Genomic DNA, 71,019 nt, shown 5'->3' with positions numbered 1-71,019 from the left:
AGCTGTAATTCTAACATACTCATAGAGATGGAATAAATCCTTAATATAAGGTATACTTTATGCATGGAGTCCAACAATGGGACACAGAGATATTATCAATTATTAATTAATCCATGCAGGAAGGACACATAATAGGAAGCCTGAGAAAGAGTACGTCAAAATATTCATAGATCTATTAACAGAAAAGGTGCAAACCAATTGCAGCAAAGACAGAATATCTAATTTCCATTAAGTACATAATATGCCAGTAATAGACACCTGAAATTAACAAGATATCATCCATATACTATTAATAGGTGCCAATACTAAATCTAAAGGCAGTGAATGGAAAGTAGAAGAGAAACCTAGTATAATGCCCATGGACGCTTCCTGACGAAGGTTTACACCGAAATGCGCATCGGGTGCATTTACACTGCATCCACTAATACCTAGGTAGTGTTATCAATGTCTTGATGGGATTATGTATTTTCTATCCTGTTTGTTTAACACTATTCTGCTCCTCCACAGTCATGCGGTTCTTATATACATGTGACCACCTTTTGCAGCCTTGGGCATTATACTATGATATTTCCATCACCATCTTAGATGCATTTGGACCTAGTGTCTGCAGTGATGTAATCCGTATTTTTCTCCCTGTCACCTTTTCTTTTAATAAGATTACTGATTTTTGGACCACATGATCGCTTTCTTTTCTTCCTTGTTTGACTGGAGTGTTTCGGCATATGATAGTCCTTATGGTCTGCTGGTTATATATACATAATTGTATTCGATATATACTGTACATGTTTACCATTATGTAGATATTTCTAATACCTATATTCATTGTCACACTCCTTGTACTGCAAAATATCCTGTATCCACACTCTGCATACTGTAAGATATGCTATACACTCCTTGTACTGCAGGATATGCTGTTTACACGCTCCGTGTACTGCAGGATATGCTGTATGCATGCTTCATGTACTGCGGGATATACTGTATGCACGCTACGCGTACTGCAAAATATGCTTAATGCACGCGCCATGTACTGCAGAATATGTTGTATGCACGCTCCACGTACCGCAGGATATACCGTATGCGCATTCCGTGTACTGCAGGATATGCTGCATGCACACACTTCTGAAGAAGTTATAGCACGAAACACGTGTCGAGGTATCAGGTCTATCCAAATACCGCTCTGCAGTAAGTAGTCTTATATCAATGTCATTGTATTGTTCTATAATATTATTTTTGAATTTTCTTGATAGTGCAGATGTATTAATGCTATTTATTATTTTTTGCACTTTTAAAGCTCTATTTTTTTACTAGAATTATCTAAAGCTGATGACCTTGGATATAAGCTACATGCTATTAATTATTTCACCACTAGATGGTAGTAATATTCAATTTTGGAATAAAACACATCTAAGGCTATGTGCGCACGTTGCGTACAGTTCACTGCAGACATTTCTGCAGCGATCTGAAGAGCACATGTGCGCTTTAATTCGCTGCAGAAATGTCCATAGTGAAGCCGATTCCATGTGCTCTGCCTGCAGCTCCTGCCATAGACAGAGCAGGAGCTGCCGGCAAAGCGCACGGAAGAAGTGACATGTCACTTCTTAGAACTCAGCGCTTCGGCAATAGCCGAAGCGCTGCGCTCTAAAACGCCACGTGCGCACGGCCCCTGCACAATCTCCATAGACTGTGCAGGGGACGCAGGACGCATGCAGTTACGCTGCGCTACAAAGCGCAGCGTAACTGCATGTATTTGCGCAACGTGCGCACATAGCCTAAAATAGCGCTCTATATATTATAATGAATTAAAAAACCTTTTCTATATGATGTTGGTATATTTTGGGTTTTAGACCTATGAATTGGCGATTTTTTTTTGCTTATTTATATCGATATAATATTGTCATTGTTTTGTATTTTAATCTAATTGTAATAAAATTAAGAGCTTTTATACTCTTTGAAACTTGGTTTCTGATTGCGTTCAGGATATACCGTATGCACGCTCCGTGTACTTCAGGATATACCGTATGCACGCTCCGTGTACTGCAGGATATACCGTATGCGCGCTTCGTTTACTGCAGGATATGCTGTATGCACGCTCCGTGTACTTCAGGATATACCGTATGCACGCTCCGTGTACTTCAGGATATACCGTATGCACGCTCCGTGTACTACAGGATATACCGTATGCGCGCTCCGTGTACTGCAGGATATACCGTATGCGCGCTCCGTGTACTGCAGGATATACCGTATGCGCGCTCCGTGTACTGCAGGATATACCGTATGCGCGCTCCGTGTACTGCAGGATATACCGTATGCGCGCTCCGTGTACTTCAGGATATACCGTATGCACGCTCCGTGTACTGCAGGATATACCGCCTGCATGCACTTTGTCTTTAATATCTGTGTCCTGATTTCTAGGATATGGCGAATCCCTCCAAGCTCAGCCTATGTCTTCGGAGAAGGGCCGCACTGAGTATCTCCTCCATGTCATGGATGCGCTGGGCACACGTCAGCCGGTCATTGTTAGTCCCTCCATGAGTGGCCTCTTCTCATTACCTTGCCTCCTGCAGCACCCAGAGCGGATTAGGGGGTTTGTTCCAGTTGCTCCTGTGGGAACCAAGAGCTTCAAACCGCAGCAGTACCAGCCGATCCAGGTAATGTCAGCCGTCTGGTAGCGCTGAATGTGGAGCTTCCCTTTAATTGTAGATTCAGTGACGTCCATAACGCGGTGGATGGTGACAACCTCCATGATAGAGAGGTTGGTGGTGTTTGTTTCATGACATTCAGTCCACCTCAATCACCTGCGTAAATTAGTATCCTATATCTCATGTCCTTAAGACATCTTTCCATTACCCGCAGGTGCCCACCCTCATCGTGTACGGCACCGAGGACCTGAACCTGGGCAGCCAGTCCTTGGAGAGCCTGCAGCGCCTGCCGAACCACACGCTCAGCCCCATCAAGGGAGCCGGACACGCGTGTTACATGGACAGACCGGAGGAGTTCCACACCGCTCTGCTCATGTTCCTCAGCAAACTATAACCCCATCAAATAAGAGGAATCCGAGACTTGAAGATTTCATAAGCCGAGAGCAGAAGGATAATACCAGGTGGAAAGGAGACTGCTCCGCACCTTCCGGGTGTAGATGTGACACAGGTCTGGTGTGTGGCCAGGGCTATGACTATATGTAACCATTGATGGACACGGAGACGTTCCCAAGTGTAAAGGAGAATATGAGGGTGAGAATATATCACCCAGAATAGATCAGATGTCATCAACAGCCTCCAACAATCAATGCCTGGACCCAACCAAAGGAAAAGCAAAAGACCATAAAAGAAGAATTCTGTGCCTTTATCTCCATATTATTAGAAAATCCAACATTCTATGAGGATTGTTATCCTATTATATCTTTATATCCTTCCCCAATTCATGTTTCTGATGCAAAGCTTTAGACAGAATATTATCATGTATCTCTGTATACAGGGAGCTCCCCCTAGTGGTGGCTGCAGACAGAATCTTATCATGTATCTCTGTGTACAGGGAGCTCCCCCTAGTGGTTACCGTACACAGAATGTTATCATGTGTCTCTGTATACAGGGAGCTCCCCCTAGTGGTGGCTGCAGACAGAATCTTATCATGTATCTCTGTGTACAGGGAGCTCCCCCTAGTGGTTACCGTACACAGAATGTTATCATTAGTGATGAGCGAGCATGCTTGTAACTACTCGGTACTCGCACGAGTATCACTGTACTCGGGCTGCTCGGCGGGTACCGAGTAATTTTGCAATACTCGTGCTTTACTCGTGGTCTTCATCCCTGCATGTTGGCGCTCTTTTGAGAGCCAGCCCTCATGCAGGGATTGGCTGGCAGACCACTGCAATGCCACAGCCCTGTTAGTTGTGGAATTGCAGTGATTGGCCGGCCTGCACAGCGTGACCGAGCCTTTATACCGGCCGGCGCGCTGTGCTCTGTACACAGCCATCTCATATTCCCTGCTTTCCACGCCCACAGGCGCCTATGATTGGTTGCAGTGAGACACGCCCCCACGCTGAGTGACAGGTGTCACACTGCACCCAATCACAGCAGCCGGTGGGCGTGTCTATACTGTGCAGTAAAATAAATAAATAAATAATTAAAAAAACAGCGTGCGGTTCCCCCCAATTTTAATACCAGCCAGATAAAGCCATACAGCTGAAGGCTGGTATTCTCAGGATGGGGAGCCCCACGTTATGGGGGGCCCCCCACCCTAACAATATCAGTCAGCAGCTGGCCAGAATTGCCGCATACATTATATGCGACAATTCTGGGGCTGTACCCGGCTCTTCCCGATTTACCCTGGTGCGTTGGCAAATCGGGGTAATAAGGAGTTATTGGAAGCCCATAGCTGCCAATAAGTCCTAGATTAATCATGTCAGGCGTCTATGAGACACCCTCCATGATTAATCTGTAAGTTACAGTAAATAAACACACACACCAGAAAAAATCCTTTATTAGAAATAAAAACACACACATATACCCTGGTTCACCACTTTAATCAGCCCGAAAAAGCCCTCCATGTCCGGCGTAATCCAGGATGATCCAGCGTCGCTTCCAGCGCTGCTGCATGGAGGTGACCGGAGCTGCAGAAGACTCCGCCGCTCCGGTCACCTCCACACAGCAAATGAACACAGCCGCGCGATCAGCTGCTGTCACTGAGGTTACCCGCTGTCACCGCTGCATCCACCGGTGGCCGCGGGTAACCTCAGTGACAGCAGCTGATCGCGCGGCTGTGTTCATTTGCTGTGTGGAGGTGACCGGAGCGGCTGTGTCTGCTGCGGCTCCGATCACCTCCATGCAGCAGCGCTGGATGCGACGCTGGATCATCCTGGATTACGCCGGACATGGAGGGCTTTTTCGGGCTGATTAAAGTGGTGAACCAGGGTATATGTGTGTGTTTTTATTTCTAATAAAGGATTTTTTCTGGTGTGTGTGTGTTTATTTACTGTAACTTACAGATTAATCATGGAGGGTGTCTCATAGACGCCTGACATGATTAATCTAGGACTTATTGGCAGCTATGGGCTGCCAATAACTCCTTATTACCCCGATTTGCCAACGCACCAGGGTAAATCGGGAAGAGCCGGGTACAGTCCCAGAACGGTCGCATATAATGTATGCGGCAATTCTGGGCGGCTGTTGGCTGATATTGTTAGGGTGGGGGGCTCCCCATAACGTGGAGCTCCCCATCCTGAGAATACCAGCCTTCAGCCGTATGGCTTTATCTGGCTGGTTTTAAAAATGGGGGGAACCGCACGCCGTTTTTTTTAATTATTTATTAATTTTAATTATTAATTTTAATTATTTATTAAATAATTAAAAAAAACGGCGTGCGGTTCCCCCCATTTTTAAAACCAGCCAGATAAAGCCATACGGCTGAAGGCTGGTATTCTCAGGATGGGGAGCTCCACGTTATGGGGAGCCCCCCACCCTAACAATATCAGCCAACAGCTGCCCAGAATTGCCGCATACATTATATGCGACAGTTCTGGGACTGTACCCGGCTCTTCCCGATTTACCCTGGTGCGTTGGCAAATCGGGGTAATAAGGAGTTAATGGCAGCCCATAGCTGCCACTAAATCCTAGATTAATCATGTCAGGCGTCTCCCCGAGATTCCTTCCATGATTAATCTGTAAATTACAGTTAAAAAACACACACATCCGAAAAATCCTTTATTAGAAATAAAAAACACTAACAAAGTCCCTCATTACCAATTTATTAACCCCGACAAACCCTCCATGTCCGGCGTACTCCACGGACTCCGGCGTCGCGTCCAGCTCTGCTGCATGGAAGTGACAGGAGCTGCAGAAGACACCGCCGCTCCGGTCACCTCCACGCAGCTAATGAAGACAGCCGTGCGATCAGCTGAGCTGTCACTGAGGTTACCCGCTGTCACTGGATCCAGTGACGGCGGGTAACCTCAGTGACAGCTCAGCTGATTGCGCTACTCACCTCATTTGCTGCGTGGAAGTGACCGGAGCGGCGGTGTCTTCTGCAGCTCCGGTCACCTCCATGCAGCAGCGCTGGAAGCGACGCTGGAACATCCTGGATGACGCCGGACATGGAGGGCTTTTTGGGGCTGATTAAAGTGGTGAACCAGGGAATGTGTGTGTGTATTTTATTTCTAATAAAGGATTTTTCGGGTGTGTGTGTTTATTTACTGTAACTTACAGATTAATCATGGAGGGTGTCTCATAGACGCCTGACATGATTAATCTAGGATTTAGTGGCAGCTATGGGCTGCCATTAACTCCTTATTACCCCGATTTGCCAAAGCACCAGGGCAAATCGGGAAGAGCCGGGTACAGCCCCAGAACTGTCGCATATAATGTATGCGGCAATTCTGGGCGGCTGCTGACTGATATTGTTAGGCTGGGGGGCTCCCCATAACGTGGAGCTCCCCATCCTGAGAATACCAGCCTTCAGCCGTATGGCTTTATCTGGCTGGCATTAAAATGGGGGGGACCGCACGCCGTTTTTTTTTAATTATTTATTAATTTATTTTACTGCACAGTATAGACACGCCCACCGGCTGCTGTGATTGGGTGCAGTGTGACACCTGTCACTCAGCGTGGGGGCGTGTCTCACTGCAACCAATCATAGGCACCGGTGGGCGGGGAAAGCAGGGAATAGGAGATTGTTTAATGAGCGGCCGGCTTTTTCAAAATAGTAAAAGCCGCCGGTCACCTCCACGCAGCTAATGAAGGGAATAGCGCGATCAGCTGCTGTCAGTCAGGTAACTCCCGGCCACCGCTGGATCCAGCGGTGCCGCGATTAACCTCAGTGACAGCAGCTGATCGCTCTACTCACCTCAGTTGGTGCATGGAGCTGACTGGAGCGGCGGTGAGTAGCGCGATCAGCTGAGCTGTCACTGAGGTTACCCGCGGCCACCGCTGCATCCACCGCTGGATCCAGGTAACCTCAGTGACAGCTCAGCTGATCGCTATACTCATCTCATTAGCTGCGTGGAGGTGACCGGAGCGGCGGTGTCTTCTGCAGCTCCTGTCACTTCCATGCAGCAGAGCTGGACGCGACGCTGGAGGACTGTGGAGTACGCCGGACATGGAGGGTTTGTCGGGGTTAATAAATTGGTAATGAGGGACTTTGTTAGTGTTTTTTATTTCTAATAAAGGATTTTTCGGGTGTGTGTGTTTTTTAACTGTAATTTACAGATTAATCATGGAAGGAATCTCGGGGAGACGCCTGACATGATTAATCTAGGATTTAGTGGCAGCTATGGGCTGCCATTAACTCCTTATTACCCCGATTTGCCAACGCACCAGGGTAAATCGGGAAGAGCCGGGTACAGCCCCAGAACTGTCGCATCTAATGTATGCGGCAATTCTGGGCGGCTGCTGACTGATATTGTTAGGGTGGGGGGCTCCCCATAACGTGGAGCTCCCCATCCTGAGAATACCAGCCTTCAGCCGTATGGCTTTATCTGGCTGGTATTAAAATTGGGGGGACCGCATGCCGTTTTTTTTAATTATTTAATTATTTATTTCACTGCACAGTATACACACACCGGCTGCTGTGATTGGTTGCAGTGAGACAGCTGTCACTCAGTGTGGGAGCGTGTCTCACTGCAACCAATCATAGGCGCCGAAAAGCAGGACAGCAGGGAATAGGAGATTGATTAATGAGCGGCCGGCTTTTTCAAAAGAGGAAAAGCCACCGGAGTTTGAACAGCTGTGCAGCGCCGCGGCAGTGATCGGGGAACGGTAAGTAAGAGAGAGGGGGGGGAACTGACCGACAGACTGTGAGAGGGGGACAGACAAGACAGAGAGAGACAGACCGACGGACTGAGGGAGATAGAATAAAAAAAAAAAAATGACCGACATCGCTAGTAAAAAGCACAAAACGTGCGTTTTGGACATCGGAGTGCCACACAAGGTTTTCATGTAAAATCTTTCATGTATTAATCTCAAAAAGTAACATACACCAGCTCTATCTCACTATTGGGTATGTGCCCTTAACATTTCCGCCATGAAAATTCATTTTGGTGTCATTTTGGAAGGTTTTCTGGTGAGTCCGTAAAAATGGCGTAAAACTCGGACAAAATTGTTCACATCTGTGACTTTTGAGTGATAAATGCTTCAAGGGGTCTTCCCCATGCTGATGCCATGTCATTTGAGCACTCTTCTGAGACTTTTGTGACATTTTTAGGGTTTCTCCATGCTGCCGGGGGGTCATTTCACAAAAATACTCGGGTCTCCCATAGGATAACATTGGGCTCGGTGCTCGGGCCGAGTACACGAGTATCTTGGGAGGCTCGGCCCGAGCTTCGAGCACCCGAGCTTTTTAGTACTCGCTCATCACTAGTTATCATGTATCTCTGTATACAGGGAGCTCCCCCTAGTGGTTACCGTACACAGAATGTTATCATGTGTCTCTGTATACAGGGAGCTCCCCCTAGTGGTGGCTGCAGAGAGAATCATATATCTCTGTACACAGGGAGCTCCCCTTAGTGGTGGCTGCAGACACAACCTTATCATGTATCTCTGTATACAGAGAGCTCCCCTAGTGGTGGCTGCAGACAGAATCTTATTATGTATCTGCATACGGGAAACTCCCTCTGGTGGTGGCTGCAGACAGAATCATCTGTATCTTTGTATAAAGGGAGCCCTTTCCTAGTGGTAGCTGCAGACAGGATCTTATCATGGATCTCTGTATACAGGAGCGCCCCCTAATGGTGGCTGGAGGCAGAATATTATATATCTCTGTATACAGGGAGCTCCCCCTAGTGGTGGCTGGAGGCAGAATATTATATATCGCTGTATACAGGGAGCTCCCCCTAGTGGTGACTGCAGACAGAATCTTATATAACTACAAGGGATATGGGGCTCTTGACCCCTGTTAAGTTATATTCTAGAATTATTTTACATGAATATTCTACTTATTTAATTACAATCTAATTGTTGTCCATGTCTGGTTGCTGTAGGTAAGGACTACTTCTTTCTCTAATGTCACCTCCCCACTCACCTCTTGGATATTTTGCACCGTTTCTTGTGTTTCTGGTTGGTGGCTGAGGAGTGATCAGTGTAGTCACTATTTGTATATACGATATGAGGGTCTATGGACGCTGTGAATATTTGCACCAGGATAACTCTGAGGAATCAGTTCTGACCGTCAATCATCAGGATCTAAACAAGAAGGACGGGACTCCATGTGGCTGAGGCTGCGGGGATGTGCCGCACTGGTGATCTGTAAATGGGATACACACGCGCTGTCCAGATTTATATCTTGGATATTAAACTGTTAATAAAGTTCTGCGTGTTTACTGTAAGCTCATCATTGTATAATGACAATCACATATTTTATTCTTCACCTTTTACATCTAGAATCTGAGAAGACCTTACTCTACTGACACAGGTGAAGGTTTGTTACAATGTGTCATGGTAGGAAATAATCACCCTTCTAAGTACAGCAGCAACATAAGATTGGACTGTACATATAAGGCTGAGTTCACATGTCCTGTAGTCATCCGTTAGAAAGGATCCGTTGGGAAACTGATTTCTGACGGATCCGTTTTATTTAACATGGGAGTCTATGGACAACGGATCCATTAACGGATTGCTATTTAGTCATCCGTTGTACTTGCATTTGTAATGGGATCCATTGTTTTCTTAACGGATCCGTTACAAATGGGCGATAAATAGCAATCCATTAACGGATCCACTGTCCATAGACTCCACATGTCCAGACATCAGTTATTTAACAACGGACAAAAAAGTTTTGTCTGCACAATTTTTTTGCAAATTGATCTCTAATGGATCCATTATAACGGATGATTACAATACATGTGAACCCAGCACAAGGAGATGGTGATGCACATGGGTCAAAAAACTTAAAGGGCCCCTAAAAATGCCACTGACCCATACTATCCCTGTACTATCGTTAGCTAAGCCAGCCCTCTTCTACACATCACCTGTGACCAAAAAGGGGTCTGGCTTAAAGATTAAAAGAGTAGCCATCCCGCTTTGCACAAAGATGCGATGACATGCCGAAAACCAGAAGCGCTGCCTTATGTCTGCCCAATTTCTAGAGTAAGGTAATCTTCTCTGATGAGTCTAATTTTCAGCTTTGCCCAACACTGCATCTAAAATGATTCTCCATGTCATGTTCGGGTCCTCAGAAGCGCTTACCCGGTGCCTCCGCGTCCTCTTTTTCCATGTGGTCCTGGTGATAATGGATAATGGAGTTTACACTCAACAGAAGGGAGAGAGAGGACCCTGCTGACCATAAGAGCTTGCACTCTATAGGAGAGCGAGGAAAGGACCTAACTGATCATAAGAGCTTACACTCTATAGGAGCGCGAGAGAACCCCGCTGACCATAAGAGCTTACACTCTACAGAAGGGAGAGAGAGGATCCCGCTGACCATAAGAGCTTACACTCTATAGGAGAGAGAGAAAAGGACCCTACTGATCATAAGAGGCTACACTCTACAGGAGAGAGAAAACCCCGCTGACCATAAGAGCTTACACTAAACAGAAGGGAGAGAGAGGATCCCGCTGACCATAAGAGCATACACTCTATAGGAGAGAGAGGAAAGGACCCAACTGATCATAAGAGCCTACACTCTACAGGAGAGAGAGAACCCCGCTGAACATAAGAGCTTACATTCTACAGAAGGGAGAGAGAGGACTCCACTGACCATAAGAGCTTACACTCTATAGGAGAGAGAGGAAAGGACCTTACTGATCATAAGAGCCTACACTCTACAGGAGAGAGAGAGAACCCCGCTGAACATAAGAGCTTACACTCTATAGGAGAGAGAGGAAAGGACCTTACTGATCATAAGAGCCTACACTCTACAGGAGAGAGAGAGAACCCCGCTGAACATAAGAGCTTACACTCTACAGAAGGGAGAGAGAGGATCCCGCTGACCATAAGAGCATACACTCTATAGGAGAGAGAGGAAAGGACCCAACTGATCATAAGAGCCTACACTCTACATGAGAGAGAGAACCCCGCTGAACATACGAGCTTACATTCTACAGAAGGGAGAGAGAGGACCCCACTAACCATAAGAGCTTACACTCTATAGGAGAGAGAGGAAAGGACCTTACTGATCATAAGAGCCTACACTCTACAGGAGAGAGAGAGAACCCCGCTGAACATAAGAGCTTACACTCTATAGGAGAGAGAGGAAAGGACCTTACTGATCATAAGAGCCTACACTCTACAGGAGAGAGAGAGGACCCTGCTGACCATAAGAGTTTACACTCTATAGGAGAGAGAGGAAAGGACCTTACTGATCATAAGAGCCTACACTCTATAGGAGAGAGAGAGAACCCCGCTGAACATAAGAGCTTACACTCTACAGAAGGGAGAGAGAGGACTCCGCTGATCATAAGAGCCTACACTCTACAGGAGAAAGAGACAGAGAGGACCTGCTTACCATAAGAGCTTACACTCTACAGAAGGAGAGTTACCCAGTGTATATAGAAAATTGCCCTGCTGTAAAAACTGTTCTCCACTGGGAACTTATGATTAATGATTGCCCAGGTTCTGATCACCTGTGTACAAGGTGTGATAATCCATAGACGTCTTAGAGTGTTGGAGGAAAAAGGAGAATCTGGAGGAAACCCATGCAAACATGGGAGAACATACAGACTCCTTGCAGATGTTGTCTTTGGAGGGATTTGAACCCAGGACTGGAAAGCAGCCGTGCTAACCACTGAGCCACTGTGCTGCCCATAACACAAAGTCAGGGATTATGAGGGATTATTATTATTATTATTATTATTATTATTTATTTATAGAGCACCATTAATTCCATGGTGCTGTACATGAGAAGGGGGTTACATACAAAATACGTATACAAGTTACAGTAGACAGACTAGTACAGAGGGAAGAGGGCCCTACCCTTGCGGGCTTACATTCTATAGGATTATGGAGAGGAGACAATAGGTGGGGTGTAGGTCAGGCGGCAGCTCTGCACGGTGGTCGGGCGGCAGCTCCGCACGGTGGTCGGGCGGCAGCTCCGCACGGTGGTCGGGCGGCAGCTCCGCACGGTGGTCGGGCGGCAGCTCCGCACGGTGGTCGGGCGGCAGCTCCGCACGGTGGTCGGGCGGCAGCTCCGCACGGTGGTCGGGCGGCAGCGAGTTCATTGTAGATTGTAGGCATTTCGGAACAGGTGCGTTTTCAGGTTCCGTTTGAAGTTTGCAAGGGTAGGGGATAGTCTGACGTGTTGAGGCAGCGAGTTCCAGGAGACTGGGGATGCTCGGGAGAAGTCTTGGAGTCGGTTGTGTGAGGAGCGAATGAGAGAGGAGGAGAGGAGGAGATCTTGGGAGGACCGGAGGTGACGTGTTGGAGTGTAGTGGGAGAGTAGTTCGGAGATGTACGGAGGGGAAAGATTATGCACAGCTTTGTAGGTCAGTGTTAGAAGTTTGAATTGGATACGGTGGAAGATTGGAAGCCAGTGGAGGGACATGCAGAGAGGAGAAGCGGGGTGGTATTGAGGAGAGAGGTGGATAAGTCGGGCAGCAGAGTTAAGGATGGACTGGAGAGGGGCAAGCGTGTTGGCAGGGAGGCCACAGAGGAGGATGTTACAGTAGTCGAGGCGGGAGATTATGAGGGCATGCACTAGCATTTTAGTTGATTGCAAATTGAGGAAAGGGCGGATTCTGGAAATATTTTTGAGTTGAAGGCGGCAGGAGGTGGTGAGGGACTGGATGTGTGGTATGAAGGATAAGGCAGAGTCAAAGGTCACTCCGAGGCAGCGAACTTTGGGTACTGGCGAGAGCGTGGTGTTATTTATTGTAATAGATAGATCAGGTGGAGAGTGTAGGTGAGACGGAGGAAAGATGATTAGTTCAGTTTTGGCCACATTGAGCTTTAGGAAGTGAGAGGAGAAGAAGGAGGATATAGCAGATAGACATTTCGGGATTTTGGACAGCAGAGATGTGACATCTGGGCCAGAGAGGTAGATCTGGGTGTCGTCGGCATATAGGTGGTATTGGAAGCCATGGGACTTTATGAGTTGTCCCAGGCCAAATGTGTAGATAGAGAAAAGTAGGGGTCCTAGGACAGAGCCTTGAGGGACGCCAACAGAGAGATGGTGGGATGAAGAGGTTGTGTGGGAGTGGGAGACACTAAAAGTGCGATTTGAGAGGTATGAAGAGATCCAAGAGAGGGCAAGATCTCTGACACCAAGGGAAGAGAGGGTCTGATTATAGTCAGGTGTGTGAGTAAATAGACAAAAACTGGGTGAGGAAAAGTCAAACTCAACTGCAGAGGTGAGGCTGATGAAGACAATTTCATGCCAAGACAGAGCACAGCAAAAAGTGGCAACAATTTCACAGCAGACGGGGCTTCAAGATTTGTCGTTCAAGTAATTGTAAAGATGCACCAAGAAATGGGCGACGTTAAGCGCTGAACATGCAGAGAAGGAAACAGCAGCAGATGAAAGACAGAACATGAATCACAAAATCTCCCTCAGCCTCATCAGCTCAGAACGTATTGCAACCAATGGACCCCAGTGATGATATTGGGGTCAGGCTGACACCTCTGCCGCAGTCAGGGTCATTAAGTTACATGTCAGTAATGTAGAAATAGCCATCAGCCGTGTGAGAAAAAAGGAAATTGTGTAAAATATCCTGTTCAGGAAGAGGTAATTCAAAATAATATAATTTATAATTAACTCCTTCATGCACCGATACTCTAATAATATGTAGAACATAATGTTCTGATGATATCGATAGTGACATTTTAATTGCTGTGTATGAAAACATAAAGCTGCTCCCCCAGATTATCTCCCCAGCTTCATATATTAAGCAGAGTTATAGCACGCAGTGCTTTTTTTGCGGTGGTACGCTTTGGTACGGCATACCGGAAAATCTGAAGAGCGCTGAGGATAAGCACCTCTGGCTCTGTCCACATGGCTAATTTGTAAATTTGCTATATCATCAGCCATTGGCTGGAGCAGGGTGACCTCTGTGTCTCCCCCCCCCCTCCGAACTGATTGGAGCTAGCATCCATGTGACGCTATCCCTCCAATCAGAGGCCGGTGCCCGCCCTCTTCAAGATGTTAATGGACGCTAAAGATCGATGTCATGGCCGGTCACCCCGATCTGCTGCCATCCGGTAAGGTATTTGCTCCCCTCTGCTGTCTTCCACTCCCCCCCACCGACCTCCGTTGCCCCCCGTCGTCCGATTCAACCCCCCCCCACGACTTCTGCCCCCTCCCACCTGCCCTGTAATCACTGTGCTGCTCCTGCCGCCGGCGATCGGGTCCCCCAGTACTTGCCCCCCTGTCCCCCAGTGCTCACCCCCCCCCCTGCTACCACCGGCGCCATGTCCGCTCCCACCTGCTAAGCGGGAACACTAAAAAAAAAAAAATCTCACACTTACCGGTCTGCAGCCTCCCGGGACACGTCTGATCGGCTTCAGGACCTGCCGGTAATCAGCTGATGCAGTCACGCTACGGCATCAGCTGACAGTCTAAGTCTATCTGTGGGGCCGGATTTTTACTGCCCAGCTGGTTTAAGCGATCAGGTGATGCTCTGAGGTGACTGCAGCAGCTGATTACCGGCGGCTCCTGGAGCAATCAGTCGTGTCCCTGGATTTTGCGGAGAGGTGAGTAGTTTTTTTTTTTGCACTGATGCATCAGCTGATTGTATAAACGGCTTTTATACAATCAGCTGATGTGTCATGTGATTCATGTCCTTTAACCTGACATCATCTGATCGCTTTGCCTTCCAGCAAACCGATCAGATGATATTGGATCCGGATTGGACGGCGCGGTACCTTTGACCCAGGATTACTCCGGAGGGGGGTTCTTTATTTCAATAAAGATGCAGTCACTAATTGTGTTGTGTTTTATTTCTAATAAAAATATTTTCTCTGTCTTGTGTTTTTTTTATCTTTACAAGAAATTTATGGTGGCCATGTCTAATATTGGCGTGACACCATGAATTTCGGGCCTAGGGCCAGTTGATAATATACAGCTGGCCCTAACCCCTTATTACCCAGCGAGCCACCCGTCACCAGGGCCGCTGAAGAGTTGGATATAGCACCAGAATATGGCGCTTCTATGAAAGCGCCATTTTCTGGGGAGGCTGCGGACTGCAATTCGCCGCAGGGGTGCCCAGAAAGCTTGGGCACTCTGCTTTGCGGATTCCAATCTTCAGCTGCCTAGTTGTACCTGGCTGGACACAAAATTTGTGCGAAGCCCACGTCATTTATTTTTTTTTTTTTAATTATTTCATGAAATTCATGAAATAATTAAAAAAAGGACTTCCCTATATTTTTGGTTCTCAGCCGGGTACAAATAGGCAGCTGGGGGTTGGGGGCAGCCCGTACCTGCCTGCTGTACCTGGCTAGCATACAAAAATATGGCAAAGCCCACGTCATTTTTTTTTTTTTTTACATTTTACGTTTTTGGGCAAAAAACTCCTGCATACAGTCTTGACTGAAGGATGCTGAGCCTTGTAGTTCGGCAAATAGCAATAATCCAAGGAAATCTAGATTAAAATATTACAGAGTAGAATAAAAATAGAATAGTAATAGGATCAGTAAAATAGCAAGAAACCAAAAATAGCATAAATAATAGTAATAATAATATTACAGTATTTATGGTAATGACTAGAATAATTAGTATATAATTAATAGGTATTAAGGGATTTGATCCAGGGTCCTCGGACTGATCACCTTTTCCCAGGGACGAGAAGGAATTTTTGCCTCTGACACAAATTGGCTGAATGTGTCAGGGTTTTTTTTTGCCTTTTTCTGGATCAACAGCTTTAGGAATAGGGATTTAGTTAATACTAAATAGAGAAAATAATAAAATATTAGTAAAAATAATATTAGAAAGAATAAATTAGAAAGCATAGAAATAGTATTTTAAAAAATAATAATAAAATAGTCATATAAATTATAATATTACATTATTATTAAGAATAATATAAAAATATAATACATTATTAGACACTAACAGGTTGGATCCAGGGTTTTCGGACTGATCGCCTTTTCCCGGGGTAGAGAAGGAATTTTTCCCCCTGAGACACAAATTGGCTGAATGTGTCCGGGGGTTTTCGCCTTCTTCTGGATCAACAGCTTTAATTCTAGTGATTTTTATAGTATTAGAGTAATGATAGTAATAATAAGTATAATAATATTGTAATAGTAATAAATAGGTTACTACGATAATAAGAATATTATAAATACAATAAATAGGTTAGTGTAAAGCCCCATCTGATGAGGTTGCCTTGTCGTTGGCAGATGGGCTTGCACAATTTATTTAAAATGTGTACTAAGAACGTCACATTTATAAGTATAGATAAGTATAGTAAATATGGCAGTAATAAAAGGTAGAATATTATCATTATAACTTTCTGTATGCTTTCTTTTCCTGCAATAAAGAAAAACAGACAATCAAACACATTTGGAAACATTTGTCTTTTAATGTAGCAATGAGACGCATGATCTAGATGTCGCCCGCACATGCCGCTGTGTAGCCCTAATCTAAAGTGTATCACTGGTGGCCGATCAGCCAGTAATTGGGAGCTGGCAATATAGCAGATGTCTGTATGAGCTGATGGCTGGAGTAGATTTCAGTCACTGGTGTGAACACTGCCAGAAATGTGTTAAATACAGTTAGGTCCAGAAATATTTGGACAGTGACACAAGTTTTGTTATTTTAGCTGTTTACAAAAACATGTTCAGAAATACAATTCTATATATAATATGGGCTGAAAGTGCACACTCCCAGCTGCAATATGAGAGTTTTCACATCCAAATCGGAGAAAGGGTTTAGGAATCATAGCTCTATAATGCATAGCCTCCTCTTTTTCAAGGGACCAAAAGTAATTGGACAAGGGACTCTAAGGGCTGCAATTAACTCTGAAGGCATCTCCCTCGTTAACCTCTAATCAATGAAGTAGTTAAAAGGTCTGGGGTTGATTACAGGTGTGTGGTTTTGCATTTGGAAGCTGTTGCTGTGACCAGACAACATGCGGTCTAAGGAACTCTCAATTGAGGTGAAGCAGAACATCCTGAGGCTGAAAAAAAAGAAAAAAATCCATCAGAGAGATAGCAGACATGCTTGGAGTAGCAAAATCAACAGTCGGGTACATTCTTAGAAAAAAGGAATTGACTGGTGAGCTTGGGAACTCAAAAAGGCCTGGGCGTCCACGGATGACAACAGTGGTGGATGATCGCCGCATACTTTCTTTGGTGAAGAAGAACCCGTTCACAACATCAACTGAAGTCCAGAACACTCTCAGTGAAGTAGGTGTATCTGTCTCTGAGTCAACAGTAAAGAGAAGACTCCATGAAAGTAAATACAAAGGGTTCACATCTAGATGCAAACCATTCATCAATTGCAAAAATAGACAGGCCAGAGTTAAATTTTCTGAAAAACACCTCATGAAGCCAGCTCAGTTCTGGAAAAGTATTCTATGGACAGATGAGACAAAGATCAACCTGTACCAGAATGATGGGAAGAAAAAAGTTTGGAGAAGAAAGGGAACGGCACATGATCCAAGACACACCACATCCTGTGTAAAACATGGTGGAGGCAACGTGATGGCATGGGCATGCATGGCTTTCAATGGCACTGGGTCACTTGTGTTTATTGATGACATAACAGCAGACAAGAGTAGCCGGATGAATTCTGAAGTGTACCGGGATATACTTTCAGCCCAGATTCAGCCAAATGCCGCAAAGTTGATCGGACGGCGCTTCATAGTACAGATGGACAATGACCCCAAGCATACAGCCAAAGCTACCCAGGAGTTCATGAGTGCAAAAAAGTGGAACATTCTGCAATGGCCAAGTCAATCACCAGATCTTAACCCAATTGAGCATGCATTTCACTTGCTCAAATCCAGACTTAAGACGGAAAGACCCACAAACAAGCAAGACCTGAAGGCTGCGGCTGTAAAGGCCTGGCAAAGCATTAAGAAGGAGGAAACCCAGCGTTTGGTGATGTCCATGGGTTCCAGACTTAAGGCAGTGATTGCCTCCAAAGGATTCGCAACAAAATATTGAAAATAAAAATATTTTGTTTGGGTTTGGTTTATTTGTCCAATTACTTTTGACCTCCTAAAATGTGGAGTGTTTGTAAAGAAATGTGTACAATTCCTACAATTTCTATCAGATATTTTTGTTCAAACCTTCAAATTAAACGTTACAATCTGCACTTGAATTCTGTTGTAGAGATTTCATTTCAAATCCAATGTGGTGGCATGCAGAGCCCAACTCGCGAAAATTGTGTCACTGTCCAAATATTTCTGGACCTAACTGTATATCAAAAGTCATCAACCTGCAACAAATTTGAGACATCTTATTCCTCCTTCACATGTCAGTGATTTTTGTCATACACAAAAAACTCTCCAAATTTCATCCAGGTAAAATATATGTTTGTACCGTGTTAGCCAGGAGATAGAAAAATAGGAATTACTACTTACCGGTAATGATGTTTCCAGGAGCCATCATGACAGCACGGTAGGAGTTGCTCCTTTGACCTTTACAGGGACAGGAAACGCAAGAGGTTAAAAGCCCCTCCCCATCCCCCTCTCCTCAGTGATTTTTCAAGTACCACACCAGGATGGGAGATAACACCATTTTATTAATGCATAATCTTACAATAGACACATAATATAACAAGAAGGGAGGGAAACAATAGTGCTGTCATGATGGCTCCTGGAAACATCATTACCGGTAAGTAGTAATTCCTATTTTCCGGACGCCTCATGACAGCACGGTAGGAGAATGCCAAAGTAATCCCTATGAGGGGGGGATCACAGCCTGCAAAACCCTCCTACCGAACAACGTATGCTGATCGGTGATAAGGTCCAGTTTATAGTGCTTACAAAACGTGTGGGGACCCGACCACGTTGCCGTACGACAAATCTGTTCCAAGGAAACCCCCGCCCACTCCGCCCATGAAGTGGACAGAGCCCTGGTGGAGTGGGCCCTAATGTGAGTTGGGGGGTCCCGACCCGCGGACTGGTAAGTAGCTGAAATAGTGGACCTAACCCACCGAGACAGAGTTGCCTTAGACACCGTCTTCCCTCGGTTCTTTCCCGCAAATTGCACAAAGAGGGTAGAATCTATGCGCCAGCTCCAGGTAGCCTCCAAATATGCCAGAACCGCTCGTCTGACGTCCAAAGAGTGAAGGTGCTCTTCATGTTGGGTGGAATAGCCGGAACAGAACGATGGTAGGACCACTTCCTGTTCCAAATTGGTTGTGGAAACCACCTTTGGCCGAAACGTTGGATCGAGCTTCAAAACGATTCTGTCATCCAGGACCTGAAGATATGGGGCCCGAATGGATAAAGCTTGCAGTTCACCAATTCGCTTTGCAGTGGTAATGGCTACCAAAAAAGCCGTTTTGAAGGACAATTGCTGAATAGACAAACCATCCAGAGGCTCGAACGGGGCCTCGCAGAGTCCATTGAGAACTAGGCCCAAATCCCACGGAGGAACTGTGGATCGAATCGTGGGCCGTAACCTTTGAAGTCCTTTGACAAAACGGATTATCCAAGGATGGGAGGCAAGGGAAGCTTCAAAGAACACACTGAGCGCTGAGATCTGGACCTTTATCGTACTGGGCTTCAGGCTCTGGTGGAAGCCTTCTTGAAGAAAGTCAAGGATCCGAGGAATATCTGGACGAGCACTATCCAACGGCTCTTCTCCCAGGAAGGAACAAAACCGCATCCAGATCCGCCGATAAATTGCTTGGGTAACCGGTTTCCTGCTGGCCTGCAGGGTAGTAATAACTGCCGCGGACAAGCCCTTATTCTTTAAGAATCGCCCCTCAGGATCCAAGCGGATAGATGAAGATGAGGGAGATCCTGGTGGAACACCGGGCCCTGGCTGAGTAGATCCTCCCGCAGGGGAAGAAGAACGGGTTCGTCCACCGCCATGCTGTTCAGAAGCGAGAACCAGCTCCTCCTCGGCCAAAACGGAACAATGAGGATGACCTTGGCCCTGTCCTGGCGGATCTTCTGAAGGACTCTGGGAACCAATGGAAGGGGAGGAAAGGCATATGCCAGATCCATGACCCAGGGTTGAGACATCGCATCCACTGCGGCTGGTCGGTCGCTGGGATTGAGAGAGAAGAAGTTCTTGCACTTCGAGTTGCTCCGGGATGCGAACAGGTCCCAATGAGGTGTCCCCCACCGGGCAATTAGTGACTGGAACACTGAGTTGTTGAGGGACCAACCTGCGGGATCTATCCTGTGTCTGCTGAGGTAATCTGCCAGTCTGTTTTCTGAGCCTTTCAGATGGACAGCTGAAATGGACAGGACCGAGGTCTCGGCCCAGCGGAAGATTCGGTGCGCCAAGGCTTGTAACCGAGGATGTCTTGGGCCACCCTGGTGTCTGAGGAAGGACACAGTTGTCACATTGTCCGAGAGAACGCGGACATTTTGCCTCAGGAATAGGTGTTGTCTGCTGCTGAGGGCCCGCCAGACCGCGTTCAACTCCCTGTAGTTGGAAGAAGAGTTCATTGTTTGGCTTTGCCATGTTCCCTGAAAGGAAACGGTGCCCACGTGTGCCCCCCAACCTGTTTGGCTGGCGTCTGTAATGAGCGTAACAGAGGGCGAGCAGTCCCAATGAACCCCTACCGAGAGGTGCTCTCCGTTCGTCCACCATCGCAGAATGCTTCGGAGCCGTACTGGAAAGCTGATCTTGCGGTTTAAGGTGGATCGGTTGGTCAGTGAACCGTGGCGTCCCACTGGACTTGAAAGAATCAGCTGTTGAAGCGGTCTTGAATGAAACTGGCTCCACCTCACACATGGGATACAAGACGTCATCAGACCTAACACCCTCATAGCTTCCCGGATAGTGCACTTCTCTTGACTTTGGAAGGCTCTTATCCTGACTTGGAGTGACTTCACCTTCTGGGCCGGCAAGAATGACATTCTGGCATCCGAGTCCAGAAGTATTCCTAAGAAGATCTTTCTGGACTCTGCCTGTAAATTCGACTTGTGAGTGTTCACCATCCACCCCAGAGCCTGGAGTTGGAGCAGTGCGATCTTCACCTTTCTGGACAACTCTCGCGGGGTGTCTGCAATGAGGAGTAAATCGTCTAGGTACGGAACAATGCTGACATCTAGTGTTCTCAGATGGGCCACCACCTCCGCCATTACTTTTGTGAAGGTTCTGGGAGCGGATGACAGGCCAAAGGGAAGGCACCGGAACTGGTAATGATAGGTTACACCCTGTTTTTCTACGGCAAATCTCAGGAACTTTTGACAGTTGGGGTGTATGGCTATGTGATAATATGCGCTCGACAGGTCTATTGTAGCCATAACAGAGTGATGACTGATGAGAGGAATGGCCGATCTTATGGATTCAATACGGAATTTTTTGTAGCGGACGAACCGATTTAGAGGTTTTAGATTGATAATTGTGCGCACTTCTCCCGACGGTTTTAAGACGGTAAAGAGACTGGAATAGTGGCCCTGGAAGTGTTCCCCAGTTGGAACAGGACATATTGCCCGGGTATTTAACAGATTTTGGACCTCGGACCAGAGACGGATGGACGAGTCCGGGGAGCGGTGTCACGGTGACACCAAGTGGTGTCACGGGGTCTCCAGATATAATTTCTCGCGTTCCCCCCGACAGGTTTCTTCTCACACGATTTGTGTGAGAAGAAACCTGTCGGGGGGAACCCGAGAAATTCTATCTGGAGACCCCGTGACACCACTTGGAGAACCCAAGGATTGGACGTAATGCTTTCCCATGCCGCTTGAAAGTCCGCCAGGCGGCCGCCCACCCTGGCGTCAGGATCGATCTTGTTTTTTTCTGGTATCAAAGGAGGGATTCCTATCTTTTCCCCCTTTGTAATAGATCCATCTACCCGATTTACCCCTACTTTTGTAGTCAGCACCTCGAAAGGATCGAAACCGACGGGTAGGAGGGCCCCGTCGAGGTTTTTCCTTGGGGAATCCACCCTTTTTATCAGAAGCTTTCTCTAGGATATCATCTAGAGCAGGACCAAAAACTCTAATACCCGAAAATGGGATAGCACATAGTTTATTTTTAGAGGCGCAATCCCCCGACCACGTCTTTAACCATATGGCACGGCGTGCCGAATTAGTTAAGGCCTCATTACGTGCAGAGAATCAAATAGATTCCGCCGAAGCATCCGCCATAAACCCTGTGGCCAGTCTCAGGAGGGATATGGAGTCCTGGACAGCATCCCTGTTACGGTTGCTGCGAGCACTGGAGACTATGTCCAGATTTCTTGCTACTGCACATGTGCGAGCGCTGGAGACTAAGTCCAGATTTCTTGCTACTGCACATGTGCGAGCGCTGGAGACTAAGTCCAGATTTCTTGCTACTGCACATGTGCGAGCGCTGGAGACTAAGTCCTATCTTGGAGCCATTGCACATGTGCGGGTGACATCATCGCTGACACGAAGTCACATGTCTCTGACACCTTCTATGCCGATTGGTCGCTGGTCATGTGCTTGTGACGCCTTGCTCGGTGATAGGCCAGCATGACGTCACTCTTGTCGTTCTGGCAGCCGATTGGCTCTGGTGTCCTCCATCTTGGATGAGGCACAGAGTCTATATAAGACCCTGACACACGCCGCATGGCGCTCAGTCCTCTTGGTTCATGCATGAGGGTAGACGCCCTGTGCACGTTCCTCTAGGCATTCCTCTGTCTATGCAAGGTGAGCGCTACCAGCAGGGTAGCGTTCTTATACCTTACAGCTTCGGCTGCTGTCCGTATCCTTACCTCTTAGGGGAGCGGACATAGGCAGGTGCCTGAGGCACATGGTCTGGCTGGGCCTTGTGATTCGACTCGTAGGTGGACGTTGCCGCTAGGGTAACGTTCCTTATACTGCGTCTGGCAGTTGTTCGTATCCTCGCACACTAGGGGAGCGAACAGAGGTAGGAGCTTTGTGCGGCTTACGCTGCTGTTCGACTCTTTTGCACCACTAGAAGAGCGGACCTAGGCAGGTGCCATATCTAGTGGTTCGTGTCCTCGCACACTAGTGGAGCGAACGCAGGTAGGAGCTTTGTGCGGCTTACGCTGCTGTTCGTCTCTTTTGCACCACTAGAAGAGCGGACCTAGGTAGGTGCCATTTCGCACACATTGCCTTTGTCTCTGTGATTATTAACAGAGATCATTCCACACACCCTCCAAGTAAGGGAGGAATTGCTTTACTTACTTATTATATCCTTCTGTGAGTTAACAGAGGTATTGCACTCTGCCATAGTCTGCAGCAGAGTCTTTGCACGGTGGACCCTGACTGTCTGATACTCCTTTAAGTTATTATCAGACAGACCCCGTAACAATCCCCTGGAGCTCCATCCGCGACCAGAGACTCCAGGTCATCTAACCACCTGGACATGGACCTGGCCACCGAAGTAGCCGCAATGTTAGTTTTGATAGTGGTGGCCGCGGCTTCCCATGCTTTTTTTAAGAGGCCGTCTGCTTTTCTGTCCATTGGATCTTTCAGACCGGAAGAGTCCTCGAATGGGATAGCAGTCTTTCTAGCCACCTTAGCCACTGGGACATCAATTTTAGGTATGTCCTCCCATTCTTTAATATCATCAGGTTCAAATGGAAGGCGAGCCCAAAATTCCCTGGGAATTACCAACTTTTTCTCAGACTCCTGCCATTCCTCCATGATCATTGCTCTGACATGGGGATTGACAGGGAATACCCGATGGCGTTGAGACCTGAGCCCTCCGAACATTTCGTCCTGGACAGACCTCGGTTTCTCTTGTTCTTCCACCATCATAGTCTTTCTGACTGCTCGAAGAAGGTCATCCGTATCACTGGAGGAAAAAAGATACCGTCGTCCCTCCTCCGGTGCCGGACCTGTCATCTCCTCTTCTAACTGAGACTCAGAGCCATAAGAAATCTCTTCATCTTCTGAAGAGATCCCCATGTCTTGCCGCTGTCTTTTACGAGGTGCGTCTCCACAGTCCAGGTGGGATGAGGTACTGGCAATGACCGACTGTACTTCCTCGCGGATCATAGCCCTCATATCTGTCAGAAGGGATTTTTGTTCACTGGAAACCAATTCTGCTATACAAGAGTCGCAAAGCTGTTTAGTGCAGGACTCTGACAGACGTGAATGACAGACTGCGCACTTTTTAATTCTGGCCGATTCTTTTTAATTCTTCCTCTGAATTTTTTTAGGGATAGTGCCGGTGCGTGCCGTGGAAGAATCCTAAAAGGAAGGGGAGACTGAATCAGGCTCTACCCACACCACTACAGGCCAGATTCCTGATGCACCTGCACTTACGTGACCCTGGGACTCATCAGGGGGGCTAGCATCTGACCTGTCACCTTCATCCATTGAAATAAGCAGTGAGTAGGTCGTTATACAGAAAATAGTGTGCATATTTCCCCATTCCCAAGGTTTTATACCTTTTTGGGCGACGTCAGGGCCTGTTCCCGCCTCCAGTGTTCCGTCCCGGATCACACGCCGCCTTCCAGGGCGCCGCCATATTCCGACCAGGAAATGCGGAAGTCTTTGCACTGCGCATGCGTCAGCGTGCGTGTCAGGCTGGAACGCATGGCGTGCGCACACCCGGAAGTGCCACATGGCCGCGGCAGACAGCGGGATGCCGAGAGCCCTCACCTGAGGGAAGCGGCTTTTGCCGGGAACTCCTGCTCCACCGGCCGGCTGAGGGACCTCTCCTTTAGAGGTGTCGGCCAGGGGCTGCTTGACAGGCCGGAAGGAGAGAGCAAGCCCCCCCGATCCGCCTGGACCCCGTACATCCCGACGGTAAGACTTGCGTCCGTCTTGTACAGGGACAGGAAAAACACTGAGGAAAGGGGGATGGGGAGGGGCTTTTAACCTCTTGCGTTTCCTGTCCCTGTAAAGGTCAAAGGAGCAACTCCTACCGTGCTGTCATGAGGCGTCCTGGAAAAAATTGTTTCAAAGAACTGGGAGTCCTCAGTGGTTGATCCGAGTTTCATCAGTATTTTCCATCAGAGTCATCAGAGTTTGGTCAGTGTTGGCTTTAATTATTAGAGTTGGGTAAGAGATTCATCAGTTTGAATGAAAAAAAAAAACCAAAACCGACAGATGTTTTTTCTCCAGCTTCTCCTGCAAAACAGTCCATGAAAATTGGACAGCACAAACATGACATCCAAGTGCCGTCTGATGTTTTCCTTGATCCACAGACTCATTGGCCGGATTCTCCAACACATGGATGATTATCAGACAAGTCTGTGTGCTTTTGTGCCGACCACTCGGTCAGAGAAAACTATCTCACATGTGAACTGCCCCATATGCTATGATAGGCACGAATGCTGACTGTGAAAAACAGATAAAACTAGTACGAGAAGAACTGATGTCTGAAGACGCCCTTACTCCAGTGACGTTTTAATCAAGACATGGTCATGAATGCTGATCTGAAGTTCACGATGGCTCCGAGTATTCCCTGCATTATAAACCAGCAGTGTGGTAACAAGTACTGAAAGGTTCTGTCCAACATCTTCAGGCTCCAAGACAGATATATGTGTCAGAGTGGGTCAGAGTGTATGAAGTATGCTCATAAGCTGAGCTGGAGCCGCACAGGGCAGATGCCAGCTGGATTACACAGCCAGCATCTCCCTCTGACAGAAGAATTCAGAACTAGCCTTAAACACGGCAGTTGACCCCTGAAGTGCCAATAACAATCACCTGATCCCGCACTTTTTAACACATTATGTCTTAGATGTGCTTGATGTGAGACAAGTCCGGAGACTTTGGAGTACATGGTATGGTAGTACATTTAGCCCACCCAGGCTGCACACAGAAGAACGAGGAACATGCGGCCTGGGGTTATCATATTTAAAAACAGCTCCTAGGACACTTTGGACAGGGCAATGTAAGGAATAATGTTTTTCCTTGTAGAGAGTGCTAAGCAGGCATAATGAGACTTATAGGCCACCCAATGCTCCTCTGAGAATTTACTTCCTTCCCGACCAGGCGCGCTTTAGTTCTTTTTCTTCTTTTCTTCAAAGAGCCATACATTTCTTATTTTTCCATTAATCTAGATGTGTGAGGCTTGATTTTCATTCAATAAGTTGTACTTTTGAATGATGTCATTCACTTTATCATGTGATGTACTGGAAAAAAATTCCAAGTTCGAAAAAATATCAAAAAGCTTAATTCTATTATTATTATTAATAATAATAATAATAATAATAATAATAATAATAATAAAAATAATATTCCTCATATGGTAAAAATGACCTGGCAATATAATTATCCAGGTCAGTATGAGTATGGTGATACCAAATATACATTGTTTGTTTGTTTCTATTAAGTCTTGTAAATTTGTAAAAAAAAAAAAATAAAAAAGTTAGGTTGTGTCACAATTTAAAATTTTTGATTGATGGAGGGCTTATTTTTTTGTGCCTTGAGCAGTTGTTTTGTTGATACAATTTTTTGGTAGATGTGATGCTTTTATCGCTTGTTTTTGTTTGTGCTATTAGCCTAAGGCCCTGTGCGCACTAGAAAATGGAATTTAAAAAAACGGTGCAAACCGCACCTGAAAACCGCATGCGGTTTTGCTGCAAATTTTCCACAGTTTTTTACCATTATCTATGGCAAAAAACGCAGGTACCTGCGGAAAAGAAGTGACATGCTCATTATTTTGGCTGGAGAAATTCTGCAGCAAAACCTGTAGGGGAAAAAAATGCATTGTGCGCACAGCATTTTTTTTTTTACCATAGGTTTTGCTGGGGAAGGACTGCAGAAAGGTTATGAACATTTTCTGCAGCAATTCATGCAGCAAAACCGCAGCAAAAACCACAGCGTGCACACAGGGCCTAAGTGGAAGAGGACTCTAGCGCCACCTATTGTATGCATATTTAAATTTCCACGTTTTCCACGCGTACATTTGAATATGAGAGGTGACACGCCCGCACCGGGGCCTGGGTGTTACTCGTTACCGGGCCGGCTCTATTCTGCTCGGTGGATGTCACGGCGACAGGGCCCGATTCCGTGACCCGGCGGTGTCGTTCAAATTGCTCTACACAAGTAGAGCTGGGCCCCAGGGCTATTGGGAGTTGTAGTCCATAATGGCGGGGCGCGGGGCCGGAGGTGCAGGGAATAACCGGATGACACAAGGATGCAGTCACAAGGTCTTTACTCACAGTTCAGAGTTCCAGGTTAGCACATCCAGACAAATGCTGCCCTCGGGGTGCGGAGTCCTGATGTGATGGGCTCCAGCCGATCCCGGATAGTTCGGTACTTCTGTGGCGGCTGAAGCCTCAGAGGCTCCACAAGAGGCGAAGTCTGCAGGTCCTGCGCACCTCATATTGTCCAGGCCTGGACTCCCGCATGCAAGGACCTTTGCTGAGTCACATGACTGTGATGTCACCACAGGTGAACCGCGGAAACTGCAGAGATCATACAGTACTTCTTAACTCCTTATTATCATTAAGACAAATTGGTAACCATGGAGACACATAGATCTACATAGGAGCTGTATACACAAGATGGTGAAAGGTTTTCAAAGGGGTTGACCACTACTCTGCCAGATCCTTTTCAATCACTATATTTCCCGTATGTAAAATAATAGCAATTGTACTCACTTCAGATGTGAGCGCCGCTCCTGGTCTCACACAACACAATCACTTCTTCCGAGTGTCAGTTTTGTCTGAAAGAAGTGAGTAAACCAGTAGTGACTATGAATGGGTCAGTAAATTAGAGGGCAGCCCCCTTTAAGACCACGTGCATATTTGCTTGATATTTTCCTTCCTATTTTGGGTGTGAAGGCAACTGACAGCAAGCAGTGATCTTACAGAATGGGAGGAATGAAGAAATGATGTATTTGGGATAATTTTTATTTTAGAACATTTTCAGGACAACGGTCACGTAGTAAATGATAATGACGATCTAACGATTAACAGCCCCGGACTATGGACCTTGTCTGTAGAAACGCTATTCCAGGTCACATGGAGGCGGGGTGAAAATCAGAACTGGAATTGGATCCAACGTAGTAAAAAGCAATCCGGTGATATTACATGATCTGATGACATCATACCACTCCTGCTGATATCACTGCAGCTACAGACTGCAGGGCAGCTGCTACACAGCCAAGGCGGCCCCCAAAGCCGTGTACACCAGGAGGGGCCCAGCCTCGGGCTCCCCTTACCCAGCATGCACCTCTCCTAGCACCCTGAAAGCCATACACTTGCAGTTGTCACATCTCAGCAGTTTGCAGGCACAAATTATCCTAGGCTCCTTTCACACTGCGTTCCGATCCCCGTTCAGTGGTCCCGTTGATCTTCCTTCCGAACCCCTTGAAAAACAAGTTTTGGACATATGTTCTGACGGGGCCACTGACTATAATGGTGCAGACGGAGTCACTGTGTGCTCTGCCGTGCACCATTTTCGGGAGTATACGCTTACTGGAGGAGGACACCCAGATGTAGTGGACTGCATCTAGGTGTCTGCCTCAAATGGACATATACTGAAAATGGTGACTCTGCCTGCACCATTATAGTCAACGGACCTGTCAGCGCATATGTCCGAAACCCGTTTTGAGGAGGGTTCGGAAGGAAGAGGAGATCAGAAAGCAGTGTGAATCTAGATGCACCCGAATAAAAGCACCAAGTAGAGAATATTCAATATCTACCGAATATTCACAATCCGTGTTAGGCCGCGTGCACACTTCGAGTATTTGGTGAGTTTTTTTTACCTAAGTATTGTAAGAAAAAACCAGGAGTGGGACAATCTGAGGAAAAGTATAATAGAAACACATCACCACTTCTGTATTATTCACCCACTCCTGGTTTTGGCTACAAATACTGAGGTAAAAAACTGACCAAACAAACACTCAATGTGTGAATGTGGCCCTACATGAGATACTTTGCATTTACTGCTCTGCTGCAGATAGAAAAGTGTAAATCTGAAGAAAGTAATTATCCCTGCGGAATTAATGGCGCTATATAAGTGAATAAATATTGTTATTATATTATCTTGTCCTGGAGACCCCCATTCCCTGTTCTGGATGGTGGGCTGTGATCTGGATGGATTGCTCTGTGCTCAGCCTTGTTTGGCTCTGGGATGGATTGCTCCTGTCTGGCTCAGGCTGTTTTTATAGACCTCCCCAGACTCAGCTGCTCTTTCTGCACAATCTACAGGAGGGCGAAGAAGTCTGCAGAGTGGGCACAGGACAGGGCAGAGTGGGCACAGGACAGGGCAGAGCGGCACAGACCGGAGCCAGGTATGGTGCTGGGATTATTCACCCCCCTCCCCATTGCTGGCTGTGCTGCTCTGACACCACAGGGATCTGTTGCTGACTCCGGTCAGATGAGACGGTCTGCAGAGATTGGACATTACCAGCAAAGTGACAAGAGGAAGTGACAGGATACATTTGTGCAAAACAGCAAAATAATCAGTGAAGGGTTAACTAACAGCTGCTTAGAACTACCACTCCCTGCATGGTTGTCCGCAGCTAAGGGTATGTGCGCACGTTGCTTTTTACCTGCTTTTTACCTGCTTTTTTGCTGCTTTTTCCTCTGCGCTGTTTAATGCCAAAATGGATGTGTTCTTCTATTCAAGCAAAGTCTATGGGAATTTGGGTTTCTTGTTCACACTATGTTGTTCAAAATGCTGCCTTTTTGTGGCAGAACTTTGGTCAAAAACTCAGCTTTGCAGTGCAAAACCCAAATGGCAAAAACAATTGACATGTTGCTTCTTTGAAAAGCTGAGTTTTGACCAAAGTTCTGCCACAAAAAGGCAGCATTTTGAACAACATAGTGTGAACAAGAAACCCAAATTCCCATAGACTTTGCTTGAATAGAAGAACACATCCATTTTGGCATTAAACAGTGCAGAAGAAAAAGCAGCAAAAAAGCAGGTAAAAAGCAACGTGCGCACATACCCTAAAGGTGTATTTTTCCCCCCCTGGGATCAGGGCGTGCAGATTGCTGTTATTGGCACAGGTCATACATGTTTTGTTCTTCCACAGATGGATTCAGCGGCTGAGAACGCGTCCACCGCGCGGTTCCGAGAGTATCTGAGGATCCGGAGCGTGCAGCCAAAGCCGGACTACGGTAACGGCACAATCCCCTGACCCCTTAGCTGATCAGCCCCATTATCTACCGATGAGACTGCACCAGCTCTTTAACTCTCGTTGTCCTGTGCAATATCCGAAGCAGGTCCAGTCCTACACAATATAATAACTGGTCCAGCTTTACTCCATTGCCGCGGAGGTGCCAGGGCCGTCCATAGGGTAACACTGAGGGCCAGTACATTCAGTCCACAGGTATTGTCTTCCACGTGTTGCTGTTACCTGTCACTCATGTTGACGTCACACGTTGGTGGGTGTCCGTGGACTCCCTGTCCCCTCTTATCACTAGTTTTGTCTCCTCATATGAGCACCATCACGAAGCTGCTAAGGCTGGGTTTACATGGCCGATATAAATTGCTGCAATTCTAGGGATATTGTTCCCCCGGTGTTCCCTAAAATGGAGGGCAATGGTGTAGATATTGGAGTGTAAAAGGTTTAATCTGGACCCTGGTGTCTAACAGAGCTCCATGGGTCAAGTGGCAACACCAAGAATAAATGAGCTATTGCCCAAAGTAAACAAAGAGGGTGTGACGCTCATAAGAGGGCCCTGGCCGCCTCCTCGCAATGATCATTGGGGTTCCCATAGTTGAAAAAAAAAAGAACCTTCCTAAAAGGCCTTTAAAATACACCCCTTTAAATGCCATGTAATAGGTGAAAGACCCCCTGAACTAGGTGCGTATTGAGGCCCAAAAGCTTTGGGCTGCACCTCTGGAGACCACTTATGGTTATTTGCAGTAAAAGTAATCCCGATGTCATCAATATGATCGATTGATCAAGGATCTCTTATATAACCCAGCCTTAGAGAGCGGATCCCATATCCTGATCCTTCCACTATGCAGAAACCTTTGTGTAAATGAATCTGTTCATTACTGTCATGTGTATAGACCTAACAAGAGGATAAAAACTAACAGTGTAATTGCGTTGACAAGCCCCTGTAAACAACATTTTTCACTGTAAAAACTCACAACTGATCTGTAAATCTGATGTTTCTGGCACCATCCAATAACTTGTATGCTGTGGGTAGCTATCATTTACAGATAAATGCATAATCCCTAAAAATCCACATGCACCCTGTAAACTGTTCATTAAACTTTCATGCCCTTCCTGTGCATTGCAGATGGAATTGTACGCTTTCTTTTCAAAATGGCGGATGAAATAGGCCTGGAAAACAAGACTGTGGAGGTAATGTATCCGACTGAGAAAGAAAGAAGCCTTCTAGTAAAAAGGGTACCGTGATGGGATCAATCTAAACGCCTGAATTTTCTTCTTGTCTTTAATTTCACAAATCCGGTTAACATTATCCACATTCTTGCTTATTTTAGTTTTTTTTTTTTTGTCCCCCTTTTTCTAGTTTTCTCCCGGACGAACAATAGTCATCCTCACCTGGAGAGGGACACAACAAGAGCTGAAGTCCATCGTTTTGAACTCCCATAGTGATGTGGTGCCTGTGTTCGAGGTGTGGACAGTAGTTGCAGCTGCATCACATCAGGAAGGAGAGTGGGGTTGCTCCCAGAAATGAGGTTCAAAAACTGATAAGCCTTGTTCCATTCTAGGAATTCTGGACATATCCACCATTTGATGCCCATAAAGACAAGGACGGAAATATCTATGCAAGAGGAACGCAGGACATGAAATCTGTCACCATACAGTAAGTACCAGTGAGTGTGGCTGTGAAGTTTTAGGAGTTTTCTGTGCTGGGGGGGCTCTCACTATTGCTCTTTTTATGGTTCTTAGGTATATAGAAGCCATCCGACAACTCAAATTGGAAGGAAAGCAATTTCCACGCACCATACACCTCACCGTGGTACCAGGTAAGGTGTGACTCAGTTGTAGGGTTATTATTTTGCATGGAGAGCCAGCTGTAAAGCAGCAGAGTTGTAAATTTATTTAAAATGTGCCAGCGATCTGTCATCCGTTTATGGTTTTCTTCTGTGACAGATGAGGAAATTGGGGGTCACTTGGGGATGGAGATCTTTGTAGACCAGCCTGAATTCCGTGCACTGAATCCTGGGATAACGCTTGATGAAGGTCGGTCCGGATGTCTGTCTTTTTCTCTCACATGCCATTGTTTGTCTGTCACTCCTCTGACCTGGTCACTCTAATTTTCAGGTCTTGCCAACCCAACAGATGAATTTAGCGTTTTCTATGGAGAGAAATGCGTCTGGTGTAAGTCCTCGCCCTGCCATTTTTAAAGAGGTTGTTCAACATAAGCACCAGTGATTGGTGGCAGTGGTCACCTGTCCATACAACTCATATAATATGTCATTCTGGCTGTATGGACATGTAACCAATTACTGGCTACAACAATGAATGCTGTTGATCATTGATTTGCTGCAGCGGTCACATGTCGTAATCCACGTTTCTTGTAAAGGCGGGTGATGACCAGCATGGCCGCCATCACAGCTTTCATCACAGCTTTCACAAAGGTGGTCACCAGCTTTTCAACCCCCACACCACATTTATACAGCGATACTTTGTGTGTGTGTGGCTATCATCTAGGGCTGTGGGAACGCTGGTGCTCATGGTCAGATGTTGGCCAGGATGCTGTATACATGATCCCTGACCTTGTGTCCCTCAGGGATCACTGTTTACTGCAGGGGGGATCCTGGACATGGCTCCCGCTTCATAGAGAATACAGCAGCTGCTAAGTTGGTGAGTGCCCCCTCCCCAGATCCTTGCCAGATCCTTGTACTACTTACCGGTAAGAATTATCTTTTCACTTTTATCCATATTGTTGTCACTTTATCTACAGCACTCGGTGATCACAAGTTTCCTGGACTTCAGGGAAAAGGAGAAGAAAAGGTAAAATCACTTTACCACCTTTAAAGATGAAGGTCAGTGTCTTCATAGGGGGAAATCTAGAAAAACAAAATCCCTCACACTTGGTGGTGGTCAGTTTCCCTATAACATTGTTATGCCCCATATCTTCATAAAGAGGATAGAACCTATACATGAGCTTCACTTTTTCTCGACCTTCCTCCACACTGACCTCAGAGCAGTTCACCCTGTGATTGTGAGGGAGCTTAGTGTAGCAGGAGCTCCTTCTGCCTGTTGTCAACATTTTCTCTCCCTTGTATCAGACTTGAGAACAACCCTGGCCTGACACTTGGAGATGTCACCACGATAAACCTAACCAAGGTGAGCGGGGGTGTTTCCTGCAATGTGATCCCGTCAGAGATGTCTGCAACCTTTGATATCCGGATTCCCCCAACCATGGACCTGAAGGTAAAGCCACGTTCAGATCTGAGCTTCTCTTTCAAGTCTCGCCTCGTTTCCACCAACCATGGTACCCTCTATCTCTGCAGGAGTTTGAGACGCGGATGGAAGGCTGGTGTCGGGCAGCCGGAGACCAAATCACTTTTGAGTATCATCAGGTAAATAGTCCCCAGTTTCTGATGTGACCCCCCCCCCCTCCCCGCATTGTGGAGAATGTCTGCTGCTTGATGTCTCCATGTCTTCTAGAAATGTATGAACCAGAGGATAACGACCCCCGAAGACTCGAACCCCTGGTGGAAAGCGTTCAGTGACCCCTGCAAAAAGCTGTGAGTGGGGGGAGGGGAGACAGACCCACAAAATGATCCAAGTAATATCTTCTCACCATAGTCTCGTAGATTATGACTAGTGGTCTCAGCAAATCTGTGCACCGGAAAAAAAGTTCAGAAAAAATGGAGGTTTCTACTTTTTCTTTCAGGGGTTTAAAGCTGAAGCCAGAAATCTTCCCCGCTGCCACTGACAGCCGCTACATCCGAACCGTGAGTTATGTCACAACTGCCAGGTGATGTCACTGCTGATCTCTAGTGATGGATAGGCAGCATTCTCAGTGATGTCACCGCTGATCTGTGGTGATGGATAGGCGGCATTCTCAGTGATGTCACCGCTGATCTCTGGTGATGGATAGGCGGCATTCTCAGTGATGTCACCGCTGATCTGTGGTGATGGATAGGCGGCATTCTCAGTGATGTCACCGCTGATCTCTAGGGATGGATAGGCGGAATTCTCAGTGATGTCACCGCTGATCTCTAGTGATGGATAGGCGGCATTCTCAGTGATGTCACCGCTGATCTCTGGTGATGGATAGGCGGTATTCTCAGTGATGTCACCGCTGATCTCTAGTGATGGATAGGCGGTATTCTCAGTGATGTCACCGCTGATCTCTAGTGATGGATAGGCGGTATTCTCAGTGATGTCACCGCTGATCTCTGGTGATGGATAGGCGGCATTCTCAGTGATGTCACCGCTGATCTCTAGTGATGGATAGGTGGCATTCTCAGTGATGTCACCGCTGATCTCTAGTGATGGATAGGCGGCATTCTCAGTGATGTCACCGCTGATCTCTAGTGATGGATAGGCGGCATTCTCAGTGATGTCACGGCTGATCTGTAGTGATGGATAGGCGGCATTCTCAGTGATGTCACCGCTGATCTCTAGTGATGGAGTGGCAGCATTCTTTTAGTTACAGATGTAAATTCATTGATTTTTCTCCCCTCCACAGGCTGGATTTGATGCATTGGGCTTTTCCCCCATGAACAACACCCCAATTTTACTCCATGATCACAACGAGTATTTAAATGAAGGCGTTTTCCTCCACGGGATAAAGATTTACACTCGGATCATCGAATCACTGGCCAGCGTCCCCCCGATGCCTGGAGAATAATGACTTGAGTGTCCAAGAGAATGCCTTGTGTCCTCAGGGAATCATCTCTACAACTAAAGCTTTAACGTTTAGGCCGGGGTCAGCATCATCAGCTGTGGGGAAACTACAACTCCCACCAGGTGGCTGTTGGGGAAGGGAAGAAGCATCCACAGTGCTGAAGATTGCTGGTCTCTGCTCTAAGGAATCCTCAGGGAATTACAAAATCTTAAAGGCGCTGATGATCTCCTCACGCCCATCACATTGCCGACTATTCTTAATGTATTCCTCCATCACTGCAATCTCTAATCTCAGAATAAAGGCAAAAAAAATATTTCTAGATCAAAAGACAGTGGAACGGAGCTGCCAAATCATAATCAAATAAAGTGCTGCATAAAAATACAATGTATCACTCTGGTAATTTATTGTATACGGCATTAAAATAGATTGTTCGTACACAGGCTTCATCAGCAGAATAGTGAGTGCAGCTCTGGAGTAAAATAAAGGATGTAATTTGGGATTCGTACAGGATCAGTAATGTGTGTGTGTGTGTGTGTGTGTGTGTGTGTGTGTGTGTATACTGTACACAGTGACTGCACCAGCAGAATGAGTGCAGCTCTGGAGTATAATACAGGATGTAACTCAGGATCAGTAATGTAATGTATGTACACAGTGACTGCACCAGCAGAATAGTGAGTGCAGCTCTGCAGTATAATACAGGATGTAACTCAGGATCAGTAATGTATGTACACAGTGACTGCACCAGCAGAATAGTGAGTTCAGCTCTGAAGTATAATACTGGATAAATTCAACATGTAACAAACCCTAATCAGAGATTACCTTTCCTGTGAAAAATTATTTCTCTGAGTGACTGATCTTGGTTTTCTTCTGCAGTATGTGTAAATTAGTAACTCATCCTCTTATTTCATGGCTTGTGCTGAGCACATTCAGTTAATATTCACAACATTTTTGCTGTCAAAGAGGACACTGCCAAGGGTTAATAGATAACACTGTAACCGACATCAATTAATAGTTAACTTATTTTCACTGGACACCCCCTTCATCCCCTGCCCCCAGGATAATTGATAACGTATTGGTCTATATTGCAGTAATGTGGTTTTATTTTTTTATATATTCAGTATTTGCAGACATCTCTACAAATTCAGGGGCTGCTGTATTATTTCAGGGTGTCTGGCTGACCACGGTAATAGATCACTCACTTAACGTGATGGGGTACTCACTTTTTTTGCTTCAGTGAGGTAGCCCAGGAACACAAACCATTTAAAAGTTCAACTGGTTTATTAAGTGACACGATACAACAGGGATTTACAGTCCGTTATATTCGCTGTACACCCGCTCAAATTCCACTGATCCTGGTCAGTATTCGCACCCAGATTTCAAGTCTGTACTATTGAGGAGGTTTGGCGCGTACACACACACATATACACATAAATATACACACGCACACACACACGCACACGCACACACACTCCACTGACTCTGGTCAGTATTCACACATGGCTTTCATGACCATAACCTTCTCCAAAGTTATCTTTCCAGTACATCCATACAGTGACACCTGGATTTCAAATCTATACTGTTGAGGAGGTATGGCAGACCTCCATACATACACACTGACTGATTCCACTGACCCTGGTCACTATTCACACATTACTTTCACGACCATAGCCTTTTCCAAAAGTATCTTTCCAGGGCCTCCATACACTGACCGTGGTCAGACAAAGCAACTCCTCTACTAGAAGGTCCTTCAGAGAGGCTTCAATTCCTCCAGCCTCTGCAAACCATCTCCTGTCAGTGCAGAGCACCTCCTTTCAGAGCCTCTTTGACACATGGTCAGTCTGTGAAAAATAGTTTCTACCTATGACAAAAACCTATGACATACACCCATAGGTGGAGCTATGTGGATAGCCAGAGCCACCCATCTCTCCAGCTATCCAGAAACCTGGCCCTGGTGAATGCCTTAACAAAACACCTGGCACTACAGGTACCAGCATAGACATTCCAGGTTTACATTCCATAAGACATCCACCTCTGAAATACATACCAGCCATTTCCAATGCAGCCGGTCGCTATCTTACAAGGCTTCATACTGATTGGAATGGAGCAAAAGTTTGTACGTCCGACACTGCCCAATTCATATTCCACGGGTGTAGCGGATAAAGTAGACTGCCGTATTTTCTGGTCTCATAGAGAATAATACTAATCTTTAGTTTTATATAGCGCTAACATATTAAACAGCGCTGTACAGACATCATCACTGTCCCCATGGGAGCTCACAATCTAAATTCCCTATCAGTATGTCTTTGGAGTGTGGGAGGAAACCCATGCAAATGTGGAGAACATGCAAACTCCTTGCAGATGTTGTTCTTGGTGGGATTTGAACCCAGGATCCCAGTGCTGCAAGACTGCAGTGCTAACCACTGAGCCACCATGCTGCCCCATGTATAGTACACTGCTAATCACTGAGTCACTGTGCCGCCCATGAATTGAACGGTGTGTTGCATTAGCACTAAGGACCTAATGTAATGGGGGAAAAAAGTGCCCCATTCTGCTGATTGAAGCCGGTCACATCAGTTGGACACCCATCGATCAGATTTTAATGAACAACCCCTGTTAATTTGGATCTCCACACAAGATGGTGCTTATACGCGTAAAAAAAAATATAGAAAACTGATAGCACTTCCTGACAGACAAATGTGAACAGGTGCAAACTGAACAGGAAATATGCTCTAACCAGTATACAGCTGCACTCTGAGGCACTAAGGTATGCACACATTGAATACAGGAATTTGGACATGCATTAGTGTTAAGGAAATAGATTTAAAAATTGAGACTGCGTAAAAAGGTCAGTTTTATGTGTGCCCAACAGCCAATGTCTCGGCGTATCTCATATGCTGGGTACCTACGTAAATGCCTCGACCAAGCTGAACAGCCTACAATTTTATGGGCGGGCAGGAACCTGCTAGTAGAAAATTAAAAATCGCCTTAAGCTGGTGGGAAGGCAGAAGGAATGACACTGTAATCTAAAATGAGAGAAGTGACGGCACATCCTAACAGACAAATGTGAATAGGTGCAAATACTCTAACAAATCTACAGCTGCACTCTCAGTCAGAAGGCATGACTCTGAGCACTCCTTCCCACCAACTTAAGGAGATTTATAATTGTCTACTATGGTAGCAGGTTCCTGCCCGCCCATAAAATTGTAGGCTGTTCAGTCCAGGTAGAGGCATTTAGGTAGGGACCAAGCATATGAGATACGCATTGACGCTGGCTGCTGGGCTCACATAAACTGGCCTTTTTTATGCGCTGTCTCAATTTTTACATTTATTTCCTTAGCAGAGTGCAGCTGTAAATTTGTTAAAGTATACGTATAAAAAATTGTCCCCATAACAGCAATGCTGTGTGATCTCTGCTTTGGTGGCCATATTGATTGTTACATTGCCCTGCATCATGCAGCCGCAGACTCGGGGGTCTGACAGCAATTAATAACTTGAATGCTGGCACAGGCGGAGAACTGTAGAGCCCCCGTGGTTTTTACTGGGGATTGCAGGATTTTTGAACCTTGTGTGCTCGATGGAGGACTCCGTGGGAGCAGTGGAGGACCGGCAGCCATGACAAATGGTTGACTCCCTTACTATGGATCTATGACAAACAGCTATTGAGAAGCCGCTACTCTCAGCCTATACTGCTACACTGAGTTCTAACCGGGCACGGACAGAAGATTACTGTCATATTTTAGTTACTTTTCTAAAATTGCGCCATATTCCACCAAAAAAAGGACTGCTACCTCTATGTACATCAGACCAATCAGAGCAATCTGAGCTGCTGCATAAAAGTTTTTTTTTCTCATTTACTTGGGAATTAAGTGAAATAACTATAATCAATTACAAAAAACAATTCTCAAAATGTAAGTGACAAGCTTCTCTGCCCTTAACAAAAATGGCCGCTTTTCTACTTTCGATGGTCACGTGATCTATAGAGCAGCCGCTAGAGTGATGACATGTAATGTAAAATATAGCTCAGAAAATGTCCCCGGAATGACTCCCGGCGGCCATGTTATTAAAGTCCTCAGTCCATCCGATATCAGCATAACTGACGACACAAACATGTCGCCCGCGGAGGATGATAGGAGGTAGCTGCGCTAGAGGCTGCAGCGGAGGAGACAGGGGGAAAGGCGGTGTGAGGTGACGTAACTGCTATGTGTTTACTACACTGCACTTCCGGCGCGCTGGATGACGTCACAGCCTCCGAGGCATGGAGGAGACAACATGAATAAAGGCTGGTTAGAGCTGGAGAGCGACCCAGGTACCGGGGCCTCAGTGTACAAGGACTGCCCCCACAGGGTGTATGTCACCATATACTGCCCCCACAGGGTGTATGTCACCATATACTGCCCCCACAGGGTGTATGTCACCATATACTGCCCCCACAGGGTGTATGTCACCATATACTGCCCCCACAGGGTGTATGTCACCATATACTGCCCCCACAGGGTGTATGTCACCATATACTGCCCCCACAGGGTGTATGTCACCATATACTGCCCCCACAGGGTGTATGTCACCATATACTGCCCCCACAGGGTGTATGTCACCATATACTGCCCCCACAGGGTGTATGTCACCATATACTGCCCCCACAGGGTGTATGTCACCATAAACTGCCCCCCACAGGGTGTATGTCACCATATACTGCCCCCACAGGGTGTATGTCACCATATACTGCCCCCACAGGGTGTATGTCACCATATACTGCCCCCACAGGGTGTATGTCACCATATACTGCCCCCACAGGGTGTATGTCACCATATACTGCCCCCACAGGGTGTATGTCACCATATACTGCCCCCACAGGGTGTATGTCACCATATACTGCCCCCACAGGGTGTATGTCACCATATACTGCCCCCACAGGGTGTATGTCACCATAAACTGCCCCCACAGGGTGTATGTCACCATAAACTGCCCCCACAGGGTGTATGTTACCATGTACTGCCCCCAAGGGGTGTATGTCACCATATACTGCCCCCCACAGGGTGTATGTTACCATATACTGCCCCCCCACAGGGTGTATGTTACCATATACTGCCCCCCCACAGGGTGTATGTTACCATAAACTGCCCCCACAGGGTGTATGTCACCATAAACTGCCCCCACAGGGTGTATGTCACCATAAACTGCCCCCACAGGGTGTATGTCACCATAAACTGCCCCCACAGGGTGTATGTCACCATAAACTGCCCCCACAGGGTGTATGTCACCATAAACTGCCCCCACAGGGTGTATGTTACCATGTACTGCCCCCACAGGGTGTACATCAACAATTACTAACCTCACAGGGTGTATATCACCATATATTTCCCCCACAGGGTGTATGTCATCATATACTGCCCCCCCAGGGTGTATATCACCATATACTGCCCCCACAGGGTGTATGTCACCATATACTGCCCCCACAGGGTGTATGTCACCATATACTGCCCCCACAGGGTGTATGTCACCATTCACTGCCCCCACAGGGTGTATAACATTATATACTGACCTCACTGAATGTGTATCAATATTTAGGCTATGTGCGCATGTTGCGTACAGTTCATTGCAGAAATTTCTGCAGCGATCTGAAGAGCACATATGCGCTTTAAATCGCTGCAGAAATGACCGTAGTGAACCCGATTCCATGCGCTCTGCCTGCAGCTCCTCCCATAGACAGAACAGGAGCTGCCGGCAAAGCGCACGGAAGAAGTGACATGTCACTTCTTTTTACGCAGCGCTTCGGCAGTAGCCGAAGCGCTGCGCTCTAAAGCGCCACGTGCGCACGGCCCCTGCACAATCTCCATAGACTGTGCAGGGGACGCAGGACGCATGCAGTTACGCTGCGCTACAAAGCGCAGCGTAACTGCATGTATTTGCGCAACGTGCGCACATAGCCTTACTGTCCCAATAGAGGGTGTATATCACCGTATACTAACCCCACAGGGTGTATATAACCGTTTACTGCCTCCACTGGGTGTATGTCACCATATACTGCCCCCACAGGGTGTATGTCACCATATACTGCCCCCACAGGGTGTATGTCACCATATACTGCCCCCACAGGGTGTATGTCACCATATACTGCCCCCACAGGGTGTATGTCACCATATACTGCCCCCACAGGGTGTATGTCACCATATACTGCCCCCACAGGGTGTATGTCACCATATACTGCCCCCACAGGGTGTATGTCACCATATACTGCCCCCACAGGGTGTATGTCACCATATACTGCCCCCACAGGGTGTATGTCACCATATACTGCCCCCACAGGGTGTATGTCACCATATACTGCCCCCACAGGGTGTATGTCACCATATACTGCCCCCACAGGGTGTATGTCACCATATACTGCCCCCACAGGGTGTATGTCACCATATACTGCCCCCACAGGGTGTATGTCACCATATACTGCCCCCACAGGGTGTATGTCACCATATACTGCCCCCACAGGGTGTATGTCACCATATACTGCCCCCACAGGGTGTATGTCACCATATACTGCCCCCACAGGGTGTATGTCACCATATACTGCCCCCACAGGGTGTATGTCACCATATACTGCCCCCACAGGGTGTATGTCACCATATACTGCCCCCACAGGGTGTATGTCACCATATACTGCCCCCACAGGGTGTATGTCACCATATACTGCCCCCACAGGGTGTATGTCACCATATACTGCCCCCACAGGGTGTATGTCACCATATACTGCCCCCACAGGGTGTATGTCACCATATACTGCCCCCACAGGGTGTATGTCACCATATACTGCCCCCACAGGGTGTATGTCACCATATACTGCCCCCACAGGGTGTATGTCACCATTCACTGCCCCCACAGGGTGTATAACATTATATACTGACCTCACTGAATGTGTATCAATATTTACTGTCCCAATAGAGGGTGTATATCACCGTATACTAACCCCACAGGGTGTATGTCACCATATACTGCCCCCACAGGGTGTATGTCACCATATACTGCCCCCACAGGGTGTATGTCACCATATACTGCCCCCACAGGGTGTATGTCACCATATACTGCCCCCACAGGGTGTATGTCACCATTCACTGCCCCCACAGGGTGTATGTCACCATATACTGCCCCCACAGGGTGTATAACATTATATACTGACCTCACTGAATGTGTATCAATATTTACTGTCCCAATAGAGGGTGTATATCACCGTATACTAACCCCACAGGGTGTATATAACCGTTTACTGCCTCCACTGGGTGTAGGTCACCATTTACTGACTCCACAAGATATATGTGACCCTTTACAAACCCCCAGGGGGCTCCTGTGACTCCCCTGGCCCACCCTTCCGCTGGTCCACCTCCGCAGGGCGAGCATGGCACCCTTCTGTGGGGCGCGTGTGACCCCCTTGGCCCACCCCCGTGGGGCACGTGAATCTTTCCACACCCCGCAGAACTGTTGTAGATCTAAGCTTCTCCCTCCGTTTTTCAGGGCTCTTCACGCTGCTGGTGGAGGATTTTGGTGAGTTGTTACTGATTATATGTCAGTAGATTCCCTGGTTTCTCATCAGCGCTGCTGTGATTTCTCAGTGTTTTGCTCGTGTTCAGCACCGGTTGGGTGGATACTGCTCCTTCCATTGCCATGCTGCCGCCTCTGCCCTGTGTCTATAGCTCTGCGCCGCGGATGATTTCACATTTTGCCCTTTATCCTCCCTAGGTGTGAAGGGCGTGCAGGTGGAGGAGATCTATGATCTGCAGAGCAAGTGCCCGGGGTATGATGCCCACATCATTGTTTGTGTGTTCCCCACCTCTGTCCGCTCTCCGATGACTCTTATTATTCCCCTCCACAGACCGGTGTATGGCTTCATCTTCTTATTTAAATGGATCGAGGAGCGACGCTCGCGCAGAAAAGTCTCCACCCTGCTGGATGACACATCTGTCATGGAGGACGAGGTGGTTAATAACATGTTCTTCGCACATCAGGTAAGTGGGGAAAGGATGGTGTCCACCGTCCACAGATGGTGTTGTCTCTTCTCATCCATGTTCTCTTTGTTTCACAGCTGATCCCTAATTCCTGCGCCACTCATGCCCTCCTAAGCGTCTTGCTGAACTGCAGTGGGGTCCATCTGGGACCGACTCTCAGCCGCATTAAAGACTTCACCAAAGGATTCAGCCCAGAGGTAATAATACAACAGGAGCATCGTACACCACAGCTACCTGTCATATCATACATCATGTACCTCTCTCATAGTAAATATTAAAACTCCAGAGCTGAACTCATTATTCTGCTGGTGCAGCCACTGTGTGCATACAGTCATGGACGAAAATGTTGGCAGCCTTGAAATTGTTCCAGAAAATGAAGTATTTCCCCAAGACAATTATTACAATTACACGTTTTGTTATATGCATGATTATTTCCTTTGTGTATATTGGAACAACACAATAAAAAAACAGAACAAATGAAAATTGGACATAATACACACAAAACCTCAGAAATGGGCCTGACAAAATTGTTGTCCCCCTCACCTTAATATTTGGCTGCACAAACTTTGGAATAAATAACTGCAATCAATTGCTTCCTATAACTGTGCACAAGCTTCTTCCACCTCTCGCCTGGAATTTTGGACTTTTCTTTATAAATTGCTCCAGGTCTCTGATATTTGAAGGCGTCTTCTCCCAACAACAATTTTAAGATCACTCCACAGTTGTCAATGGGATTTGCTGCCACTTCAGATCTCTCCAGTGCTTTGTTTCCATCCATTTCTGGGAGCTTCTTGAAGTATGTTTGGTGTCATTGTCCTGCTGGAAGACCCATGACCTAGAACGCAAACCCAGCTTTCTGACACTGGGTACTACATTGCCACCTGAAATCCTTTGGTAATCTTCAGATTTCAAGATGCCTTACACACAGTCAAGACACCCAGTGCCAGAGGCAGCAAAACAACCGCAAAACATCTTTGAGCCTCCGCCATACCTGACTGTAGGTACTGTGATGTTTTCTTTGTAGGCCTCATTCCATTTTCAGTAAACAGTAGAATGATGTGCTTTACCAAAAAGCTCTATCTTGGTCTCATCTGTTTACAAGACGCTTTCTCAGAAGGATTTTGGTTACTCATGTACATTTTGACAAACTGCAGTCTAGCTTTTTTTTATGGCTCTGTGTCAGCTGTGGGGTCCTCCTGGGTCTCTACCATAGTGTTTAATTTCATTAAGATGGGAACTGATAGTTTGTGCTGACACTGATGCTTTCTGAGACTGCAGGACAGCTTGAATTTTATCCACAATCTGGACTATCCTGCGTTGAAACCTTTCATCAATTTTTCTCTGCCGCCCACGTCCAGGGAGATTAGCTACAGTGCCATGGGTTGTAAATTTCTTGATTATGTTGCGCACCATGGACAAAGGAACATCAAAATCTCTGGAGATGCTTGTCACCCTGAGATTGTTGATATGTTTCAACAATTTTGTTTAAGTCCTCGGACAGTTGTCTTCTCCTTTTTCTATTCTCCATGCTTAGTGTGGCACACACAGACACACAATGCAAAGATTTAATAAACTTCTCCCCTTTTTATCTGGTTTCAGGTGTGATTTTCATATTGCCCACACCTGTTACTTGCTACTGGTGAGTTTGAATGAACATCACATGCTTGAAACAAAGTTATTCACCCACAATTTAGAAAGGTGCCAACAATTTTGTCTGTACCATCTTTGGGGTTTTGTATAAAATTATATCCCATTTTTTTTTTCTATTTCCTTTTTTATTTTTTTTTTTGTGTTGATCCCCTTACATACAAAGGAAATAAATGTATATAACAAAACATGTCATTGCAATTTCTTCGTCGCTCTATTGGGAGACCCAGACGATTGGGTGTATAGCACTGCCTCCGGAGGCCACACAAAGCAATTACACTAAAAAGTGTAAGGCCCCTCCCCTTCTGGCTATACACCCCCAGTGGGATCACTGGCTCACCAGTTTTCTGCTTTGTGCGAAGGAGGTCAGACATCCACGCATAGCTCCACTGTTTGTAGTCAGCAGTAGCTGCTGGCTATATCGGATGGAAGAAAAGAGGGCCCATATGGGGCCCCCAGCATGCTCCCTTCTCACCCGCGGTGGTGCTTGTAAGGTTGAGGTACCTATTGCTGGTACAGAGGCTGGAGCCCACATGCTGTTTTCCTTCCACATCCCCTGGGGCTCTGTGGAAGTGGGATCTTGCCGGCCACCAAGCCCTGGGGCCGGGCTCCATCCACAGACCCAGAGAACCTGCTGGATTTGGAGCGGGAGTGCCGTTCAGGGACAAGGCCCTGCAACTTTCAGGTACTCTGTGTCCCCGGCAGGCACGGACACTCTCAGGCTTGCTGAGCGTTATAGTGCGCCGGGGACAGTAGCGCTGTGCGCCGGGGTTAGGTCACTGCAGCTTTGCTGAGTGACGTTTCATGTTGGGAACTACTGCGCCGACCGCTCCTGGAGCGGCGGCGCAGCTGCGACTTGTAGTGCGCCGGGGACTTTGCGCCGACCGCGCTTTTACGGCGGCGGCGCTTCTAACTTTAGCCCCCGGCTTCTGCGGCCTAGTGCCGCTTCGTTCCCGCCCCCACCCTGTCAATCAGGGTAGGGGAGAGACGCTGCTCAATTAACAGCGCCGAGGGCTGGAGCTTTATTTACATGCTCCAGCCCTCTCACTAGGCACAGGGGGAAGCAGACTTCCCGCTCTTCGTCGGTGTACGCCCAGGGCCCGCCCCCCCTCTCCACAAGGACGCCGGCAGCCATTACACATGCGGCTGGCTGGGGAAAGGCAGCAGGCTCTGGGAGACCCAGACTAGAGGGATTTCTGGCGTCCACACACCGCTCCTAAGCGGGTGGTAAGCAGCACAGTAGTGCTGGCCCCTCTAGTGCCTCAGTGTGATATTAGTGTACTTTTTTCTTGGTACCATATATATATATATATATTTATATAGTGCACTGTAAGGTCGCTTCTTGGCTGGACACCCTGTACTGCTCTGAGGAGGCAGCAACATGTCATCCGCAAAACGCAAGGGTGCCAAGGCACAGGCTGTGTACACTGTTTGTACTGCATGTGGGGCTGATCTACCGGCAGGCTCCAAAGACTCACATTGTGTTCAATGTTCAATCCCAGTGGCACTTCGTCAGCCAGAGCCTATTGTGGTGGTAGCCCAGGCAGAGGCGCCTGTGAACCCTGCCCCGGTGACGGGGACAGACTTTGCAGTTTTTGCTGATAAAATGTCTGTGACTATGACAAAAATCCTGGAGACCTTGCAGTCCAGGCCAGTTGCTCAGGCCATGGACACTGCTGTGTCTATGCTCCCCGGTCCCCCTCAGTTGGAACTAATCCGTACTTCAGGGGGGTCTCAAGCATCACAGGCTGAAGTCTCTGACTCAGATGACAGTCCCAGGCAGCCTAAGCGAGCTCGCTGGGAAAGACCCTCCACGTCCTCACACTGTTCAGGGTCTCAGCGACAAGAGTCTCTCTGTGATGAGACTGAGGACGGTGATCAGGATACTAATCCTGAGGCCCCTCTCAATCTGGATGCCCCTGATGGTGACGCCATGGTTAATGACCTTATATCGGCAATTAATAGGCTGTTGGATATTTCTCCCCCAGCCCCTTCTGCAGAGGAGGCAGCTGCACAGCAGGAGAAGTTCCATTTCCTATATCCCAAGCGTAAATTAAGTGCTTTTTTGGACCACTCTGATTTCAGAGAATCGATCCAGAAACACGACGCTCATCCAGACAAGCGTTTCTCTAAACGTTCTAAGGATACCCGTTATCCTTTTCCCTCTGAGGTAGCCAAACGCTGGACCCAGTGTCCAAAGGTGGATCCCCCAATTTCCAAGCTTGCGGCTAGATCCATAGTCGCAGTAGAGGATGGCGCTTCACTTAAAGATGCCAACGACAGACAGATGGACCTTTGGTTGAAATCTGTCTATGAATCTATCGGCGCGTCGTTTGCTCCAGCATTCGCGGCCGTGTGGGCACTCCAAGCTATTTCAGCTGGTTTAGCACAGGTGGATGCTATCATACATCCAGCAGTGCCGCAGGTGGCGTCCCTAACTTCGCAAATGTCTGCGTTTGCGACCTATGCTATCAATGCTGTCCTAGAATCTACGAGCCGTACCGCTATGGCGTCCGCCAATTCTGTGGTTTTGCGCAGAGCCTTGTGGTTAAAGGACTGGAAAGCAGATGCTGGTTCCAAAAAATGCTTAACCAGCTTGCCATTATCTAGAGACAGACTGTTTGGTGAGCCATTGGCTGAAATCATAAAACAGTCTAAGGGTAAGGACTCTTCCTTACCACAGCCCAGAGCAAGTAAACCTCAACAGAAAAAGTGGCAGTCGAGGTTTCGGTCCTTTCGTGGCTCGGGCAAGGCCCAATTCTCCTCGTCCAAAAGGACTCAGAAAGAACAAGGGAACTCAGATTCCTGGCGGGCTCACTCACGCCCCAGGAAAGCAAATGGAGGAACCGCTTCCAAAGCGGCTACCTCATGACTTTCGGCCTCCTCCCTCCGCATCCTCGGTCGGTGGCAGGCTCTCCCGCTTTTGCGACATTTGGCTGTCTCAGGTCAAAGACCGGTGGGTAACAGACATTCTGTCTCGCGGGTACAGAATCGAGTTCAGTTCTCGGCCTCCACTTCGGTTCTTCAGAACCTCCCCACACCCCAACCGAGCAGATGCCCTGCTGCAGGCGGTGGACTCTCTAAGAGCAGAAGGAGTCGTGATCCCTGTCCCCCCTCTCGAACGGGGGCGAGGATTTTACTCCAATCTCTTTGTGGTTCCAAAAAAGGACGGCTCCTTCCGTCCTGTTCTGGACCTAAAACTACTCAACAAGCATGTGAACGCCAGGCGGTTCCGGATGGAATCCCTCCGCTCAGTCATTGCCTCTATGTCTCAAGGAGATTTCCTAGCATCAATAGACATCAAGGATGCTTATCTCCACGTGCCGATTGCTACAGAGCACCAATGCTTCCTACGCTTCGTGATAGGAGACGACCATCTTCAGTTCGTAGCTCTGCCATTTGGTCTGGCGACAGCCCCTCGGGTGTTCACCAAGGTCATGGCGGCAGTGGTAGCAGTCTTGCACTCTCAGGGACACTCGGTGATCCCTTACTTGGACGATCTACTGGTCAAGGCACCCTCTCAAGAGGCATGCCGACTCAGCCTGAATGTTGCACTGGAGACTCTCCAGGCGTTCGGGTGGATCATCAACTTCCCAAAGTCAAATCTGTCACCGGCCCAATCACTAACGTATCTTGGCATGGAGTTTCATACTCTCTCAGCGATAGTGAAACTTCCGCTGGACAAGCAGCGGTCTCTACAGACTGGGGTGCAGGCTCTCCTTCAAAGTCAGCCGCACTCCTTAAGACGCCTCATGCACTTCCTCGGGAAGATGGTGGCGGCAATAGAGGCGGTTCCGTTTGCGCAGTTTCATCTGCGTCCACTTCAATGGGACATTCTCCGCCAATGGGACGGGAAGTCAACATCCCTAGACAGGAAGGTCTCCCTTTCCCAGACAGCCAAAGACTCTCTGCAGTGGTGGCTTCTTCCCACCTCATTATCACAGGGAAGATCCTTCCTACCACCGTCTTGGGCGGTGGTCACGACAGATGCGAGTCTGTCAGGGTGGGGAGCAGTCTTTCTCCACCACAGGGCTCAGGGTACGTGGTCTCAGCAGGAGTCCACCCTTCAGATCAATGTTCTGGAAATCAGAGCAGTGTATCTTGCCCTACTAGCCTTCCAGCAGTGGCTGGAAGGAAGGCAGATCCGAATTCAGTCGGACAACTCCACAGCGGTGGCATACATCAACCACCAAGGGGGGACACGCAGTCGGCAAGCCTTCCAGGAAGTCCGGAGGATTCTGATGTGGGTGGAAGCCACAGCCTCCACCATATCCGCGGTTCACATCCCCGGCGTAGAAAACTGGGAAGCAGACTTCCTCAGTCGCCAGGGCATGGACGCAGGGGAATGGTCCCTTCACCCAGACGTGTTTCAGGAAATCTGTCGCCGCTGGGGGGTGCCGGACGTCGACCTAATGGCGTCACGGCACAACAACAAGGTCCCAACCTTCATGGCACGGTCTCGCGATCAAAGAGCGCTGGCGGCAGACGCCCTAGTGCAGGATTGGTCGCAGTTCCGGCTCCCTTATGTGTTTCCACCTCTGGCACTCCTGCCCAGAGTGCTACGCAAAATCAGATCCGACTGCAGCCGCGTCATACTTGTCGCCCCAGACTGGCCGAGGAGGGCGTGGTATCCGGATCTGTGGCAGCTCACGGTCGGCCAACCGTGGGCACTCCCAGACCGACCAGACTTACTGTCCCAAGGGCCGTTTTTCCATCGGAATTCTGCGGCCCTGAACCTGACTGTGTGGCCATTGAGTCCTGGATCCTAACGTCTTCAGGATTGTCCCAAGGGGTCGTTGCCACCATGAGACAGGCTAGGAAGCCCACGTCTGCTAAGATCTACCACAGAACGTGGAGGATATTTTTATCCTGGTGCTCTGCTCAGGGAGTGTCTCCCTGGCCATTTGCATTGCCTACCTTTCTTTCTTTCCTGCAATCTGGGTTAGAAAAAGGTTTGTCGCTCGGCTCCCTTAAAGGTCAGGTCTCGGCGCTATCCGTCTTTTTTCAGAGGCGTTTGGCACGCCTTCCTAAGGTGCGCACGTTCCTACAGGGGGTTTGCCATATCGTACCCCCGTACAAGCGGCCGTTAGATCCATGGGATCTGAACAGGGTACTAGTTGCCCTCCAGAAGCCGCCTTTCGAGCCTCTGAAGGAGGTTTCACTTTCTAGACTATCACAGAAAGTGGCTTTTCTGGTAGCGATCACATCTCTTCGGAGAGTGTCTGAGCTGGCAGCGCTGTCATCCAAGGCTCCCTTCCTGGTCTTCCACCAGGACAAGGTTGTGCTGCGTCCTATTCAGGAGTTTCTCCCGAAGGTGGTATCCTCTTTTCATCTTAATCAGGATATCTCTTTGCCTTTGTTTTGTCCTCATGCAGTTCATCGGTATGAGAAGGATTTACATTTGTTAGATCTGGTGAGAGCACTCAGAATCTACATTTCCCGCATGGCGCCCTTGCGCCGTTCGGATGCACTCTTTGTCCTTGTCGCTGGTAAGCGCAAAGGGTCGCAGGCTTCTAAAGCCACCCTGGCTCGATGGATCAAAGAACCAATTCTTGAAGCCTACCGTTCTGCTGGGCTTCCGGTTCCATCAGGGCTGAAGGCCCATTCTACCAGAGCCGTGGGTGCATCCTGGGCATTACGACACCAGGCTACGGCTCAACAGGTGTGCCAGGCAGCTACCTGGTCGAGTCTGCACACTTTCACCAAACATTATCAGGTGCATACCTATGCTTCGGCGGACGCCAGCCTAGGTAGAAGAGTCCTGCAGGCGGCAGTTGCCTCCCCGTAGGGGAGGGCTGTCTTGCAGCTCTAACATGAGGTTTTTCTTTACCCACCCAGGGACAGCTTTTGGACGTCCCAATCGTCTGGGTCTCCCAATAGAGCGACGAAGAAGAAGGGAATTTTGTTACTTACCGTAAATTCCTTTTCTTCTAGCTCTTATTGGGAGACCCAGCACCCGCCCTGTTGTCCTTCGGGATTGTTGGTTTGTTTGCGGGTACACATGTTGTTCATGTTGAACGGTTTTCAGTTCTCCGATGTTACTCGGAGAGAATTTGTTTAAACCAGTTATTGGCTTTCCTCCTTCTTGCTTTTGCACTAAAACTGGTGAGCCAGTGATCCCACTGGGGGTGTATAGCCAGAAGGGGAGGGGCCTTACACTTTTTAGTGTAATTGCTTTGTGTGGCCTCCGGAGGCAGTGCTATACACCCAATCGTCTGGGTCTCCCAATAGGAGCTAGAAGAAAAGGAATTTACGGTAAGTAACAAAATTCCCTTCATTTATGAGATAAATGCTTCAATTTCAGTAACAATTTCACGGGTGCCAAAACTTTCGGCCATAACTGTATGTTTCTTATCCTCTACAGATCCTGAGTTACATCCTGTATTATACTCCAGAGCTGCACTCACTATTCTGCTGTGAAGGCGTCACATATTTTTTTCTTCTTTCATAGAGTAAAGGTTATGCTATTGGAAATGCTCCTGAACTGGCGAAAGCTCACAACAGCCATGCAAGGTATGACATAGATTGTGGATATTGCGGATGTTTTCGACCTTTTTGTGCAATGCATCCGGGGTCTATATTAACCTTTTCTTCACCCCCCCCCAGGCCAGAGCCACGTCACCTGCCAGAAAAACAGAATGGCATCAGCGCAGTGCGCACTATGGAGGCATTCCACTTTGTCAGTTACGTTCCCATTAAGGGGCGTCTGTTCGAGCTAGACGGCCTAAAAGTATACCCCATTGATCATGGTGAGAGCATCATAGGAGGAGGTATTATTTTAGTGCACCGACTCTTTTTCCTTTTCACCTAAAGCAAGCAGAGATCTTGAAATTGAAACATAACGTCTGTTAAAAAGTTGCAGAATATTCGATTATATGTTAAGATTGGACACCAGCCCTTTAAGCAGGTGGCCTATGGGCAGTGCTGTGGCCCAAATCTACCCATAGGACATCTCTGGGATCTGACACCTCCTTTCTGACTGCACACTGTGTCATTGTTGTCAGGTCCATGGGCGGAGGACGAGGAGTGGACAGACAAGGCTCGCAGGGTTATTATGGAGAGGATCGGACTTGCCACAGCAGGGTAAGGCCACGGTCTGGGGTGGGTGGCCACTCTCTGTGGTGTCGTCCTATGAGATTTCTCCTTCCCGTGCAGGGAGCCGTATCATGATATCCGCTTCAATCTGATGGCCGTGGTACCCGACCGGAGGCTGAAGTATGAGAGCCGCCTCAATGTCCTGAAAGTGAACCGGCAGACTGTGCTGGAGGCGTTACAGCAGGTGAGAGCGGGGGGTTGAGGAGGCCAACACCCTCGAATGAAAAAGCGGAGTACAGGGAACACCCCAACAGTGAGAAAGGGGGGGGGGGGAGCAGGCCGACAATGTCGCTGTGAGAGATTGAGGAGGTAGACGCCTCAACAGCAAGAGCAGGGGTTGTGAGAAGCCAATAACGTCACTCTGAGAGGTGAGGGTGGGGGGTGGAGGAGGCCAACAAACTCGACTAAAATAGTGGAGTACAGGGGACACCCCAACAGCGAGGGCAGAGAGGAGGCAAGAATGGGAGAAGGAGGAGGCCGACATTGTCACTCTGATGTGAGGGTGGGAGAAGGAGAGGCAGGCGCCTCAACAGCAAAAACAGAGAGTAGGGGTTGGGGAGGCCAATAACTTCATTGTAAGATGTGAGGATGGGGGATGGAGGAGGCAGACACCCCAACAGCGAGAAGGGAGAGCGGGGGATGGGGGAGACTGAAAGTGACCAGTGAGAGTGGAGGTTGGGGGAACCAACACCCCCAACAGTGAGAGGGGGAATAAGGGAGGCCTACACCCCCCAAAAGTAGGGAGAAAACAGGCGATGGGCAAGACCAACATTTGCCACCTATATCGAGAGGTGAATGCAGGGGATTCTCTTTACACCTTTTATTTACACCTGGATTTGGATTCTCCTCTTTTCTCTTTCATGGTCTTTTCTTCTGTAGCTAATCCGGGTGACGCAGCCGGAACTGATTCAGGCCCAGAAACCATCCGAGAGTCAGAATAATGAGGAGTCAAAGGCCAATCCACCAAAGGCTGCAGCAGGTCTGGAGGGGGCGAACACGTCCAGTACCCCAAAAACTACCGCAGGTACATGGGTGTTTGTGCTCGTATGTGAGGGTAGGTCTCCACCTTAAAGTCTTGTTGCTAAGGATATATTGTATCACCATATGCCGTTTTCACTTAGGGTACAGAGGGACGGGGGGCTTAATGCGCTGACGCATTACCCATGGATTTATCGGTGGAGACCCTCCTGATTTAGGTACTCTGTATGTTCATTATAGATGTGAGTGGAGACGCCGCTGGATCTGTGCCTCGAGCTCCCGTTACCAATACGTACAGCAAACTCAAAGCTGTCCCTCATAACGGGGGCACAGGCCCTGCACAAACCCCCCGTCTCCCAGCCTTCCTGGATAACCATAACTACGCCAAGTCCCCTATGCAGGTGAGTGGTTGGGCGGTCTGGGGACAAAGTCTCAGTGATGGACTCTATGGTCGTGAGCTAGAAGATTAATGCACGTTATCCGCAGGAGGAAGAAGATCTAGCGGCCGGTGTCGGGCGATCACGAGGAATCCCACCTCCCTCTCCGGACTCTGATGAAGAAGAGGAGGAGGAGACTGAGACCTCCGCGAGACCACCGACCATCCCAGGGTGAGTAAACATACATCTAGCTTTATATTGAAGGGGGAGGCTGTTGGTGGCAGCATTGGGGTCATATTGACAGATTTCAACTGCAGCTTTTACATCTCGTCTTATCAGATGAGCAGGGGAGAGTATACTGCAGGTGGTGCTGAGTCTGCCATAGCAGGTATAACTCTCACCAGCGTGTGCCCACCGGGACCACCCCATCACATCCCAGTAATTATGGATGGAGGGCGTCTGGGTGTAACTGATTGGCTCATCTCCTGCAGGTTCAAGAGAAGAAGCGCCGAGTCTCTGCCACCACCTCCTGGTCCTGAAGTTCCTGCTAACGTCTTAGCTGAAAAGTTGAAGGAAACTCAGAAAGAACTATGTTCCCCCCTCTCCATAAAGATGGTGCCCCCTGTGGTTCCTCATTCTCAGCCGTCTCCAACCCCCAGCAATGAGAGCACGGACACCGCATCAGAAATCGGCAGCGCTTTCAACTCCCCCCTGCGCTCCCCTTTGAGATCCGCAAACCCCACGCGACCTTCTAGTCCGGTTACGTCTCATCTTTCTAAGGTTCTATTCGGGGAAGAGGAGCCCCTTCTGAGGTTGGACTCTGTCCGGTACAATCGAGCAGTGCGGGAGCTCGGGCCGCTGGTTGGCACTGGTATTCTACACCTCAGCCGAGACGGGCACCTCTGTACGCTCAGCCGGATGGGTGGGTATGATGGCGTGTGGAGAGTCGAGCGCAGATGGTAAATTCTTTAATGGGGTTTGTCTCATGTTATTCCGGAGCCAATGCTCCTTCTACCACCTGCCTACCTGCTTACCAGTACGCTTCTGTAGAAAGTTGAGGTTGGCAGCATGACTAAGCCACTGTCTGACCTGTACGCCCTCCCATGCTGTTAGCATCTGGGAGAGAACAGGACTAAAGCAGCACAAATCCAGCGATCTAGCTAGCTTCAGAGCAGCGCTTACAAGATCCATAGCAAACAGCTTAAGAGTGCTGCGCTCCTTGTATAAGAAACCGGCCACTGCTACCGTAATAGAATGCAGAGGTGGCTGGTAGCCAGGCAACAAGCTGTAAACTATAAACATAAGCCTTCCATTCTGGAGAACAGTGGTTTTTTTAAATAAGAGGCAAATTGCAAAGTTTGTTTTTTTAAAAGCACTTTTCAATTTTAGCCTACAAATAAGAGAAACCCCCATTTAGTGCATCATATGTATTCTGTGCTTAGACTTTAGACAACTGCAGCATTAGCCTGGACAACATGGCAAGGAGGCTGGAAATGCACTTATAGATATGAAAAGGTTAACTGGACTTAATATATCTGTAATATAGGTCATCAGTATTAGATTGGTGGAGGTCTGACACCCAGGAGCACCACAGCTCAACTGTTATCTGCTGTGAAGGTGAACATATGTAAATGGAGCCAGAACAGCACAGCTCCATACACTGTATAGTGGCCATTCTCAGTACTGCACCACCGCTGCTATTAAAGTGAATGTGATCTGAGCTGCAGTACTAAGAACAGCCACTGCACGGTGTATGGAGCTGAGCTGCAGTACTGAGAATGGCCACTACACAATGTATGGAGCTGAGCTGCAGTACTGAGAGTGACCACTACACTGTGTATGGAGCTGTGAGGAGCTGAGCTGCAGTACTAAGCACGGCCACTACACGAAGTGAGGAGCTGGGCTGCAGTACTAAGCACGGCCACTACATGGTGTATGGAGCTGAGGAGCTGAGCTGCAGTACTGAGAATGGCCACTACACGGTGTATGGAACTGTGAGTAGCTGGGCTGTAGTACTAAGCACGGCCACCACATGGTGTATGGAGCTGTGAGTAGTTGAGCTGCAGTACTGAGCACGGCCACTACACGGTGTATGGAACTGTGAGGAGCTGAGCTGCAGTACTGAGAATGGCCACTACACGGTGTGAGGAGCTGGGCTGCAGTACTAAGCACGGCTACTACATGGTGTATGGAACTGTGAGGAGCTGAGCTGCAGTACTGAGCACGGCCACTACACGGTGTATGGAGCTGTGAATAGCTGAGCTGCAGTACTGAGCACAGCCACTGCATGGTGCATGAAGTTGAGCTGCATGGCCACTAGAGAATGAGAATGAGAATGGCCACTACACGTTGTATGCAGCTGTGAGGAGCTGAGCTGCAGTACTAAGCAAGGCCACTACACTGTGCATGGAGCTGTGAGGAGCTGAGCTGCAGTACTGAGAATGGCCACTACATGGTGTATGGAGCTGTGAGGAGCTGAGCTGCATTTCTGAGCACTGCCACTACATGGTGTATGGAGCTGTATGAAGTTGAGCTGCAGTACTGAGAATGGCCACTACTCGGTGTATGGAGCTGTGAGGAGCTAAGCTGCAGTACTGAGCACAGCCACTGCATGGTGTATGAAGTTGAGCTGCAGTACTGAGAATGGCCACTACACGTTGTATGGAGCTGTGAGGAGCTGAGCTGCAGTACTGAGCACAGCCACTACATGGTGTATGGAGCTGTGAGGAGCTGAGCTGCAGTACTGAGCACGGCCACTACACTGTGTATGGAGCTGTATGAAGTTGAGCTGCAGTATTGAGAATGGCCACAACACGGTGTATGGAGCTGTGAGGAGCTGAGTGCAGTACTGAGAATGGCCACTACATGGTGTATGGAGATGTGAGGAGCTGAGTGCAGTACTGAGAATGGCCACTACATGGTGTATGGAGATGTGAGGAGCTGAGCTGCAGTACTGAGCACGGCCACTACATGGTGTATGGAGATGTGAGGAGCTGAGTGCAGTACTGAGAATGGCCACTACATGGTGTATGGAGCTGTGAGGAGCTGAGCTGCAGTATTGAGCACTGTCACTACACGGTGTATGGAGCTGTGAGGAGCTGAGCTGCAGTACTGAGCACGGCCACTACACGGTGTATGGAGCTGTGAGGAGCTGAGTGCAGTACTGAGAACGGCCACTACATGGTGTATGGAGCTGTGAGGAGCTGAGCTGCAGTACTGAGCACGGCCACTACACGGTATATGGCGCTGTGAGGAGCTGAGCTGCAGTACTGAGCACGGCCACTACACGGTATATGGCGCTGTGAGGAGCTGAGCTGCAGTACTGAGCACGGCCACTACACGGTGTATGGAGCTGAGCTGCTCAGGCTCCACTTACATCTGGCTGGAGCAGGCATTGCTGACAGCTGATCGGTGCTGATACTGATAGATCACGTGCTGGACTAATGTCCCATGTTCTTAAAATTGCCTTAGAGCCACCAAACTCTGAACAAGCAGCTTGAACCCTTCTTTGATGTTTTGCTATACTAATGACCTGTCCTAAGGATAGAATATCAATAGTTAAAGGGATTGGCCTCTTTTACAAAACCTGATGCCACATGCTGCGATAGCTATAAAAGCCATCTGAGTGCTACTTAACCTTCCCGGGTCTGTGACCCTGTCTCCACCGCTGCCATAGTCTCTGTTTTTTGACTGCAGTGGTGATGCCACATTCAAAGCATCACTGAGTCCAGCAGCTGGTGCCATCTACACTGCTGCTGAGCTCAGTGATTGGCTGCAGCGCTGTCAACATGACATAACTGCTGCTGCCAATCGTGAGACTGGTGCACTGATGAACCGGAAGTGTAAGTAATATTCAAGTTTTGTTTTTTTTTTTAACTAGAGCTGCATATCGCATAACGTTTTCTAAAAGACGAGCCCTTTAACGATGAAGGTTTCATTATTGATCTTCCCTTAATCTCAGATTCTGGAAAAGTTTCTCCTAAAATCAGCAAATTGGAGGAAGGAAGAGAAAACGTAGAGGCAGAGGGATCCCGTTGCAAAGTCCCAGAGATTCCAGCTGGAGACAGGTTTTCTCCTAAGGTGAGGTCTCTTGCATCATCCATGATGTTGCTCTGGAGCAAACTGGTTGTCAGAGCTCAGTTCACAGTTGTCAGATTTGGAGGAATAGTCTGCAGTCGCCACATGTGATCCCGCGGGATGGCTCCTCTCATCACAGATGTGTTGTCTCCCAGGAACTCCTGGCTCTGCTGAAGTGTGTGGAGGCCGAAATCTCCACATCTGAGGCTTGTCTGCGAGAAGAGCTGGAAAAGCGCAAGAAATTCAAGGTGCCTTCCCTTAGTCATCTCTTTTACCTGCGTCTCCTCTTTCCTGTAGTCGCTGATCTCTCTGCGTCTCCTCTCTGTCCTGTGGTTGCCAGTCTGTGCATCTCCTCTCTTTCTTGTAGTCAGTGGTCTTTGTGTTTTGCCTCTGTTCTATAGTCACCGGTCTCTCTGCATCTCTTCTCTTCTCTGTCCTGTAGTCACTGGTCTCTGCTTCTCTTCTCTGTCCTGTAGTCACCGGTCTCTCTGCATCTCCTCTCATCTCTGTCCTGTAGTCACCGGTCTCTCTGCATCTCCTCTCATCTCTGTCCTGTAGTCACTGGTCTCTCTGCGTCTCTTCTCTGTCCTGTAGTCACCGGTCTCTCTGCTTCTCTTCTCTGTCCTGTAGTCACCGGTCTCTCTGCTTCTCTTCTCTGTCCTGTAGTCACCGGTCTCTCTGCTTCTCTTCTCTGTCCTGTAGTCACCGGTCTCTCTGCATCTCCTCTCATCTCTGTCCTGTAGTCACTGGTCTCTCTGCATCTCCTCTCATCCCTGTCCTGTAGTCACCGGTCTCTCTGCGTCTCCTCTCTTCTCTGTCCTGTAGTCACCGGTCTCTCTGCTTCTCTTCTCTGTCCTGTAGTCACCGGTCTCTCTGCTTCTCTTCTCTGTCCTGTAGTCACCGGTATCTCTGCCTCTCTTCTCCTTTCTGTCCTGTAGTCACCGATCTCTCTGCGTCTCCTCTCTGTCCTGTGGTTGCCAGTCTCTGCGTCTCCTCTCTTTCTTGTAGTTGCTGGTCTCTTTGTGTTTTGTCTCTGTCCTGTAGTCACCGGTCTCTCTGCGTCTCCTCTCTTCTCTGTCCTGTAGTCACTGGTCTCTCTTCGTCTCTTCTGTTCCCTGTCCTGTAGTCACCGGTCTCTCTGCGTCTCCTCTCATCTCTGTCCTGTAGTCACCGGTCTCTCTGCGTCTCCTCTCATCTCTGTCCTGTAGTCACCGGTCTCTCTGCTTCTCTTCTCTGTCCTGTAGTCACCGGTCTCTCTGCGTCTCATCTCTGTCCTGTAGTCACCGGTCTCTCTGCTTCTCTTCTCTGTCCTGTAGTCACCAGTCTCTCTGCGTCTCCTCTCTTCTCTGTCCTGTAGTCACTGGTCTCTCTTCGTCTCTTCTGTTCCCTGTCCTGTAGTCACCGGTCTCTCTGCGTCTCCTCTCATCTCTGTCCTGTAGTCACCGGTCTCTCTGCTTCTCTTCTCTGTCCTGTAGTCACCGGTCTCTCTGCTTCTCTTCTCTGTCCTGTAGTCACCGGTCTCTCTGCTTCTCTTCTCTGTCCTGTAGTCACCGGTCTCTCTGCTTCTCTTATCTGCCCTGTAGTCACCGGTCTCTCTGCGTCTCTTCTCTGTCCTGTAGTCACCGGTCTCTCTGCGTCTCTTCTCTGTCCTGTAGTCACCGGTCTCTCTGCGTCTCTTCTCTGTCCTGTAGTCACCGGTCTCTCTGCGTCTCTTCTCTGTCCTGTAGTCACCGGTCTCTCTGCGTCTCTTCTCTGTCCTGTAGTCACCGGTCTCTCTGCTTCTCTTCTCTGTCCTGTAGTCACCGGTCTCTCTACTTCTCTTATCTGTCCTGTAGTCACCGGTCTCTCTGCGTCTCTTCTCTGTCCTGTAGTCACCGGTCTCTCTGCCTCTTTTCTCTGTCCTGTAGTCACCGGTCTCTCTGCTTCTCTTATCTGTCCTGTAGTCACCGGTCTCTCTGCGTCTCTTCTCTTCTCTGTCCTGTAGTCACCGGTCTCTCTGTGTCTCTTCTCTTCTCTGTCCTGTAGTCACCGGTCTCTCTGCCTCTTTTCTCTGTCCTGTAGTCACCGGTCTCTCTGCGTCTCTTCTCTGTCCTGTAGTCACCGGTCTCTCTGCTTCTCTTCTCTGTCCTGTAGTCACTGGTCTCTCTACTTCTCTTCTCTGTCCTGTAGTCACCGGTCTCTCTGCCTCTTTTCTCTGTCCTGTAGTCACCGGTCTCTCTGCGTCTCTTCTCTGTCCTGTAGTCACCGGTCTCTCTGCTTCTCTTCTCTGTCCTGTAGTCACCGGTCTCTCTACTTCTCTTATCTGTCCTGTAGTCACCGGTCTCTCTACTTCTCTTCTCTGTTCTGTAGTCACCGGTCTCTCTACTTCTCTTATCTTTCCTGTAGTCACCGGTCTCTCTGCCTCTTTTCTCTGTCCTGTAGTCACCGGTCTCTCTGCTTCTCTTCTCTGTCCTATAGTCACCGGTCTCTCTGCTTCTCTTCTCTGTCCTGTAGTCACCGGTCTCTCTACTTCTCTTATCTGTCCTGTAGTCACCGGTCTCTCTGCGTCTCCTCTCTTCTCTGTCCTGTAGTCACTGGTCTCTCTGCGTCTCTTCTCTTCTCTGTCCTGTAGTCACCGTTCTCTCTGCTTCTCTTCTCTGTCCTGTAGTCACCGGTCTCTCTGCGTCTCTTCTCTTCTCTGTCCTGTAGTCATCGGTCTCTCTGCTTCTCTTCTCTGTCCTGTAGTCACCGGTCTCTCTGCGTCTCTTCTCTTCTCTGTCCTGTAGTCACTGGTCTCTCTGCGTCTCTTCTCTTCTCTGTCCTGTAGTCACCGGTCTCTCTGCGTCTCTTCTCCTCTCTGTCCTGTAGTCACCGGTCTCTCTGCGTCTCCTCTCTTCTCTGTCCTGTAGTCACCGGGGTCTCTGCTTCTCTTCTCCTTTCTGTCCTGTAGTCACCGGTCTCTCTGCTTCTCTTCTCCTCTCTGTCCTGTAGTCACTGGTCTCTCTGCTTCTCTTCTCTTCTCTGTCCTGTAGTCACCGGTCTGTCTGCTTCTCCTCTCTTCTCTGTCCTGTAGTCACCGGTCTCTCTGCTTCTCCTCTCTTCTCTGTCCTGTAGTCACTGGTCTCTCTGCTTCTCCTCTCTTCTCTGTCCTGTAGTCACCGGTCTCTCTGCGTCTCCTCTCTTCTCTGTCCTGTAGTCACCGGTCTCTCTGCTTCTCTTCTCCTCTCTGTCCTGTAGTCACCGGTCTCTCTGCGTCTCTTCTCTGTCCTGTAGTCACCGGTCTCTCTGCTTCTCTTCTCTGTCCTGTAGTCACCGGTCTCTCTACTTCTCTTATCTGTCCTGTAGTCACTGGTCTCTCTGCGTCTCTTCTCTGTCCTGTAGTCACCGGTCTCTCTGCTTCTCTTCTCTGTCCTGTAGTCACCGGTCTCTCTGCCTCTTTTCTCTGTCCTGTAGTCACCGGTCTCTCTGCTTCTCTTCTCTGTCCTGTAGTCACCGGTCTCTCTGCCTCTTTTCTCTGTCCTGTAGTCACCGGTCTCTCTGCGTCTCTTCTCTGTCCTGTAGTCACCGGTCTCTCTGCGTCTCTTCTCTGTCCTGTAGTCACCGGTCTCTCTGCTTCTCTTCTCTGTCCTGTAGTCACCGGTCTCTCTACTTCTCTTATCTGTCCTGTAGTCACCGGTCTCTCTGCGTCTCTTCTCTGTCCTGTAGTCACCGGTCTCTCTGCCTCTTTTCTCTGTCCTGTAGTCACCGGTCTCTCTGCTTCTCTTATCTGTCCTGTAGTCACCGGTCTCTCTGCGTCTCTTCTCTGTCCTGTAGTCACCGGTCTCTCTGCGTCTCTTCTCTTCTCTGTCCTGTAGTCACCGGTCTCTCTGCGTCTCTTCTCTGTCCTGTAGTCACCGGTCTCTCTGCCTCTTTTCTCTGTCCTGTAGTCACCGGTCTCTCTGCTTCTCTTATCTGTCCTGTAGTCACCGGTCTCTCTGCGTCTCTTCTCTGTCCTGTAGTCACCGGTCTCTCTGCCTCTTTTCTCTGTCCTGTAGTCACCGGTCTCTCTGCATCTCTTCTCTGTCCTGTAGTCACCGGTCTCTCTGCTTCTCTTCTCTGTCCTGTAGTCACTGGTCTCTCTACTTCTCTTATCTGTCCTGTAGTCACCGGTCTCTCTGCGTCTCTTCTCTTCTCTGTCCTATAGTCACCGGTCTCTCTGCTTCTCTTCTCTGTCCTGTAGTCACCGGTCTCCCTGCCTCTTTTCTCTGTCCTGTAGTCACCGGTCTCTCTGCTTCTCTTCTCTGTCCTGTAGTCACCGGTCTCTCTACTTCTCTTATCTGTCCTGTAGTCACCGGTCTCTCTGCTTCTCTTCTCTGTCCTGTAGTCACCGGTCTCTCTGCTTCTCTTCTCTGTCCTGTAGTCACCGGTCTCTCTACTTCTCTTATCTGTCCTGTAGTCACTGGTCTCTCTGCGTCTCTTCTCTTCTCTGTCCTGTAGTCACCGGTCTCTCTGCTTCTCTTCTCTGTCCTGTAGTCACCGGTCTCTCTGCCTCTTTTCTCTGTCCTGTAGTCACCGGTCTCTCTGCTTCCCTTCTCTGTCCTGTAGTCACCGGTCTCTCTGCCTCTTTTCTCTGTCCTGTAGTCACCGGTATCTCTGCCTCTCTTCTCCTTTCTGTCCTGTAGTCACCGATCTCTCTGCGTCCCCTCTCTGTCCTGTGGTTGCCAGTCTCTGCGTCTCCTCTCTTTCTTGTAGTTGCTGGTCTCTTTGTGTTTTGTCTCTGTCCTGTAGTCACTGGTCTCTCTGCGTCTCTTCTCTGTCCTGTAGTCACCGGTCTCTCTGCGTCTCTTCTCTGTCCTGTAGTCACCGGTCTCTCTGCGTCTCTTCTCTGTCCTGTAGTCACCGGTCTCTCTGCGTCTCTTCTCTGTCCTGTAGTCACCGGTCTCTCTGCTTCTCTTCTCTGTCCTGTAGTCACCGGTCTCTCTACTTCTCTTATCTGTCCTGTAGTCACCGGTCTCTCTGCCTCTTTTCTCTGTCCTGTAGTCACCGGTCTCTCTGCGTCTCTTCTCTGTCCTGTAGTCACCGGTCTCTCTACTTCTCTTATCTGTCCTGTAGTCACCGGTCTCTCTGCGTCTCTTCTCTTCTCTGTCCTGTAGTCACCGGTCTCTCTGCTTCTCTTCTCTGTCCTGTAGTCACCGGTCTCTCTGCCTCTTTTCTCTGTCCTGTAGTCACCGGTCTCTCTGCTTCTCTTCTCTGTCCTGTAGTCACCGGTCTCTCTGCCTCTTTTCTCTGTCCTGTAGTCACCGGTCTCTCTGCGTCTCTTCTCTGTCCTGTAGTCACCGGTATCTCTGCCTCTCTTCTCCTTTCTGTCCTGTAGTCACCGATCTCTCTGCGTCCCCTCTCTGTCCTGTGGTTGCCAGTCTCTGCGTCTCCTCTCTTTCTTGTAGTTGCTGGTCTCTTTGTGTTTTGTCTCTGTCCTGTAGTCACCGGTCTCTCTGCGTCTCCTCTCTTCTCTGTCCTGTAGTCACTGGTCTCTCTGCGTCTCTTCTCTTCTCTGTCCTGTAGTCATCTGTCTCTCTGCTTCTCTTCTCTGTCCTGTAGTCACCGGTCTCTCTGCGTCTCTTCTCTTCTCTGTCCTGTAGTCATCGGTCTCTCTGCTTCTCTTCTCTGTCCTGTAGTCACCGGTCTCTCTGCGTCTCTTCTCTTCTCTGTCCTGTAGTCACTGGTCTCTCTGCGTCTCTTCTCTTCTCTGTCCTGTAGTCACCGGTCTCTCTGCGTCTCTTCTCCTCTCTGTCCTGTAGTCACCGGTCTCTCTGCGTCTCCTCTCTTCTCTGTCCTGTAGTCACCGGGGTCTCTGCTTCTCTTCTCCTTTCTGTCCTGTAGTCACCGGTCTCTCTGCTTCTCTTCTCCTCTCTGTCCTGTAGTCACTGGTCTCTCTGCTTCTCCTCTCTTCTCTGTCCTGTAGTCACCGGTCTCTCTGCTTCTCCTCTCTTCTCTGTCCTGTAGTCACTGGTCTCTCTGCGTCTCCTCTCTTCTCTGTCCTGTAGTCACCGGTCTCTCTGCGTCTCCTCTCTTCTCTGTCCTGTAGTCACCGGTCTCTCTGCTTCTCTTCTCCTTTCTGTCCTGTAGTCACCGGTCTCTCTGCTTCTCTTCTCCTCTCTGTCCTGTAGTCACCGGTCTCTCTGCGTCTCTTCTCTTCTCTGTCCTGTAGTCACTGGTCTCTCTGCGTCTCCTCTCTTCTCTGTCCTGTAGTCACCGGGGTCTCTGCTTCTCTTCTCCTCTCTGTCCTGTAGTCACTGGTCTCTCTGCGTCTCTTCTCTTCTCTGTCCTGTAGTCACCGGTCTCTCTGCTTCTCCTCTCTTCTCTGTCCTGTAGTCACTGGTCTCTCTGCCTCTCTTCTCCTTTCTGTCTTTTGTCAGTGGCTTCCTCTATTCTCCGGTCTTCCTTTATCTTTCCAGATCGATGACCAGAGAAGGACGCACAACTACGACGAGTTTATCTGTGCCTTCATCTCTATGTTGGCTCAGGAGGGTGAGTACCTGTCTGGGTAATGGAGTATTACAGGCGTTGTTCAGCCTCGGGAGGTGAGTGGGTCTGACCACGTGGCGTCTGCACCAACCAGCCAGGCGCGACTTCCATCATCTCTCCTCCCGATGCTGACCTGCACGGCAGCGGACAACCTTGAGCTTTGAGTCCCTGGCACTAACACCTCCCGTCTGCTCCTAGGGATGCTGGCCAGCTTGGTGGAGCAGAACATATCGGTGAGGAGACGGCAGGGGGTCAGCATTGGTCGTCTGCATAAACAGAGGAAGCCGGATCGCCGTAAACGCTCTCGTCCTTACAAGGCCAAGCGCCAGTGATTCCATGGTAGTGTTAGGATCATATATGGGGTCCCAATCTTAATAGCCATGTATATGATGTATATACTGTTTTTATATCTTCTGTATACTTAGATGACATTGTCTCCTACCCGTCGTGTCTATTGCGCCATCACTTAGTGTCACAGGACTGTTCTGGAGACCTCGGTGATGCTGCGGGCAGGTCCCGAATTGTTGACTGTATCTGATGCTGACGGCTCCATCGCATCATAATCTCCCCTGATTGCGCTAAACACGTCCCTAGAGGTCACTCCTGTTATTCCTGTGGTTTTATTTTCCCTTTGTGATGTATAAAGTAGAACAAATGACCCTTAAAAGTCTATTGACGTGTAAGGGACATGCTGGGTGTGGACAGAGAACCTTAGAGGAATGAAGCCCCTCAGGCTACAGAACAGGGGCTGCCCGCATGTATAGGTCCTGAGACAATCCCTTTAATCATTTCATACTGAATCTTTTGGTAATTTTCTAATCATTTAGGCCCCGATTCTTCATTGTCTTGGGGGGGGGGGGTTAGTAAGAATGGATCTTTAATAGTGACTGTTATGTTAGCGCTGCATTTATTAAATTTGCTTCTTTTTTAACCAAAACTACTTGGTCTTTTTCTTTTTTTGTTTGCTCACCATTACGAGTGCGGTTTCCCTTATCCAGGTATTTTGTCTTTCTTTGTCGCTCCATTGGGAGACCCAGACAATTGGGTGTATAGCTTCTGCCTCCGGAGGCCACACAAAGTATTACACTTTAAAAAGTGTAACCCCTCCCCTCTGCCTATACACCCTCCCGTGCATCACGGGCTCCTCAGTTTTATGCTTTGTGTGGAAGGAGGCACACATCCACTCATGCATTCTCATATTAGTTATATCGGTTGGAAGAAAAGTGGGCCCCCACGGGGCCGCCGGCATGTTCCCTTCTCACCCCACTACGTCGGCGGTGCTGTTAAGGTTGAGGTACCCATTGCGGGTACAAAGGCCGGAGCCTCATGCGGTTTTCCTTCACCATCCCTTAGCGGCTCTGGGAGAAGTGGGATCCTGACCGGTCATCCAGTTACTGGGACCGTGCTCCCTCCGCAGCCCCTGTGGGAATCTGCCGGACAGGAGTCTATTTATCCTCAGGGACCGGGCCCTGCATCTCTAAGGTACTCTGTGTCCCCATGGGGGCTGTGCATGGAGCGCCTTCATCCCGGACGCTGCAGCAGCTGCTGATTTGTGAAGACCGGCGGACTTCCGCGCCGACCGCGCCTGCTTGTCGGCCGCGGTCTTAAATTTAGTCCCCGGCTTCATTGCGGCCTAGTAGCAAAACTCCCGCCCCCGGGCCTGTCTGTCAGGGGTAAGGGCGGGACTGCCGACCTGACGTCGGATGTGAAGGCCGGAGCATACTGTATGTTTCCTCCCCCCTCACTGATCACTGTGGGGACCCCAGATTCCCGCACTTTTCTAGCGCCGCCCACGGCTCCACTCCTCCCCAGAGAGCTCCGGCAGCCATTTTTTGACATTCTGCCGGTGGAGGATTTCCAGGAAAGAGCTCTGCAACTCTGGGAGACCTAAGGCAGGGAATCTGGAGGACACACGCTCCGCTTTTTGGCGGTCGGTAAGCCACACCGGTCACCCGGTACTGGTCCCCTTAGGGTGCCGGAATAGATACTATATATATATATATATATATATATATATATATATATATATATATATATATATATATATATATATATATTTCTGTTCGGTCGGGCTATATACCTTTCCCCATATACCCTCAGTGATCACTCTCCTAGGAGACAACAGCATGTCGTCCACAAGGAGCAAGGGTGCCAAGGCACAGGGTTATTTTGCGACCTGTACCTCTTGTGCGGCTATGTTACCTGCGGGTTCCACCTACCCTCACTGTGAGCAATGCTCGACCCCTGTTTTGCTTGCTCAGCCGGAGCCTCGGTCACTAGTGGGCCCCCCGGCTCAGGTAGACCCCCCTGCTCCCCCTGTCCAGGCGGCAGGGACAGAGTTTGCCGTTTTTGCTGAGAAACTCTCTGAGTCACTTTCACAATCCATGGCTCAGTCTATGGACAAATGGTCTGCCAAGCTGCTTGAAGCTTTGCAGTCCAGACCGGTCCTTACACAGGCCCCGGGCCCTGTTGGATCGTCCCCTCCAGGCCCCTCTCTGTCCGCGCCGCAGCGCGCTCCCAGGGGGGGCCCTAGGTCTCACGTGGAGGACTCCTGCCCGGACCACAGTCCCAGACCGGCTAAGCGGGCTCGCTGGGAATCTTCCCCGACTTCTTCACGCTGCTCGTGTTCCCAGCTTGAGGACTCTCTGGAGGACGAGGCGGACGTCGCAGCTCAGGGCTCTGACCCTGACGTTGCTCTCAATCTTGATACACCTGAAGGGGACGCCATAGTAAATGACCTTATCTCATCCATCAACCAGGTGTTAGATATATCTCCCCCGCCGCCACCTGTAGAGGAGTCGACTTCTCAGCAGGAGAAACACCAGTTTCGGTTCCCTAAACGTACACGGAGTGCGTTTTTCGATCACTCTAACTTCAGAGATGCTGTCCAGAAGCCCAGAGCGGTTCCGGACAAGCGCTTTACTAAGCGCCTTACTGACACACGTTACCCCTTCCCCTCTGACGTTGTTAAGGGTTGGGCTCAATGTCCCAAGGTGGATCCTCCAGTCTCTAGATTGGCGGCTAGATCTGTGGTATCGGTTGCAGATGGCTCATCGCTAAAAGATGCCACTGACAGGCAGATAGAGCTCCTGGTGAAATCCATCTATGAAGCCACGGGCGCGTCTTTTGCCCCGGCTTTTGCAGCCGTGTGGGCACTCCAAGCTATCTCAGCTTGTCTGGCTGAGATTAATGCGGTCACACGTAATTCTGCTCCGCAGGTTGCGTCTTTGACTTCTCAGGCGTCAACTTTTTCTTCCTACGCCATGAACGCAGTTCTAGACTCTGCTAGCCGTACAGCGGTGGCATCCGCTAATTCTGTGGCAGTCCACAGGGCCATGTGGCTGCACGAATGGAAGGCAGACTCGGCTTCCAAGAGGTTCTTAACCGGTTTGCCGTTTTCTGGCGACCGATTGTTTGGCGAACGATTAGATGAGATTATTAAGGAATCCAAGGGAAAGGACTCCTCCTTACCCCAGTCCAAACCAAAGAGACCTCAGCAACGGAAAATACAATCGAGGTTTCGGTCCTTTCGTCCCTCCGCCAAGCCCCAATCCTCTTCGTCCAACAGGCCGGAGAAAGGCCAGAGAAACTCCTATGCGTGGCGGGCTAAGCCACGCCCCCAAAAACCCGCCGGAGGCAATGCCTCCAAGGCGGCCTCTTCATGACTCTCGGCATCCCCGAACCGCATCCTCGGTCGGTGGCAGGCTCTCCCGCTTTTGCGACGCCTGGTGGCCACATGTTCAAGACCGATGGGTGAGAGACATTCTGTCTCACGGTTACAGGATAGAGTTCAGCTCTCGTCCCCCGACTTGTTTCTTCATAACCTCTCCGCCCCCCGCGCGGGCCGATGCACTTTTTCAGGCGGTGGACGCTCTGAAGACAGAAGGAGTTGTGATCCCTGTTCCCCCCCAGGAACATGGTCGCGGCTTTTACTCCAACTTGTTCGTGGTGCCAAAGAAGGACGGTTCGTTCCGTCCCGTTCTGGACCTCAAACTACTCAACAGACATGTGAGCATCAGACGGTTTCGGATGGAATCTCTCCGCTCGGTCATCGCGTCGATGTCACAAGGAGACTTCCTAGCATCGATCGACATCAAGGATGCTTATCTCCATGTGCCGATCGCTCCCGAACATCAACGCTTTTTGCGTTTCGCCATCGGGGACGAACACCTTCAATTCGTGGCATTGCCTTTCGGCCTGGCGACAGCCCCACGGGTGTTCACCAAGGTCATGGCATCTGTTGTGGCGGTCCTACACTCTCAGGGCCACTCGGTGATTCCCTACTTAGACGATCTTCTGGTCAGGGCACTCTCTCAGATGGCGTGTCAAAACAGCCTTACCGTCGCTCTGGCGACTCTCCAGCAGTTTGGGTGGATCATCAACTTCCCAAAATCCAAGTTGACACCGACCCAATCACTGACTTACCTCGGGATGGAGTTTCAGACTCAGTCAGCGGTAGTCATGCTACCGCTGGACAAACAGCTTTCTCTGCAGGCAGGGGTGCAATCTCTTCTTCGGGGTCAGTCACACCCCTTGAGGCGTCTCATGCACTTCCTGGGGAAGATGGTGGCAGCGATAGAGGCAGTGCCCTTCGCGCAATTCCATCTGCGGCCACTCCAGTGGGACATTCTCCGCAAATGGGACAGGAGGTCGACTTCCCTCGACAGGAACGTCTCTCTTTCCCTTGCAACCAAGACGTCACTTCAGTGGTGGCTCCTTCCCAACTCTCTGTCGCAGGGAAAATCCTTCCTACCCCCAACCTGAGCTGTCCACGGACGCGAGCCTGTCAGGGTTGGGAGCGGTTTTTCTCCACCACAGGGCTCAGGGAACCTGGACTCCGATAGTCTTCCCTTCAGATCAATATTCTGGAGATAAGGGCAGTGTATCTAGCCCTATTGGCTTTTCATCGGTGGCTGGAGGGCAGGCAGATCCGTATCCAGTCGGACAACGACACTGCCGTCGCATACATCAACCACCAAGGAGGCACTCGTAGTCGTCAAGCCTTCCAGGAAGTCCGACGGATTCTGCAGTGGGTGGAAGCCACAGCCTCCACCATCTCCGCAGTTCACATCCCGGGCGTAGAAAACTGGGAAGCAGATTTTCTCAGTCGTCAGGGCATGGACGCGGGGGAATGGTCTCTTCACCCAGACGTGTTTCGAGAGATCTGTCGCCGCTGGGGAACGCCGGACGTCGATCTTATGGCGTCACGGCACAACAACAAAGTCCCGGCATTCATGGCCCGGTCTCAAGATCACAGAGCTCTGGCGGCGGACGCTTTAGTTCAGGATTGGTCGCAGTTTCGACTGCCTTATGTATTTCCTCCTCTGGCGATGCTGCCCAGAGTGCTGCGCAAAATCAGGTCCGACTGTCGTCGCGCCATTCTCGTCGCCCCAGATTGGCCGAGGCGGTCGTGGTACCCGGATCTGTGGCATCTCACGGTGGGTCAACCGTGGGCGCTCCCAGACCGCCCAGACTTGCTGTCACAAGGGCCGTTTCTTTGTCGCTCTATTGGGAGACCCAGACAATTGGGTGTATAGGCTATGCCTCCGGAGGCCGCACAAAGTATTACACTCAAAAGTGTAAAGCCCCTCCCCTTCTGCCTATACACCCCCCGTGCTCCCACGGGCTCCTCAGTTTTTTGCTTTGTGCGAAGGAGGTCAGACACGCACGCACAGCTCCACAGATTGGTCAGCAGCAGCTGCTGACCATGTCGGATGGAAGAAAAGTGGGCCCATATAGGGCCCCCAGCATGCTCCCTTCTCACCCCACTCTTGTCGGCGGTGTTGTAAGGTTGAGGTATCCATTGCGGGTACGGAGGCTGGAGCCCACATGCTGTTTTCCTTCCCCATCCCCCTCAGGGCTCTGGTGGAAGTGGGATCCTATCGGTCTCCAGGCACAGGAGACCGTGCTTCATCCACAACTCCTGTGGAGCCTGCTGGATAGGAGCCGGGTATCGTTCAGGGACATGGCCCTGCTACTTGAGGTACTCTGTGTCCCCGTGGGGACCGCGCACAGCAACACTCCAGCTTTGCTGGGTGTGCTAGTGCACCGGGGACCGCGGCGCTGACCGGGTTAATATGTGCCATTACACATTCAGCGTTGCTGAGTGTGTTTATGTATGGGGACTGCCGCACTGACCGCCGCTGCCATGGAAACACTGCGGCGCGGCTGGGACTTGTAGTGCGCCGGGGACTTCCACGCCGGCCGCACTTTTACGGCGGCCGCGTTTATTACTAGAGTCCCCGGCTTTTTGCGGCCTAGTTTCCTTTCCTCCCGCCCACAGCCCTGACAGGCAGGGGAAGGGCGGGACGCTGCACAGAACGAGCAGCACTGAGGGCTGGAGCATGCTTTGCATACTCCACTCCCCTCACTGTGCACAGTGCAGGCACCAGTTCCCGCTCTTTCTGGGTCACGCCCACGGCTCTCTCCTCTCCTCAGGACGCATTCCTGTCAGCTACTCGGACGCTGCAGAGGGGGACAAAATCTGGGAGAAACAATGTCCTCCCGGGGTATCTCATGGATCCCAAGCTGAGGGTTCTGACACAGACCCCAGCCCCAGACCGACTAAGCGAGCTCGCTTAGATTTTCCCTCGACATCATCATATTGTTCAGGGTCTCAGCGAGGGGAATCGCTGGTTGATGACGCGGAAGTAGCTGATCAGGATTCTGATCCTGAGGCCGCTCTCAATCTTGATACTCCGGACGGGGACGCCATAGTGAACGACCTTATTGCGTCCATCAATCGTATGTTGGATATTTCTCCCTCAGCTCCTCCGGCGGAGGAGTCGGCTTCCCAGCAGGAGAAATTCCGTTTCAGGTTTCCCAAGCGTACACCGAGTATGTTTCTGGACCACTCTGATTTCAGAGAGGCAGTCCAGAATCACCATGCTTGTCCAGATAAGCGTTTTTCTAAGCGCCTTAAGGATGCACGTTATCCCTTTCCCCCTGACGTGGTCAAGGGTTGGACTCAGTGTCCCAAAGTGGATCCTCCAATCTCCAGACTGGCAGCTAGATCCATACTTGCAGTGGAAGATGGGGCTTCACTCAAAGATGCCACTGACAGGCAGATGGAGCTCTGGTTGAAATCCATCTATGAAGCTATCGGCGCTTCTTTTGCCCCAGCATTCGCAGCCGTATGGACGCTACAAGCTATCTCAGCAGGTCAAGCGCAAATTGACGCAGCCACACGCACGTCCGCGCCACAGGTGGCGTCCATAACCACTCAGACGTCGGCATTTGCGTCTTACGCTATTAATGCTATCCTGGACTCTGCGAGCCGTACGGCGGTTGCAGCCGCCAATTCGGTGGTACTCCGCAGGGCCTTGTGGCTACGGGAATGGAAGGCAGATTCTGTTTCCAAAAAGCGCTTAACCAGTTTGCCAATTTCTGGCGAACGATTGTTTGGCGAGCGTTTGGATGAAATCATCAAACAATCCAAGGGAAAGGATACATCCTTACCCCAGCCCAAACCGAACATACCCCAACAGAGGAAGGGGCAGTCGAGGTTTCGGTCCTTTCGGGGCGCGGGCAGGTCCCAATTCTCCTCGTCCAAAAGGCCTCAGAAAGATCAAAGGAACTCTGATGCATGGCGGTCTAAGTCACGTCCTAAACAGACCACCGGAGGTGCCGTTACCAAAGCGGCTTCCTCATGACTTTCGGCATCCTCGCTCCGCATCCTCGGTCGGTGGCAG

General features: G+C 49.1%; 3 protein-coding genes across 3 annotated transcripts in view; all 3 read left to right on the top strand.

Annotated features, from left to right (window-relative positions):
* Positions 1-3,987, top strand: part of LOC142249775 (protein ABHD14A-like) — a 6,743-nt gene extending 2,756 nt beyond the window's left edge. Inside the window, exons 3-4 of the mRNA XM_075321635.1 lie at positions 2,413-2,648; positions 2,854-3,987. Of these exons, the coding sequence (XP_075177750.1) occupies positions 2,413-2,648; positions 2,854-3,033 (416 nt within the window). The 3' untranslated portion in view covers positions 3,034-3,987. The remainder of the gene's footprint in view (positions 1-2,412; positions 2,649-2,853) is intronic.
* A 25,066-nt stretch (positions 3,988-29,053) lies between these two features.
* ACY1 (aminoacylase 1) lies at positions 29,054-35,061 on the top strand. Its single transcript, XM_075321634.1, has 15 exons — positions 29,054-29,177; positions 29,925-30,009; positions 31,144-31,208; positions 31,378-31,482; positions 31,580-31,674; positions 31,761-31,837; positions 31,965-32,054; positions 32,136-32,192; positions 32,605-32,678; positions 32,779-32,828; positions 33,107-33,251; positions 33,332-33,400; positions 33,489-33,568; positions 33,718-33,778; positions 34,519-35,061. Exons 2-15 carry the CDS (start codon positions 29,925-29,927, stop codon positions 34,678-34,680), a joined length of 1,215 nt encoding a protein of 404 aa, XP_075177749.1. The 5' UTR covers positions 29,054-29,177; the 3' UTR covers positions 34,681-35,061.
* A 3,823-nt stretch (positions 35,062-38,884) lies between these two features.
* On the top strand, positions 38,885-64,265 carry BAP1 (BRCA1 associated deubiquitinase 1). Its single transcript, XM_075321633.1, has 17 exons — positions 38,885-38,983; positions 42,181-42,210; positions 42,406-42,460; positions 42,539-42,671; positions 42,749-42,868; positions 50,770-50,831; positions 50,925-51,067; positions 51,323-51,401; positions 51,474-51,597; positions 52,293-52,437; positions 52,632-52,792; positions 52,878-52,999; positions 53,260-53,690; positions 56,730-56,848; positions 57,001-57,093; positions 63,259-63,331; positions 63,527-64,265. Exons 1-17 carry the CDS (start codon positions 38,911-38,913, stop codon positions 63,658-63,660), a joined length of 2,097 nt encoding a protein of 698 aa, XP_075177748.1. The 5' UTR covers positions 38,885-38,910; the 3' UTR covers positions 63,661-64,265.
* The last annotated feature ends 6,754 nt before the right edge of the window (positions 64,266-71,019 follow it).

Source organism: Anomaloglossus baeobatrachus, chromosome 8 (assembly GCF_048569485.1).
Source record: "Anomaloglossus baeobatrachus isolate aAnoBae1 chromosome 8, aAnoBae1.hap1, whole genome shotgun sequence".
NCBI classification, from domain to species: domain Eukaryota; kingdom Metazoa; phylum Chordata; class Amphibia; order Anura; family Aromobatidae; genus Anomaloglossus; species Anomaloglossus baeobatrachus.
This window is presented reverse-complemented; position numbering and strand designations above follow the sequence as displayed.

Coding starts and splice junctions, on each gene's coding strand:
- BAP1 (XM_075321633.1), top strand. CDS start 38,911: ATGACGTCACAGCCTCCGAGGCATGGAGGAGACAACATGAATAAAGGC. Junction 52,793..52,877: donor ACGCCAAGTCCCCTATGCAG/GTGAGTGGTTGG, acceptor CGTTATCCGCAG/GAGGAAGAAGATCTAGCGGC. Junction 63,332..63,526: donor CTCTATGTTGGCTCAGGAGG/GTGAGTACCTGT, acceptor GTCTGCTCCTAG/GGATGCTGGCCAGCTTGGTG.
- ACY1 (XM_075321634.1), top strand. CDS start 29,925: ATGGATTCAGCGGCTGAGAACGCGTCCACCGCGCGGTTCCGAGAGTAT. Junction 31,675..31,760: donor ATGAAATCTGTCACCATACA/GTAAGTACCAGT, acceptor TATGGTTCTTAG/GTATATAGAAGCCATCCGAC. Junction 32,055..32,135: donor TGGGATAACGCTTGATGAAG/GTCGGTCCGGAT, acceptor TCTAATTTTCAG/GTCTTGCCAACCCAACAGAT.